Here is a 72,089-nt window from a genome sequence, read left to right on the forward strand (position 1 = left end):
CTCATCTCAAAATTAATGTGGAGATGGCTCAAACCATTAAATAGCTGGTGAATCAGCCATGCAAAACCATTTGACCCTTTTCGAATTATATAAAATGGGAATATTTTGTTTTATTACTTGATTAATACTTTTAATCTTGAAATACAAAATTTGAATTAACCCTTTCGGTAACTCCACTCTCAAAATACGAAAGGCGGTGAGGGAAGTAAGCACAAAACATATTAAAAACTGACATCATTAGGAATCAAAGAGACATCCTTAAACCATGTATTAGAGTGGCTGAACCTAGTTTTGATTCAACAATAATATCTTTTATTAACATGTGAGTATTACGTTTTACGCATAGTAAATAATACCATATAATAAATTTAAACTTTTAAATTTATATTCTTGTCTTTCTAATTTAATTTTCTTACTAAATAAAGATCAAGATAATATTCAAATTTTAATCTGCTTTAAATAATATTCAAATATAATTAATTAAATATTCAAATTTAAGATTCCAAAAATAATATTTCAAAATAATTATCAGATTTAAATATTCAAATTTATCATGTTAAAATAATATTTTAAAATTGAGGTTTATCCCCAAATTTTCAAAATCAACAAGAATCCCAAAATACCTGAAAACCAATAGACGTGTCGTGCTAGGTAGAGGGCGCATCACGCCTACAATTGACAGGTTTCTTTCGATTTTCATTTTTCACAAAGTTTTGTACCATAATTAAAGCAATTAGGATTTGATACCACTGTTGGGGATTTTTATTATCAAGTGCACAACACATAGGTAGCAGAAAAACCAAAACTTGATATACCTAAGTGCACGTGCAACCTAATATCTATGTTTTACTAGTATTGCATCCTAATTTGGAAAATGACATAATAAGAATTTCACTTCTTTGTGATCTTGTACGTGCCGACTTAGTTGCAAGATGAAGGATTTAAAGGAGAACCCCTCTAATGGAATCAGACCCACACACCAAAAAGCAAAAAGAAGAACCCACAAATTAGGGTTTATGCAAAAACTCAGGAACCTTAGGAGAGGGGATGAGACTTCGGTTATGGAGAAGGAGATACAGTGTAACTATCCAGAAATAATAAGTTAAATTTTCATTTTTTAGACCACCAAAAGACTTACAACCATTTGTTCGAAACCAATCAATGTATAAAGTATTTTCAAACATTAGAGTAAATCAATAGATAGTGCGGAATAAATCTTCGAGGGATACAATGTGATTAAGTCGGGTCCTTTCCTTTCGAACCAGAAGTACCTGAAACATTTAAAACAGGAAACCTTAAGCTCAAAGCTTAGTGAGTTCCCTAAAATACCACATACCATACATAACATCAGGCCCTACCCACACAACTAACAGACCCTGCCCACATAACGGACCCCACCCAAGATAGATGTAAGAGTCACAAAGACAATCTAGCATCCTACATAATATAGTGAGAAAACTCACGTCACACTCAAATCGGATCAACCACATTTCATACTAAAATGAAACTGGTGCTACAACCCACCTCTCGAAATATTCAAGGTTAAAACTTTAGTCTATACTCTAAACTAGCCATTTGACCCAAAAGTTAACCAGGTCAAATGTAACGTCCCCAAATTTCCAATACAAAAAATTCATTTTTGTAAATAGTAAAACCATTTCACACATTTAAATAAAACATAGTTTGACAATCATTTTAAAACAAATACATTTATTCCAAAATAAATAAAACAGCAGAAGTCTTATATGCCAATGCGTGTGTACAATCTTGCCTTGGCCTTCCATTTGTTTGAAGAAGTACCTGAAAACATTTATATTCCACTGGGTAAGCATAAATCTTGGTGAGTTCTCCAATATATCATATATCACAATACATATACATGTATACAAACAAATGGTTCTCGTACGTTTATCGTTCCACAATTAATAAGTGTATTTAGAATTAAGGCCTACTTGCCATTTCGTCATTAACACTCGATTCTATAGGCTCCCGAACCTATTGTTGTTCCACCGGCAACCCCTACACTACTATGAAATCTTGTTACTTTCTCCAATATATCATATATCATGAACTATGAAATCTTGTTACTTTCTTCTTGATAGAACTTCATATAATACACGTATTATAGAATAGGGAGGTATGAGTATAAAATATTTATAATAAGCTTATTTGATCTTTCAAAGGATTGTTTGAATCAATAACAAACACATGTATTAATAGTCCCATTTATGAGTTATTAAAACAAAGTGGAGTTGGTAAAACCTTCCAAATGCAATTCCATCGTGTTTCAAACTAGATTCTAGCAGTCTTAATCACACTTACAAGCACTGAGAATAACACTACTATAAAGATAATTGAGTGGTATGTACAATGAACCGAACCATGCCTCCTGGGACCCATGAACACGCCGGAACACTGGTCGGGGGTCGGCTGCTAGATTTCTTTTCGAGGTTATATGTCTCAACTTACAAAAATCATAACTTCTTCATACGATCTCTGTTTTCGACGTTCTTTATATCCACGTGTAGGTATTTCTGAGTACTAAAACTTCCGTTTAGATCACTTTAGTTAAAAATGAATATATTTTTAAATGTACTTATTAATATTTTTAAGTCGAATAATCAACAACTCGTTCATGAATATTTTCGTTCCGCGTATCACCATATTTACTACTATATATTCATATACAACTTATGATAATTTTATAAGTATATTTAACATAAAAACTCGCCTTTATTTCATTATATACTAAAAAACGGGGCGTTACAATTCTTCCCTACTTGAAATGATTTCGTCCTCGAAATCTTTATACAAATAACTCAGGATAATTCTTCTTCATTTCATCTTCTAGTTGCCAAGTCCATTCTGAACCATGTCGGTGCTGCTATTGCACCTTAACAATTACTATTTCCTTGTTGCATAAAGTTTTTGTCTTCCTATCCAAAATTGCAACCGGTTTCTCTACATAACTCAAACGTTCATCCACTTGAATGTCATCTAATGATACTACTGCATTTGGGTCTGTTATGCACTTACGTAGCTGGGAAACATGAAAAGTATTATGGATCTGATTAAGCTCATCCGGTAGATCCAAACAGTAAGCAACTTTTCCCACTTGGGCTATAATTTTAAAGGGTCCAATAAATCTTGGGCCGAGCTTGTCTCGCTTTTTGAACCTAATAACACCCTGCATGGTGATACCTTTATAAGTACAAAATCCCCAACGTGGAACTCAAGGTCTGATCGGCGTCGATATGCATAACTCTTTTGTCGACTTTGAGCAATTTTTAGTCTCTCACATACCTGTTGAATGAGTTCAGTAATTCTAATTACGACATCGGTGCTACCCATAACCCTCTGACCGACTTCTCCCTAGTATATCGGTGTCCGATATTTCCTTCCATAAAGCATCTTGAATGGAGGTCTACCAATGCTGGAGTGAGAACTATTGTTTTAAGAAAACTCAGCCAATGGTAGATACGAGTCCCAAATTCCACTGAATTCAGGTACACATGCACGAAGCATGTCCTCTAGGGTTTGTATTGTTCTTTCACTATGCCCATCAGTCTGAGGATGATAAGTTGTGGTAATATGTAGACGTGTGCCCAGTTTTTCATGGAACTTCCTCTAAAATTTGGAAGTGAAACAGACGTCCCTATCAGAGACTATTGAAACTGGCACTCCATACCAGGAAACCACATCTGTAAACTAAATGTCAGTGAGTTTCTCTGTCGAAGAGCTCTACCAAATAGGTATAAAGTGGGCACTTTTGGTCTACCTGTCGACAATCACCCATATAGTATCTACTCCATGAGTATTTTTTGGTTACTTGGTGATGAAGTCCATTGTAATCTCCTCCCATTTCCATATCGGGATATCAAGCAGTTGTAATTTTCCATGGGGTTTCTGATGCAACCTTCACCTTACGACAAGTTAATCACCTCTCGACGTACCATGCCATGTCCTTTTATAGGGCTACCAATAATTATTCCTTAGGTCTCTATATATTTTTGTAGCCCCTGGATGAAATGAGAATTTGGACTTGTGTGCCTCGTCCATCAGTGTTTGTCGAGTCCCTCTTTAGTATGGAACCCAAATTTTGCCATGTAGGGTTAACAACCCACGACTGTCTATATAAAAAGCTGAAATTTGCCCGACTATTCTTTCACTTTTCTGTTCTCTTGTTTAACTGCTTAATTTTGAGCTTGTTTAATGAAGTCTAGTACGGGGGTGATCACAATTATCCTTAAGCACTAACCCTTAATCGGTACACTAGATATCTTCCGAATTAATGCATTAGCCACCACATTGGCCTTGCCCGGATGGTAAAGGATTTCACAATTGTAGTACTTTATAACATCCAACCATCGGCATTGCCTCATGTTTAAATTTAGTTGATCCATTAGCTACGTTAAACTCTTGTGATATGTAAAAATGGTACACCGTACCCCATATAAGTAATGTCTCAAAATCTTAAGTGCAAAGACCGTTGCTCCCAACTCTAGATCATGCATTGGATAATTAGCCTCCTGAGGCTTCAATTAAGTTGAGGCATAAAGCGATTACTCGACCTCGTTGCATGAGAACGACTCCAAAACCTATGATTGCTGCATAACAATAAACCACCATATCATTAGCACCTTCAGGAAGGGTTAATACTGATGCTTCACATAACTTCTTTCTCAGTGTCTTAAATGTTGATTGTCACTCTGGACCCCAACTAAAAGCAACACCCTTCTTTGTCAAAAGAGTCATTGGTACTACAACCTTAGATAAGTCTTGGATGAATCTTCTATAATATCCAGACAAACCTAGAAAACTTCGAATCTTAGAGGGAGTGGTTGGAACTTTCCATTTCATTATTATCTGATCTTGTCTAGGGCAATCGAAATTCCATTCTTATTAACAAGATACCCAAGGAATTGGACCTATCGCAACCAAAACTCGTACTTTGAGAACTTAGCGTAAGGCTTCTCTCTTCTTAGAACTTCTTACTTTGTGGATCTCTCTAGACATTCGGTCTTAGCCAGGAAGTTGTGGAATATGATGGCGTTGTTTGTGCTTCTCTGCAGTGGTTATCTAGCTGAGGCCCGTGTGTTGGAGCCGCTTTGTTTTCGGATGAAGGGTTCAACAGCATAGAATGGTCAGGAGTCCTGATCCCCCGGTGGAATCAACAAGGTAAGTCAGGGTTGGAAGTGTTCCATATGGTTCAGATTGTAAAGAGATATCGTAATAACCGCGTCCCGATATAGTTTTTCTTGCTTAATAGTCAGTTGAGGTATTGGATTTCCAAATTTTATGAGGGTTGTGATGGTTTATATAGTGATGAAAGTTAGCAAGTCAAGGATGGTATGGGTAGACAGCTGCTTGAATGAGTCGACTTTTAGTTCGGATCGGGTATTGGGGGGGACCGTATGAGTAACCCAAGGTGGAGTTATGGAAACACTACCCTGGGTTAGTTATGAAAACACTACCCCGGGTTAGTTACTGCATCAGACTTCGAGGACGAAGTCTAAGTCAAGTGGGGGGGTAATTGTAACATCTTGTTTTGAGGCACTTTCATTGTTGACCCTTATATTGAGATTTATTGCATATTGGCCCCTAAGTAAAAGAAAAAGTGCAAAAGGATCCTTTGTGGAATTTTGGTAAATTAGGACATTGCGAGTACGTTGAGTGTACTGTTGGATTAGTGTCTAAGTCCATAATTGTATTTGGTATGTACTTGACTCGATTGGCATGGTCAATTTGGGTTGCATGGCATCATGCATTTGGATAGACTAAAATAAGAGAAATAACACTTAAGGTTTACTAATATATTATAAGTTCTAATATATTAATAAGATTATTTAATTAGTATTGATCATGAATTAATTCAGAACTAATTAAGTGATCAAAAGGAGACTAATTAAATATATGGGTTGATTGTGTAAATCATCCATATTTGTATAGTGGGCTAATGCTCAATGGATTATCAAGTTGGGCTAAAACCCATAGGATGCTCCATGGTGTTTTTGTACCCATGGATCATGGAAATGAAAGGCCATGACAATTAGGGTTTACATGGTGTAACCCTAATTATGACACACTATATAAGCATCTTATTCTTCCCAAAAATTGGACAATATGAAGGAATGGTGAGTGCTAGCCGGTTTCATGAAGTGGTTTATTTCTCTCTAAGTTATTCCAAGTGTATTTGGTGTTGTGTGAACCATTTGATGTGTCACACTTGGGGCACTAGGCTCTTGAGCTCCATGGAATCAAGCTACACCAAAAGGTATGTCTTCTAACTTGTATTATTTCTCATGAATCATTGTTTTATATGCTAGTTAGGATAATACCTTGGAATATTCATATTTGTATGTATAATAAAGAAAACATAGATCCAAGGTATTTAGGGTTGCATGTACACTTAGGAAGTGTTAGAATGCTCATAACCCAACAGTGATATTAGAGCCTAGGTTTGTTTTCAATTATACTTGATGCAAATTTCTGAAAAAATTGATTTTCTGGCTTTCTGGGCACTGGACTCGCCGAGTCCACTGCTGGACTCGCCGATTCCATGAAGAAAATCATCCTACTCGTCGAGTAGGTTTATACACTCGACGAGTAGGAGCCCCAGACAACATATTTTCGAGTTTTTTGGTTAGAATTGGACTAGAAACATTACCCTAAGTTGTTTTTGAACCTATAAACCTCTTTTTGATGTGGTAATGTTCATTCTAATCTATTTCAAAAGATAATTGTCAATAGATTCATGTTTTGTATTTGTTTAATGATTAGGCTAATTACATGAAAAAGTGTTTGATTTGAATTATCTTGTTCTTATGAGTTGACTTAGATTAATAGAAAAGTTATGTGATAATATGTTTTCAATCCAAATTAATCTAAAAGTTGTTCATAAGACGTGTTTTTGTAACTTGTCCTCAAGTTATATGAAAAGTCGCATTTATGATTATTAAAACTCATAATATCTCCATAAGTTATGAAAAATGGAGGGTCTCATTTTTAAATGTTTTAAAGTCTTCCATAACTTGTCCTCAAGTTATGGAACTTGAAGAGTTTTTTCATTAAAACTACTTTAAACACATAAGTTATGGAATTGAAAAGTTTTGAATAATTCAAAACTTGCCCTCAAGTTTTGGAATTTGTAAAGTTTCCCTCATGAATACTTTAATTCCAAGTTAAGCCCTTAGAATTTTAAAAGTTAAAATTCAACCCTTATACTTTATAGTATTATAAGTTAATATATATATATATATATATATATATATATATATATATATATATATATATATATATATATATATATATATGTATGTATGTATGTATAAGAGCAATTCAGTCTTATCGTTAGTAGGCCTTATTCACGAAGCCGGTTTATAAGGGGGGGTATAAGGTTACTGCCTATAAAATGACAGTTTAATAGGTATCTACTCTCACCCACCGCTTCCTTGACTGGTGGATGGTCGTTAGCCGAACGGGTAGGACAAGGACTAGAATTCTCCCTTCATTAAAAGTATTAATGATAAATATAAAGTAACTAAACCTTTTATAAATTCCCAATCTTAGTTACTTTAGGAAAAATGTGAATTTGGTGCTAACCCATGAAATTACACTTTGTACTTTGCTTAAGTCGGTTAGTGGAGCGCGTGTTGTTAACCGGCACACTAGCTGGATTTAACAAGGTAGGCAAAGGGTAACTAAATGTTTATCATAGTATCGGTGGAACGCATGTGGTTAACCGGCACATCAATTGAGGGGTAAATATTAAGGGTACCAAGTATATTTGCATGGTTATTCACACCTTGTTTTGTGATCCTCGACATCCCAGTCACAAAATTTGAGAGGGCACAATCGAGATTGAAATATGTCGTTGAACAGTTCAATGAATCTCAAAAGATCTAGGAGTTTCAAATCCAAGTAAAACCTAATTAAATTATTTCGTTTTCATGGTGGAAATTGGTGAATCGTCATTCACCTACCTTCAAGTATTTTATAGCTTGGACCACGACATCCCTCTTCCAAGTTATAAAAGTATTGTGTTGGGTCTTAGCCTTAATATTCATATTGGGTGTTATATTAAGGACTTTAAATCAACTATCTTGAGTATCTCCCAAAAGATGTCTAGTTCAAACATCTATGATCTTCCCAAATCTCTTGGAACTTCACTTCCTCCAATTATTCTCCCTAACCCACAAGATCAAGGTCACTCAAGCCCTATTGGCAAGCAAAGGTCTATGTGTGCTCACATCTTGGAGATAAAGTCACATATTGATAAGCTGGGAGAGTTGGGTGTCAAAGTCTTGAGGAAGTTGGATGTTGACTAATCACTTCCTAAGTCAGATAGTGAGTTCTTTAAGGACTAGTATGTAAAAGACTATGACATGACCCTTAATGATCTTATCTATTTGCTTGGTGTAACTGAATCAGCAATGATTTGGAGCACTAGTATAACAAATTTGATTAAGAAGATCAACCTCCAAGACTTCCATGGACATTGACAATAGTAACATTGGATATCCAGAAAAGCTTTCTCTTCCCAATGGAAAGGGATTGGCCATAGTCAACTCGGTTGACCAAATGGTAAAGAGAAAGGCAGGTCTGAGATAGTCCAGTGCACCATTCCCAAAGGGTCCATATGTTTCTGTTGCCAAAGGAAGGGGCATTGGTTGCGAAGCTACCTTAACTACCTGAAAGATCTGAGAGAATGTCTAGTCAAAAAGCTTGACTCTACTTCAGGTAAGTCCACTATCTAACTCTTTTAAGTTACTATTTGAAGATTCTTAATACATTTTTAATGTATGACAGGATCAAGCAAAAGGAAGGGAACTTAGAGAAAGAGTATGTTGAATCTGATCGCGAAGATGGATTTCAATCGCATGGTTCGAAGATCAGATTCTTGAGCTACTACTTAGAGAGTTATGACAGATTGCTAGGAAATATGTAATAGCATAGTTTACATTTAAAGTTGCATTGTAAGGAAACTTTTTCCGCATTTGATAAATAAATAAGATTTTGTTTTATTTTATATGTCCTTGTAATGGTACTTATGGAAAATTGATGGTTGTATATTTCTAGCAATAATGGAAATATGAATTTGATTCTTTCATTTGTGGTACTGTCTAAATTTACCACATAAGGAAAGATTCTCATCACCCAAGGTTTTAGTTGGATAGAAACTTGGAAATCATGCAAGTTGTATAGTATGATGAATGAGAATTTTCATCTTTGGAAAATTAAGACTAATTCCTTATTCACATGTATATGTGATTCAAGTGAAGGACTAAGGGATCAAGTACACATTCTGGTGCACTGATCAAGTCCACCACAAAAGATCGATAAGACTATTCGTCATGATTTACTAAAGTCTAGTAAATAGGGTTATACTTACAAGTTTAAGTATAATTCTGAATCATTGGAAAAGTTTCGATGCATGGCAGAACGAATGAGAAGAATCAAAATTAGGCAGAAAGATAAAAGTTCCTCAAATCTGAAAAGATGAGAGAGTACTTTAGTTTCAAGTTTTGTGATCATCTCAATGATTAAGAAACCATATCACAATTGGTCCTCTAAGGACATCTTAGTGCATTCTTATGACTAAGAGGAGGAATCTTGAATTGTTGAAGTGGTTAAATCAAGAGGATGAGTCATACTTCGTTCCAAAACAAGTCTTAGAGTCATACTCCAAGACTGTAAGTTGAGTGACATATCTTAAAGAAAGGTTTATAACACTTGTCAAATGTAAGAGTAAAATGGTTTCTACTCTTGTACATTTGAAGCTGGTAAGTTGTGATGTTTTGGATAAAAAAAAGACCAACTAAGGCCAATTGTGTGAAGTGTTTGTCTTGATAAAGAATCCACACTATCTCTTGAATATTTGGCAAGTGCGTCTTATATGTCGAGAGGAAAGTGGGAGTCTAAAAGATCCTGAAAGAGTTTCAAGATCTAATCAAGAATAAAACCTGAAGTTTCTCACTAGCCTACGACTTGAGGTTTATAACCTATCGCGTTGACATTTTTCCTATTTCTGTGTCCATTCCAGTTAAAGTTGGCTTTGCATATGAGCTCTAAGAGTTCACAACTAGTTGCATAACAACTTGGAAGCAATGACAGGCCCTTCAGCTGCCAGGTGGCAAGAAGTTAAGACTGCACAAGTTCAATCCATAAGAGTTTGGATTTGTCATTAACCGTGTCTTGTGATTATGGTTTTGACAACTTCACATGGATAGGAACACATACACCATAAAATCTAAGTGTCATAAGGTTTCGCTCTGATTCATGAAAATGATAGTGAGGAAACGCTTTCACTAAGTAGATTTTAACTAGATAGCAATTGTGATATTTGCATTCTTAAAGTCGTTAGTGGAGCGTGTGTGGTTAACCGACACACTAACATGGACTTGTGAGGAATGGCAAAGGTCTAAACAATTGTGACTATGATTACAACATCCCTTTTCATAGTGTTGAAACTGTTTAGACACACATGTGTACTATCTAAGGAAAGGTGTATGATTTTGATAAAGTTTTATCAAAGCATCTTGTATCAGAAGTTTGAACTTTGGTAAGAAAGTCAATAAAGTATTGATTTCTAGAAGTCCAGCTGATTTCTGAGTACATGTCAAAGCTAGTGGAAACATAAGTGTTATGCTAATAATTCTCATGTTAGTGGGAGCATGATAATTATGATAAGTGTTGCAAGTTAGCAATGTTAATTATAGAAAACAAAAGTTTCAATTGGGAAAAAGTTGTTTTGCTATAATTAAGGGAGAGAAAATTATACTTCATTTCAATTCTAAAAGCTTAGATTGAGGTTTTAATCATCTTTAGTCAAGGATATATATATATATATATATATATATATATATATATATATATATATATATATATATATATATATATATATGAATTTTATGTTGGAATGGATCAACATAAGGAAATTCTATATATGGGTCCATTATTTGCGTTCTAAAATTCAATTATGATTACGACATCCCTTTCATAATCTGAATTTTGAGAACATGGCAAATAGAAATAGAAATAGAAATATTATAGCAAAAGATTGGTCTAGTCTTTATGTGAGACATCATGAATCGTGTCTCATATGCTTCGGATATAAAGTCGATTGCATGTGCTATAATATTCATCTGTTCTAAATTTTTCCAAATACCTAGAGCATTAAGAGGGAAAAGTACTAGAACTGGATATGACTAATTTGATTAAGCAATTATCGAGGATAATCTAAGGTTTACCAAAGATTGGTTGCTCAAGGACAGTTGAAAGTATAATGTTAATTTTGGAAGGACCTTTTTCACATATTCTGAAAAGAAGCAACACTTGTTCAGCAGTGATAGTCAAAATGGGAATATGGAGTTGTTCCTATTGGTGGAATTTATTCATCAAATCTGTGCAAGATTAGGAAACTTAATGCAAGAAGGATGTTCAAAGGAATGTATTTTGAATTTGAGACTTCGTTCCATGGAGTTGATCTCCTTTGGAATACTCTGTAATGTATGTTGACAAGTCTTTGTGACTTTGTGCATAATCATTACAAGATGATTAATACATATAAGTTTAGAATATAATAGATTTAGGTAAATGGCAGGATTTGGAATTCTTGCATTTACGGTAAGGAATTGGGATTGTGAAATGAGAATCATTGGAATTATGTTCAATCTATTTCATAAAGTAAAGATCATAGACAAACTTAGTATGCATACTTGGTGTATGGCATAACTAATGTTTAGACAAACATAGTGTGCATACTTGGTGTATGACATGACTAGTGTTTAGAAAATGTAGTGTACATGCTTGGAGCATAGGACAACTATTGTTTTAATTCAAGTATAAAGTTGATAGGTTGAAACAGTATGCAATGAATAATGTGTAATCAATATGGTGATAAATAAAAGGTTTTTATTTATATTCATAAGTTCTGAGACCATATTAGATTCAATTATTCTTGTGTTTCACTTTGCATGTTTTGACTTCTAGAATAACTAGGTCGTTCTTCCTGAATGACTAAGTTATTCAAACCATCCACAGTCGGTCATATGTTGGAAGTAGATATGAATCAAGACTATCATGAAGTTGGATTGTAGATGTCCAAGGTATGGGACATAGCAAGAGTTGCTGCAACATTCATGAGTGCTCATAAGTTCTGAGTATTGGATTGAACCCACGCTCATTTGACTCACTTCATGGATTTTATCACGAGTGATCATGAGACAATAATATCTTATATTCTTCAAACCAAGAGATATGACTTGTTGCCTATGAGTTGGTTATACATTAATTGCACGAAAACGCGTTGATAACTCGATGTTATAAAACGTGCCTTTGTGTATGATTCAACAAGTAGTAGAACAAGCATATGATTCGAAGTTTATCCATTCCTTTTACCCTTAAAGGGATAAAAGTGATATCTGTGGGCCCCTCGATGATTTAGTGATGACACCCCGAAGCGCTTGGCTAAGCCAGGACTGATTTGATTTGTTCAATTAGTCGGTCGTCATAAATCGGAAATCGGGAAACAACAAATGGACAGAGAGAATGATTTTAATCCATGTATCGGTCCATATGATATCTAGAATGGAGGAATATATGATCCCTTATCTGATGGACGCATCATTGATTTGTTTAGAGTTCAATGGCAGCAGCTTTTAAGAGCTACGATTGCTAATCGGGTTTTGAAGTCATACACAATAATAGTTTTAGACTCATCCAAGTAGGAGACTGTTGGATTAGTGTCTAAGTCCATAACTATATTTGGTATGTACTTGACCCGATTGGCATGGTCCATTTAGGTTGCATGGCATCATGCATTTGGATAGACTAAAATGAGAGAAATAACACTTAAGGTTTACTAATATATTATAAGTTCTAATATATTAATAAGATTATTTAATTAGTATTGATCATGAATTAATTTAGAATTAATTAAGTGATCAAAAGGAGACTAATTAAATATATGGGTTAATTGTGTAAATCATCCATACTTGTATAGTGGGTTAATGCTCCATGGATTATCAAGTTGGGTTAAAACCCATAGGATGCTCCATGGTGTTTTTGTACCCATGGATCATGGAAATGAAAGGCCATGACAATTAGGGTTTACATGGTGTAACCCTAATTGTGACACACTATATAAGCATCTTATTCTTCCCAAAATTTAGACTATGAAGGAATGGTGAGAGCTAGCCCGTTTCATGAAGTGGTTCATTTCTCTCTCAGTTATTCCAAGTGTATTTGGTGTTGTGTGAACCATTTGAGGTGTCACACTTGGGGCACCAGGCTCTTGAGCTCCATGAAAATCAAGCTACACCAAAAGGTATGTCTTCTAACTTGTATTATTTTTCATGAATCAATGTTTTATATACTAGTTAGGATAATACCTTGGAATATTCATATTTATATGTATAATAGAGAAAACATAGATCCAAGGTATTTAGGGTTGCATGTACACTTAGGAAGTGTTAGAATGCTCATAATCCAACATGTACGAGTGTACGCTAAGCGTACTAGGTCACGCTTTAGTACACTGGGTGTACACCTCATACGTGAGGTTCATGCAAACCCTAATTTTTAGGTTTTGGCTCATATTTAAGCATAATTATAGCCTCACGGCCCATTCTTATTCATCCTCTTTCTGTGAAATCAATCCCTAAGCAAACCCTAAGAGAAAGAGATCATTTTGGAGCCTTTGGAGTGATTAGAGGTGTACTTGAAGAAAAAGAGAGTGGTGTGAAGAGCCTGGAGTTTAGGAAGTACTTTGGATCTGAAGTTTTCTCCTTGTTTGCAACCTCCAGGAGGTATACAGCTTGCAACTTTACCACTCCATATTGTAGATCCAGACATTTCACTCTTTTAAGTCACTTTTTTTTCCCAAAATGGTGATTCTTGAGCATGACATGTGCTTGACCCATTGAGCCATCCTTTCAGACTTTAAGAAGGGTCCCGAGTCATAAAAATGGGGTCTTAATGGTTGGTTTTGCTCCATGCATTCTTTAGAAGGTCTTAATGTATTAAGATGTTGAGTTAAGCACTTAATGGACATGCAAAGTCATAAAGTTGGAAACTTTATGACTCTTGAGGATGATTTGGCCTTGGATCTGGAAGTTCGACGTAAGAGATTAAGACATTAAGCTCCTAATGTGTTTTTGGGAAGACTGAGCGTACACCCTGCGTAATCTGAGTACACAGCGCGTATGTGGTCAACCTCCCCGATTGTGGTTAATGCTCGAGTACGCCCCACATACCTTTGGAGTACGCCCCATTTACGCATTTTGTGTTGACCCGGTCGGGTTGAATCAGTTGACTTTGACCAATGGGTATTTTGGATGGTGTTGAGAATTAGTCATTTGGATGGATAGGTGACGGTTAGATCTGAGATTCAGAGTCGGGACCTCATTAGCTATTGTTCAGACTGTGAAGTGAGTTTTACTCATTGTACTTACGGGTCGAAGGCACCGAGGTCTTGTAACACCGTAAATTTCAAAACAATTTTTCGCATTTTATAAAAACATAATTCATTCATTATTCATGAAAACATCATTGTTTAAAACTCAATTCATAATATATATCAATCCCAAGATCTCATAACATAAAAATCTCGTGTGTGTACTGATCATGCCGGCGCCTTCCCGCGTACATTACTGGTACCTGAAACACACCACACAACAACTGTAAGCATAAATGCTTCGTGAGTTCCCCAAAATACTACTTACACACACACACACGCCTTTCCAGGCCATGACCTTCTAGTCCATGTGTCTCAGGGGACTTCCGTCCTAACCCGGTAAACCTTCCGGTCTTACCCGCGTCGACCTTCCGATCCACATCACAATGCCTTCCGGCCCATAACATGAATGCCTTCCGGCCCATAACATAATGCCTTCCGGCCCATAACATAATGCCTTTTGGCCCACATCAAGCATAGCATACATAACACATATAAACGGCTAACTTAATCACATACAATGCATACAACTCATAACATATCTGACCTTCCGGTCACACATAGGTACCTTTCCAGGTATAGTATAGTGAGAAGACTCACCTCGTAGGAAGTCTAGAATCTCGCGTGCTCGATATCTCCAAATCTCGAAACGACGACCCAACCCCGCCTAATCACAACGAAATATCATTCTAATTAATATAGGCTTCCAAGACTAGGCTACACCCTTTTCATTATCCCACAGAGGGTAAAAGACCATTTCACCCCTCCTTGACTCAAAGTCCACATATTGACCAAAACCCTAAAAGTCAACAAAAGTCCACAGACACAGTACGCGGGGCGTACATCGATGAACCACAATCGGGGGTCGCCACCCCTTACGCTGCACGTACTGGGAGTTATGCCCAGCGTAAATCCCAGATTCAGCCATACCATATTTCTTTGTCTTAAATGGTTAAAACACTCCTTTAACTTCCAGATCTGGCTCTCTTTAAGTCTACTAACCCATAAAGTCGGAACCTTTAAGCCTTGGCACGGCTATAAAGGCTCTTACACCCTCTATTACCTTTCTTTTCACCTCCAAAGATCTAGATCTCATGCATGGCTCAATATTTACGTCCAAGATTACATTTTTATGAACATACAACTCAAATAGACCTAGAATATGATAGATCTAGGCTAATGGAGACTATTTGCTCATAAAGTCTCCATCTTGGGACCAAAAACCCTAGAAATTGGTCCAAGAAGCATACCATAAGAACTACAAGGCAAGATCTGAACTTTTTACCTTAGGAAGAAGCTCCAACCTTTGTTATCCTTAGATCTACACTTGTCCACCAGCTCCTAGCCTTCACAATGGACTTCCCTTCTCTTTTGCTACCTTGAAATGACACCTTGAGGCTTAGAATACTCACACTCCAGCTAAAAACGAAGGAAAAGCTCTCTTAGGGTTTCTTTCTGAAGGATGGTGGCTGAGGGACAAGGCCATCTCATTCCTTTTATAGCCATCAAGTCAGATTAGGGTTTTGGGTCTGGACCGGTTACGCCCGACGTAACCTTGGGTACGCCCAACGTACCCGGGTGACAACGCGTTCTAGAAGGCGCGCGAGTACGCGCAGCATACCCCTTGTACGCCCAGCGTACTCGCCCAACACAAAGGCCAAAAATGACAATTATTTAAAAGATGAAGGGCTAATTGGTTGTACCTGAATTCCGGGCTGTTACAGGTCGACCCATTGGATTGATATCCTAATATACATTGATATGCTGAGTATGGGATAGATCTGCATGACTATATGCTAGTTGCTGATATGCATAGACTGGTAGATCTGTAGGACTACCTGTGATTTATGTCTGTATAATTATTTGTCTGTTACTTATGTTTGTTATTTGTTATATGTCGACATATTGTGTTGGGTTGAGGTTGTACTGCTTTGTGCTATAGCCAACAAACCATGGAGCATTCCAGATATGAGATGAGGGCCGATAGGCAAGCCAGACTCATACTGAGGGCTAGAGAGCATTCCAGATACGAGCCGAGGGATAGTTGGTATGCTAGACTCGTATTAAGGGCTTGAGGGTATTCCAGTCTGACGACTGAGTGGACCCACTATATATTGGCATTCCAGTCTGATGAATGATTGGGTCACGGGGAAGTTAGACATAAGCTGTGGGCTATGAGGGCGAGCCAGACTATGTTGTGGACTCAGGAGCAAGCCAAAGATGAGATGTGGGCCCGATAGGCAAGCCAAACTCATACTGTCGGCTTAAGGGTAATTCAGTCTTTTAGTTGTGGACCTAGTGCATGTTGTTATCTGTTATGTTTTCGTAGTGGTACTTTGGGGGAACTCACTAAGTGTTGACTTAGACTTTTAGTTTTGTTTTAGGTAGTTTAAAGGACCGTGGCAAGGCGAAGGTGTGACCATACACATCTTTGGTTTTACGACTGATTGGATCTTGGGAGACTCTGATTTTAAATAATGTTTTGGAAACAATGGTTTTGTAAACACTTCTTTTAGTAAATGGGTTGTTTTAAAAAGTTTAAATTTATTGTAATTTTTGCGATGTTACAAATTTCCTATCCAAGGCCAAATCCCGGTCTTCCATTCAAGTGTCAAGGGCTAGATCGTGGTCTTTCATACAGATGTCAGGGGCCACGTCCTAGTCTTTCATACAGTTGCCAGGGCCAAATCCCGATCTTCCATTCAAGTGTCAAGGGCTAGATCGTGGTCTTTCATACAGATGTCAGGGGCCACGTCCTAGTCTTTCATACAGTTGCCAGGGCCAAATCCTGGTTTTTTCATACATATATCACAAAGATAGCTAGTATCATATATCACAAATAATGGGTCGGCCTTGGTACATTCGACCCATTGATTCAGTGAGAAAACTCGTCATAAATGATCACTAAGCCAAGTATCATGAATTGTCTTTAGGTCAAGTGAACGAATTTTAGATTAAACATATGCTCTTATGACAATATATGTTTTTTGTTTAAGAACTATACTTAATTGAAGTAACTTGGAGTTTGGAATATATAAAGCTTCTCGTTCAATGCTCAAAAGTACATGAAGACCAAAGGGGCCTTTAACTCCCCATAAGCAGGGTCGGTCCTAAGCCCATGCGAGGTGTGCAACCGCACATGACCTGTGTCGTTAGGGGACAAAATTTTTAATCTGTTGCTGCTCTGTCAATCCATTGTTAATCCGTCGGTAATTCGTCACTAATTTGTCATCATCTGTTGTTATTCTGTCATTATTCGTTGATAATCCGAAATTGTAATGGCCCATTTTTAATTTTCGCATATAATCTTCAAAATCAACGGACCATACCTATCCATAAGAACAAAATATCATCATCGGGTCTCATGATTTTTCCATAATATCAATATAACACGAAAAAAAGACATCTACAAGTAAAACTCAAAGACATGATTCAAGTAAAGACTCATTTGCACGAATCATGATATTACATCACTATAATTTCGAATAACCAACATCAAATACATAACAATCATCGTTGACCATGCTTTTTAAATCTTTACACACAATGTAATTTTGTGTTAGTCTAAGCAAACTTATTAGCTTGTTAAGGTTTATAACTTGTACACGAGTGGATAAGTATTGCATATAATCTAATCTAAGTAGCACATTAAAAGGAAAAGATTTCTAAAATATTTTCGGATGATTATGCACACTTTTGATTTATAAAGTTTTATAACTTTTTAAATTGTCATTTTATGCATTTTAAACAATGAGGACATGATGTGGAGGATATGTTGCAAGAATCGGCGTGTGGTCATTAATATCATTGACAAAGAAAGAGCAAAAAAACATGGGCCATGCCTCTATGCCTCTATGGAGAGACTGTAACTTGATTTCTCATAAATCCATCAATGGCGTCCATGATCTCTTCTAGTTCTACTTCTCCCCCATCAAAAATGGCTGCTCTTCGTCTCCCCATATCCCTCACTATATCTTCTAATTCCCCAGCCAGAAGGAAAAGGTTCCGAGTCAACTCACTCCGACCCCTTCTTCACAAATCCCTAATTTTTCCTCCCAATTCCCTCTCAAAACCCTTACCTACTCGCATTTTCCCTATTACATGTCACTCCAAAGCCACCCACGACCATCATCACGATCACGATCAAGATCATGATCATGGTCACCGTCATCAGCACCATCACTGTGGGCATCACGATCACAACGGGGGTGAATTCAAGCTTACGAAATCACAGAAAGCGTTTGCTGATTTCGCAAAGGCAGTTAAGTGGACTCAGCTTGCTGACTTCTTGAGGGAACATTTGGAGCTCTGTTGTTTTTCCACCGCGTTGTTCTTGGCTGCTGCTGCGTGCCCTTACTTGGTTCCGAAAGCATCTGCGAAGCTTACTCAACAACTTCTCGTTCTCTTAGCTTTCCCTCTTGTTGGGGTAATTATTTCATTTTGCTTCTTTTTGATATATATTTTCAGTTTGCACCATTCTTGTTGATTGGAATTATGGACATTGAACTATGACAAGTTACTGGCTTTGATTCTGTAACGACCAGTATTGTTATTGTTATGCTGGTTGTGATTTTCAAGTGAGAAATTAAGGGAGAAAGTCTTTTAAACTGGCATCCCCCTTTAGATGATTGATTTAAGTCCTAATTGGCATTGATCTTGAAGTGATCTCTTGTACACAAGAACACAAACATCCAAAAACCTCTGATTATCCAACTTTTTAAAGCACATTAGGTTCACAAGAAGCTAATAATTATGTTAGTCATTAGATGCCTTATTTCTACTATGTTCAAAGGTGAATATGTTAACTATTAAGTACTTGGATGTTTATGCACATATGTATTTATCTAGTTCTCTTAACACCATGTGCAAAATTAAAAACTATTCCATGGTTTTAAGCATCCATGTTTATATATGTCTGTTTCTTTTTTACTCAATCTAGACATAATGACTTAATGAATTACTCCCAAAAGCTTGTCCCTTTACCTATTTGCCCTTCTCTTTTCCTCCCAATTCCTTTCACGTTAAAATTGATAAAATTCTTTTTGAATGGAAGGGTAAAATGGTCATTCGGTATCATTCATACGGTTTATTTAGTCCAACAAAGAAACAAACCATATCTTTAATCTTGAATCATCATCCATCTTTATTTTGACTCTATATATCTTTTATAAAACCTTTTCCATTCATCATCTCAGGTTTCAGCCTCATATGATGCTCTATTTGATATCACTGGTGGAAAAGTCAACATTCATGTACTAATGGCTCTTGCAGCATTTGCATCTGCATTTATGGGAAACTCATTAGAAGGAGGCTTACTTCTTGCAATGTTCAATTTAGCCCATATTGGTACTCACTTCACATTTCACAATTTCTTTTTCACATAAAAAATACATTCATTTTCCTTTTTATATTTTTACTAAACACATACATATAATATAAGTATATAACTACCACAGCTGAAGAGTACTTCACCAGCCAATCAAAAGTTGATGTCAAGGAACTAAAAGAAAACTATCCCGAATTTGCCCTTGTTCTTGATGTCAACAACCAACAATCACTAAACTTATCAGATTTAAAGTACCATGAAGTCCCAGTCAATGATTTAGAAGTTGGATCATTCATTTTGGTCAAAGCTGGCGAGGTATGAAAAGATACATACAGATTCTTATTTTTTAGAGTATATTACATCTTTGGTCCTTGAGTATACTTGTTTTTTGAAAAATTGGTCCTTATTTGAGGATCTTGTAACATTTTTTTTATACCTTTTCCAAGTAAAATGACTATTTTTGTTGGACCAAAATAGCAAAAATCAGCTATACCAGGGACCAAAATGGTAATTTTACCTGAAAAACATGGATCAAAAGTGTTACAAGAACCCCAAAAATAAGTGACAAAATGTCCAAGAGAAAAGTTGTCAAGACCAAAATTGCAAGCAACAGCTTTGTAGGACCAAAATTGCTAAAATCAACTGTACTTGAGGATCAAAAATCTAATTTACTCTATTTTTTATAGAGCAGGTTTCTAATTTACTCTATTTTTGGTCCTTGAGTATAGCTGTTTATTTCAGTTTTGGTCTCAAAAAGTTTTCTCTTGCAGTTTTGGTCCTTATTTGAGGTTTTTTTTGTAATGTTTTTGGTCCCTTTTCCAAATAAAATACCTATTTTTGTGGGGCTAAAATAGAAAAAATATACCCAGGGACGAAAATAGTCATTTTACCTTAAACATGGATCAAAAGTGTTACAAAATAAGGACCAAAATTGCAAGAGAAAAGTTGTTAGGATCAAAATTGCAAGCAAAAGCTTTGTAAGACCAAAACTGCTAAAATCAGGTATATTCATGGATCAAAAATGTAATTTACTCTCTTTTGTATAGAGCAAGTTACATTTTTGGTCCCTGAATATAGCTGTTTATCTCAATTTTGGTCCCAAAAAGTTTTTTCTTTTGGTCCTTACTTGAGGATTTTTGTAACATTATTTTTTTCAAGTAAAATTCCTATTTTTGTGACCAAATTTGCAAAAATCAGCTATACCCAGAAGACTAAAATAGTCATTTTCCAATCAACATGACCCAAAAAAGTTACATTACATTATCCTCAAATAAGGACCAAAATTGCAAAAACCAGCTATACTCAAGGACCAAAAATGTAATTCACTCTATTTTTTTGATACAAGATTGAAAAAAAAACTTGGTTGCTATTTTTTACAGTCAGTCCCTGTAGATTGTGAAGTTTTCAAAGGCAGGTCAACAATCACAATTGAACATTTGACCGGTGAAGTCAAACCCCTAGAAAGAGATGTTGGTGACAGTATTCCAGGTGGCGCAAGGAACATAGATGGTATGATGATACTAAAGGTACTTCATTCATTTCTCATTTCTCAACTCTTTTCAAATATCCCTGAAAAAAAAAAGACGTTTTTGCCCTTGTTAAATTAAATTCATATATTTTATAGGCGAAAAAGACATGGAAAGATTCAATGTTGAACAAGATAGTGCAACTGACAGAAGAAGCTCAATCAAGAAAACCGAAACTTGAAAGATGGTTGGATGAATTTGGTGAAAGTTACAGCAAGGCAGTTATTGTTTTATCAATTTCAATTGCCTTTATTGGTCCCATTCTTTTTAAATGGCCTTTTTTTAGCACTCCAGGTAATGTCATTTTGCTTTTTTTTTTTTTTTTTTTTTTGACAAATCTTCAAATATGGTCCCTGTGGTTTCCAAAAAGACATTAAAAGATCCCTGTGGTTTCAATTTCCATTGTGTTCGGTCCCTCACCTATGTAAAAAGACATTTATACCCTTCTCATTTCTTTTTATAACTAGTTTTAACTAAAAACCCTATCCTGATCCCACATCTCTCTCTCTCTCTCTCTCTCTCTCACACACACACACACACAGAGGATTTTTTTATAGAAACTGCACAAGGACCTTTTGTGTAAATTAGGTAAGGACTATTTTTGTAATTTTTTTGAATATATCTGTAAAAAAAACTGCACAAGGACCTTTTGTGTAAACTATGGGGACAATTTTTGTAATTTATTTTCTACACAGGGGCCAAACCTGCCAACATACGAAAATCTTAAAGATATATGGGCTGTTTTGGTAAAAAAAATATTCATAGGGACCTTTTCTTTAAATTACAAAATTATACACGATAGAACTTGAAAATCTCATGTGTGTGAGAGATGTGGGCCCAGGATGGGGTTTTAGTTAAAGTTAATTATAAAAAGAAACGAAAAGGGTATAAATGTCTTTTTACATGGGTGAGGGACCAAACAAGAAAGAAATCGAAACCACAGGGATCATCCTTGCAGACAACAAAAAGTTAAAGACCAAACTTGATTTTTTTGGACCATTTTTGAAGACTTATCTTGTTTTTATTATTATTATTATGGAAATTGTTTAATGCACACCACCTGTTTGATGAAATGTCTATAGTTGTGTTTACTATTTAGCTTGCAGAGGTTCATTTTACAGGGCACTGGGGCTCATGGTTGCAGCATCACCATGTGCACTTGCTGTAGCTCCTTTGGCTTATGCTACTGCAATCAGTGCCTGTGCTAAAAGGGTAATAAAGTCTTTTCCTTTTGATAATAAAATGTAGAATTTAATTATAGTATTTGACAAATGTTATTATTATTGTGTGTGTGTATAGGGAATATTACTGAAAGGAGGACATGTATTTGACTCTTTAGCTTCTTGCCATACAATTGCTTTTGATAAAACAGGGACATTGACAACAGGGGAGTTTATGTGTAAAGCAATTGAACCAATACATGGACATGTTACAACAGATGAAGCTAAAAGTACAACTTCTTGTTGCATACCCACTTGTGAAAAAGAAGCTCTTGCTGTTGCTGCTGCTATGGAGAAGGGTACCACTCACCCAATTGGAAGGTAAATGCAAATTTCTTTTTTTAAAATCTATCAACTAAATTACATTTTTGGTCCCTGATTCTTTTTCTATTTTAATCCCAAAAACTTATCTTTTGTGACGTTTTTGGTTCCTGTTCCAAGTAAACTGACTATACTTTTGGGATCAAAATTGCAAAATCAGTTATAATCAGGGACCAAAAACGTTACAAAACCTAAAATAAGGAACGAAATTGCAAAAAGGTAACTTTTTGGGACTAAAATTGCAAAAATCAGATATACCCGGGACCAAAAGTAGTCTTGTTACTTGGAATAGGGACAAAAACATTACAAGAACCCCGAATAAGGATCAAAATTGCAAGAGCAAACTTTTTGGGACTAAAATTGCAAAAATCAGATACTAAGGGACCAAATGTAGTCTTGTTACTTGGAATAGGGACCAAAAACGTTACAAGAACCCAGAATAAGGACCAAAATTGCAAGAGAAAAGTTTTTGTGACCAAAATTGCAAAAATCAGATATACTCAGGGACCAAAAGTAGTCATGTTACTTGGAATAGGGACCAAAAATGTTACAAGAACCCAAAATAAGGCCAAAATTGCAAGAGCAAACTTTTTGGGACCTAAATTGCAAAAATTAGATACTTAGGGACCAAAAGTAGTCATGCTACTTGGAATAGGGACCAAAAACGCTACAAGAACCCCAAATAAGGACCAAAATTGCAAAAATCAGATATACTCAGGGACCAAAAGTAGTCATGCTTCTTGGAATAGGGACCAAAAACATTAGAAAAACCTTAAATAAGGACCAAAATCGCAAAAGATAACTTTTTTGGGACAAAAATTGCAAAAGATAACTTTTTTGGGACAAAAATTGCAAAAATCAGATATACTCAGGGACCAAAAGTAGTCATGCTTCTTGGAATAGGGACCAAAAACATTAGAAAAACCTTAAATAAGGACCAAAATCGCAAAAGACAACTTTTTTGGGACAAAAATTGCAAAAGATAACTTTTTTGGGACAAAAATTGCAAAAATCAGATGTACTCAGGGACCAAAAGTAGTCTAGTCTTGTTACATGGAATAGGGACCAAAAACGTTACAAGAACCCCCCAAAAGGACTAAAATTGTAACTTTTTTGTAAATGTTATTGTATGTTAATGTTGACTTATGTTTATGTGGTGTAGAGCTGTGATAAATCATAGTCAAGAAAAAGAGCTTCCTGCTGTGTGTGTTGAAAGCTTTGAGAATGTTCCTGGTAGAGGTCTTTGTGCAACATTATCTAGCATTGAGGTAGTGCCTTTTTCAAAATACCAAACATACCCTTAGGATCTTTATAATACCCTTTTCTAATTTGTATTATTTTATTATTTTTTATTTTCAATTTGTTATAGCCAGGTTTTGGAGGGCGCCAAGAGCTAAAAGCATCACTCGGTTCCATTGAATACATCACCTCACAATTCAACTCAAAAGCCGAATCACAAAAAATTAAAGAAGCCGTTTTTAAATCTTCACATGGAACCGATTTAGTCCGTGCTGCTCTCTCAGTCAACAACAAAAAGGTATATAACAAACAATTCTTTCAATTTTTTTATTAAAACAATATTTAATATAAAACTATTAACTAAAATGTAGGTGACTCTCTTTCACTTCGAGGACAAACCTAGAATCGGAACAAAAGACGTAATCATGGAACTAAAACAACATGGAAAACTCCACGTCATCATGTTAACCGGGGACCACGAGCTCAGTGCACGTAGGGTTGCTAATGCAGTAGGCATCGATGAAATCCATTGTGCCCTAAAACCCGAAGATAAACTCAACCATGTCACAAACGTCCCTCGAGACACAGGTATCCCTTCCTTATCCCTAAATTTCAAACTACATTGCTTTTTTGAATAAAATGAAAGTACGTTGCTATTATGCGCAAAATGAAAGTATGTTGCTATTATCTTACAGGTCGAGGTCTAGTAATGGTTGGTGATGGTATAAACGACGCGCCTGCACTGGCGGCCGCGACAGTCGGCGTTGTGCTGGCACAACGCGCGAGCGCAACCGCTATCGCGGTTGCAGATGTTTTGCTACTGCAAGACAATATCTCGGGTGTCCCATTTTGTATTAAAAAATCGCGCCAAACAACCTCGTTAGTGAAACTAAACGTCGCACTCGCGTTATCGAGTATTTTGCTCGCCTCACTTACTTCCGTCATGGGTTTCCTCCCTCTCTGGCTCACGGTATGGAAAATCCTGTATACTGTGTATTGTGTACTGTGTACTGACTTTAATATCGTTAAAGTTATGTTATTGAAGTGTACTGTGAATTTACGATCAACAGGTATTACTTCATGAAGGTGGGACTTTGGTTGTATGTTTGAATTCGATACGTGCGCTTGAAGATCCGTCGTGGTCTTGGAGGACGGATCTTCTAGAAGGATTTAATAAACTCAAGTCTTTGGTCAACATGTTGACTAAAAACACCCCTACAATAAAGGTTGCACCCTCATAAGGTAGTATCTAGTGTAGGCTTTTTTAAAAAAAATGTAAATTGTGCTCCACATTTTTAAATAATAATAAACCAAAATCGTTGCATTTTGAGCTTAATGATGAAAGTGAAATGAAGGTTTGGTATATATATTTTTTTCTAAGTCAACCCAATAAATGAAAAAAATGTAGTTAGTTAGTTGGAAGGTGGAATCACAAGAAGATAGATAATGATGTTGATGATGATAGCTATAAGTAACCGTATTTATTTTTATGAAGATTGTGACATTATATTATTTTTTCTTATAATGTTAAAATTAAACTCGGGTATTTTAAATTTTAAAATTTAAATATATGATAAATGAGAAAGTATCTTTTGACCAAACAACCATTGTAAAGATTTGGTGGTGATCCCAAAAATGAGAAAAGGTGAATTATTATGATTAGTTAGTTATGTTGTAGTGGTTGTACATGATGCATTAAAAGATGTACATTTTGACCAGAAGAAAAAAGATCCCGTGTGGGCTTTGAACTGCAATCAGATCATACCAAATCCTCGTCATCTTTTACTGTTTGATTCTGTTTTTGTTTGTTAAATTTCTCACTCTTTATCTTTTAAAAAAAACATATTGCAAATGAATAAGGTTTATATAAATTTCGGTAGTTTGATACTGTTTTTTTTTTTTTTTTAATAAATTACACTTTTGGTCTATATAGTTGGCCTCTTCAAGATGCATCTTTGGTCCATGTGAATGTTATTGTCAACATATCTCTGTTAAATACATGTAAAAATGATAAAATTACCATCAATCGAAATTTAAAAGGAAAAACTACAAACTAAAAGGGCCAAAATATGATTTGTTCATGTATACATTGAAATATCTATATTCTTTTCTTACCATTTCCATTTTTGTCTCTATCACCATTCTTTCTAATAAGGGTAAAATTGTCATTTTACAATCTATTATAATAAATGAAAATAACTTTGTCATATATCAATTATATTAATCTCTAATGAGTGAGTTTTGACACTTGTCATTGATAGTTTTTAAATAAATAATATTCACATGTTAATTTATGGATTTTTTTTTAAAATTTTTATAATAAATATGATAGTAAATTGCAATTTATATGTTTCTCAATTCCTATTTTAAAATTTTATTTTAAAAAATACTTATTGTTTACATTTTAATATTTTATTTTTTTAGTCAACCTGTGTAATACACGGGTTACACCTAGTGTTTAACAAAATATGATTAATGGTAAGAAACAAATAGAGTTCTTAAACCCTAAAGACTACCCGTATAAAATTATAAAACTTGGACCAAAACCGCCAAATAATCCTAACACAGGGACTAAAACTGTAATTTACTCCAGATTGTTAGTTAAGAAATCATTAAGTTTGATTGACGTTTGATATTTAATATTTGTAGTGATTGACATCTAATTAATGTTGTACGTGGATAAATTTGTTTTGGGATCAAATTTAAAAAATGTGAAAAGGACAAAGGTGCAAACAGACGGATGATAGCGACATAATATATATCGGAGAGTAGGTTATTAATTGAAATGTTCTTTTTTTTTTTCATAATAAAATTCAACCAATTTCACTCATTTTCTAACAAATTATAATGTTATATGTCGGTAGAAAATAATAATAAATGACTACCGTTAGTTAGTTACTATCTATTTATAAATCATTTTAATTATCATCATATAAACTAACGACATGATGTGATGCCTATGTGCCAATTTTCTTCACAAATTAATTTGTAAAAATCTTTTTGCATCTAAAAAGTTTGACTTTTAAAAAAACACAATTTTGCACTATCTACAGCCGTTTTAAATATTTCTACCTAAAAAAAAAAAAACTCGTTACGCTAACAATTGTAACTTTATGACCACGTATTAATAAAATAATGACTTTTTACAAATTTGTAGATTTGAATTAGTATTGTCAACAGATCCGGTGCTAATATTTTGAAGGTCTTGTAGGAAAGTCAAATTAAAGCCCCATTATTTTTTTATAATAGAAATATTGTTAAGTTAATTCCATATTTAAAACGCCTTGCATTATTTTCATGCATCTTCAATCTGTGAGCAAGATGCCCCAATTGATCTTCTCGTCGTATGCCAGAATACTTGGTTAGTGGTTTCATCTTGAACAACTTCCTATACTAATAAAAGAATAGTTTTTTTTTGTTATGTGTCATCCGATTAAGTCTCATAATTAATGTCAAACCACTTGTTAACCTACTGATTTTCCATTTTAAATTTCAAATTTAAAAATTTTCACTCTAATTACATTAAAGTGATATAATTTTATGTATTTATTTTAATCAACGATTATAATTTTATATAGCTAAAATTTCTTAATTTATTTAAAATAATTAATTAATGATTTTTAGTTGTTACTATAAAATTTTAACTAATTTTGTAAGTATAGTTCTCACGAGTTATACACTAGTTTATTATTCATAAGTTGTTTTTTTTTTCGCAACCCAATTTAAAATTTCTGATTTATCATCTTCTTATAAAAAATTGGATATTAAAACCTTAACAATATATATTAATACTAACATACAAGTGACATTGATATTAATAATATATTTAACAAACAACATTTCATTGTTAATGTATAATGTTAAAAAAAAATCGATATACGATCGCATTACCCTAACACCCTAGCCATTTTGTAACAAGTATTTGGTAGTTAGGACACTCAAGATTACAATGAAATTTGGAACATCGTGCACAACGTTGCATTCATTCTGGAATTTTATAGAATTTTAGGTATTTTAGATTATTTAAAAGGCAAATCTCGCATATGTTTTTCGATTATTCATATCAATACATTTATAGTCATGTTTGTTATATTATCTTTATCCAATTTGAATAAATTACTCAATGTAGTCATCAATAACATAACTAACACTTTCTATTATTCTCTATCCTTTTTGCATTAGCTATAACTTACAACTTCATAAATACACAATGAAGGAAAGCCATTGGCAATTTGGCATCATTGCCAACTAAACTATGTTAAATTATAAGAAACTTTGAATATATCAACGTATTTTTCATTTTCCTTTCTTAACATATTATCTCTCTTTTAAAAATGTTACCCTTTTTGAAGTTGCAATATATGTTAAATAAATGGTTCTTGTGTGATGAATGTGACAAATATCACATCTTTATGAAGAAAAAAAAAACAAAGAAAAGGACACATCTTTGACCTTAAATTTATATATCACACCTCAAATATATGTTTGGTGTCAAAAGCGTGTAAAATTGTATTCAAATCTGCAAGCTGTACTTCACTCAATTATTATATCTCCTAATTTTATAACAATTTCATCCAATTTCAGTTACCAAAAAAATTGTTCAAGAACATCATGATTACCTCCCCCAAAAAAACTGATTTTTTGTTCAAAGATCCAATTTTCGTTAACAACCCATGATCAAGAAACAGTTTAATCAACAAAAAAGACAACATGAATGGATCAAACATTGTAAAAATTGTAACTTTTTGGATGATCAAATTGGGTATTTCTTGTTCTTGATACTTGCTAGAATAATAAATGATAAATCTTCAACATATTTTTTTTTTTCTCAATTAAATGATTTTTAAATAAATCTAATCCGTTCCCTGTACAAATTTATTTCAACGTTTTCGTTGTGGGAGGATAATCCATGATTATGGAATTAACAGAGACATGATCGATGATTTGATTCACATTTTCCATGGTGTCTGAACGTTCTCCGATCATCATCATCATCATCATCATCATCATCTTCCGGTGATCAACACCCATCAACAAATTTAATTTATGTAGAAATAAGTAATCGATTAACCTAATCAGCCACCGCCATTACTGGCTTGTTGAAGTTCTACTCCGGTGATGTAATTCCTCACCTCCATTCTAACCATCTCCTGCATCACCGATAAAAACTCCGCGCTAAACGGCGGAACCACCTTCTCCGGCTGCTCAATCGGTGGTCGGGATACCTGAAGTTGCTGCATCGCAGCCGAAATCGCCATCGGAGCAGGTTTTGGAACCGGCGGAGGATGTGTCACCGTCGGCGTCGCCGACACCGACGACGCTTCAAATGATTCAGCTCCAGGAAGGGATAGACTCAACGACGTCGGCGGATCGTTAACCGGTGCAGCGGGTCTAGCCACCGGCCGGTAGACATGGACGCTCGAATCACTGACGTCAGATCCCGACGGACTACTCGGATTGAAGCAAAAACCCGACACCGGAACCCCAGACCCGGCGGAAACAGATCGTTTCAACGACGGTTGCTGAATCGAAAACTCGTTAAATTCTTCATTCGTCATGGAAGAACACTTCCTCTTCAAGGTGGAGTTCCAGTGGTTTTTAATGGCGTTATCAGTCCGACCCGATAACAACCGGGCAATCGTAGCCCATTTGTTACCAAACCTCGCATGAGCTCTAAGAATCGTCTCATCTTCCTCCGGCGTAAACGCCCGGTGCTCTACCTGCGGTGAAAGCTGGTTGCACCACCGTAAGCGGCAGGATTTCCCGGATCTACCAGGGATTGTTTTGCTGACGAGAGACCAGTTTCTAGGACCATGTTTCTCCACGAGTTGCTGAAGCATCTCATCTTCTTCGGGACTCCATGGACCTTTGATTCGATCCATTTGTCTGTAATTTTTTTTTTGGGGATTTGAGTGTGAAGTTGAAGAAGATGGAAGAAATGGCGGTTTTTATATATAGGGTTAAGACTGTGAGGAAAAGAAAGGTGACAGGCTGTGAGATTAGCAGGAGGTTGTGTTTGGGATCCAGCTGGCTAACGAACACGCGTCACAAATGCTCCTGTGCCCGTTTACACATATGCTACTCTCATTTTCTCAAAAATATCCATACAATAATAATAAATTCTAAAATTAAAAAAATTATATGTAAAATTTGATTTAGGATTTATAGTTTAGGTTTATTTGGTTATATAAATTAAATTGTTGATAATAAAAATTATTGTTAAAGTTTAAGGATTTTAATAAAATATTTAATATTAAACATTAGTGTTACAAAAATATTATATTTAATAAAAAATTGTCTAAGATATGGAAGTGTATTTCAATATAACGGTTCGACAGAAATCAATTATTTTCTAGATAGATATCTCTATAGATGGGCTTGACCAACATATGTCTTATGTGGAGTATCGTATTATCCTTAAATATCAGCTCCTGATCCCATATTTCCAAATAACGAGATATGACAAGTGTGCCGCAAAACATGTTTGGACTCTTTTGGAGAGCATGCAATTCATTGTAAAGAGCTCACGAGGTTCAAATATAGGCACGATATGGTTAGAGATGTTTTGTTTGACATATTTAAGCATTCTGGGGTTTCCGCCAAGAAAGAGACACTTGTTAATTTCTTGACAGACCTGACATAAGGAAGGTCAAACCTTAGGTCGACCGACGTTTAGATTTTTGGATGGGTTGGAGGGAAACACGTATGTGTGGACCTTATATGTGTATCCTCTCTTGTGAGTTTGAAAGTTCGGGGGTTCACGGCGGAACATACTGCTTTAAAAGTTGCTACATGCAAAGTCATAAAATATGGGAAAATTGTGCATGAAAAATCAAAACATGTTAATACCATTTATGCTTGATATGTTTGGTTTCTTCGCGTCGAATGTGGTGGAACTTCTTAATAGAGTATAACGGATCATGCATATCAATGCTATATCCCCTAGATCTATGGATGTAGTCTTCAAAAGAATTGACTTTACCATACAAAAAGGCTTAGCGGCGCAACTTGTTGCCTCTTTGCCTTCTCACTCGTTGTACTATGATAACTAAGTTATATTTTCCTCTTTGGTTAATCGTTCCATCTAAAAGATTATTTCCAAAAACAATTGTTATAATATTTTTATTTCCATCTAAAAGATTATTTCCAAAAACAATTGTTATAATATTTTTATTTTTTTGTTATAACAGGTTAAAATGGTTGATATAAAAACGTTGTCAATTTTTACTCTTTCTTTAATGAAATGTAATAGTTATGCTAAATAATTGTTAAAATAGAATTTTTATGTATTTTTTTTATAAAAGTTTAATATTTCAAATTATATATAGAGTAAATAACAAAGTTGGTTGATGTGTTTATTTAAAACTAGTGAAGAGGCTTGTACGTTATATGGGTCAGATTTTTTTGTTGATGTTTGGTGGGTCAGGTACACGAAAATCCAACAACACGTTGTAGGGCAAAAAGGTAGTTTGTGGAACCATGAAATGCTATCCAAAGAACAATTAACTTACTTTTAAATAAGTTTACCTTATCATCCTATTTTTACTTAATTAACATTCAACTTTGATTTCATGCCATCTCAAAACAATATAATAAAATAAAAGTACAAATTCTAAAATTTTGTACTCATTTAATTTCACTCTAAAGCAATGAACTTTGTAAATCTAAAACTCTTAAATGCATCAAATAAATAAAAGAGATGTTCTAATTATTGGATTATATGTCTAAGCTCATAACTATAATTGATATGAACTTGAATTGATGGTATAAAAGTCCTTTTGGGTTGCCCTTAAATATAGCAATTGGACATGATGTTTTGGAAAGAGAGGTTAATTTATTATTTGATTAATAAATTGAAATAAATAATTTATTAATATATTATGAGAATAATATATTAATTAGAAATAATAATATTTAACTAATTATTAATCATAAATTAATTAGAATTAATTTTGAGATTAATAGAATTAATTAAAAGTACAGTGGTTAAAGTGTAATTGTTCAATATTTAAGCAAAAGACATTCTAGAACCTCCCTAGGCTATGGACGGTTTTGGGAGTGTTCTAAGGGTTCTAGAATTATCGTTGGAGGATAATCAAGAAGCTGGATAATTACCAAAAAACAAGATAATATTATTATGTTGGTTTTAGGGTTACCTAGGGTTTCCGTGTTGGATTATATAAGGAGCCTTACCCCTTTACCTTTCGGCCACTCATAACTTAGAGAGCTAGACCGAAATTCTGACCTCCTCCTTTCTCTCTCCTTAATATCCTTCTTCTTGTGTTGGGTGTGAACCACTAGAGGCACGACACTTGTGGTGTTTGCTTCCAAAAGATCAACAAAATGGATTCTTGGTTGTTTACTTCAATAATCAACAAGGTAAGTATTCTTACTAATGAATTCAGATTTTAATAGGAAATTTTTGGATTGATAGTTCCACTACTAGAAAAACAGTCTTTTGTAATGCAAAATGCGTGTCGTAGAATGCTCAGACGACGCGCAAATGTGTGTCAAGGAAGGCCCTGTCATAACGAGAAACGACACACTTTTGTGCGTCGTAACCTTACAACGCGCATTTACGATGCGTAATGCGTGTCAAGGAAGGCCCTGTCATAAAGAAGATGACACGCATTCGCGTGTCGTAAACGATGCACATTTACGAGTTGCATTGCGTATCATTAACGCCCATGTCATAAAGAAAGACGACACACATTTTTGCGTGTCATAAAGCTTAAATGTTTATATATATATATATATATATATATATATATATATATATATATATATATATATATATATATTGTAAATTTACTAATTTTCAAATTACATCACACGTTTAATGTCTCATAATATAAAATAAAATTTCATACGCAAAAAATAAAATAAATTGCACAAATTATAATATGTCATACAAATAATCATTCAAATGTTAAACAAAAATAATACATTGCTAACATGGGTTATACATTCCTATAAAACTAATAGGTGACCTCGATCTAGATCAAGGTTGACTTGGATCGATGGCGACGATTGGATTTTAGATACACAAACATGATTACTAACCTAAGACCTTGTGCAACAAGTGCATCCCATGCCCTATTTCCAGAAACCACCACACATTTTAGTGTCTTAAGGGCTAGTATACTTCCTCCTTGCCATCCAATAGCTTTCATTAACAATGGAACCACCTGTAATTTATTAAAAAAAACAAGGTCAAAACTGAAAACTAAGTATGCCCTTGCTCCAAGTGTCTGTGTGCATTTAATAACCCAATAGTAAATAAAAAGATAAAAAAATAAGATAAGCGTCTTCCGTGTTTGTATTTTTTTTAGACATTAATTTGAGGGCACGCAAAAATGCGTGTCCTCTATCTTTCAAATTTTGCAAAGCTAACATTATTTTTTAGGGCACGCACAAATGCGTGTCCTCTATCAACGCGTGTCATTATTTGCGCGTCATTAAAGGGCTATTTTCTAGTAGTTTTCATAGTATGTTGCCTTTATGTGAAAGACATAGATCCTTCTTAGGTTGCATGTGCTCTAATCATTTAATTGTTAAATGTTTTTCTGCTTAGAGCATTGTTTTTGTAACCTCCATAACCCATTAGTGATATCAGAGCCTATGACTATCTTTCATATGATTACACATTGGTAAATTGATCAAAACTAAAATTTTCGGATTTGTCGCATCTCACGATGTGAGATCTGATTAGATAAGATTTTTCGAGATTATCTACTAAATCTGTTTTGTTTGGTAATTATCTGCCTTAAATATCTTCCAAGTTTGATTTTGCTGAATATTTGATAATAAATTACAAGCCTCAAAGTTAAGAGGTAAATATTTGACCCGATGAATTATTTTATTGATTAATATGATTGATTTTTTAAGTATGTAAATAATTGATTTAGATACTAATTCATCCTAATAATTAATTTCAAATATTATTTGGTTTATATTAAATTTAAATTATATAAATTTTCAAAATTTATTATAAACCTAGTATTTTGAAAAAGTTCTAAAATGCATTTAATACTATATGTAAGATTAAAAGTTTAATAATTACTGTATGTATAAGAATAAGTCAGTCGAACCGTTAGTACGCCTCATTCATGAAGTTGTACTATAAGGGGAGTTTAAGGAAGCGGCCTATAAAACGACCGCCATTGGGTATGTAACTAAACTCTTTTATTTTAAATCTCAATCTTAGTTACTTTAGGAAAATGTGAATTTGTATGCTAACCCATGAAATTGCACATTATACTTTATAGTAGTTAGTGGAGCGCGTGCGGTTAACCGACACACTAATAGTGACTATAAAGAGTGATAATGGGCATTTCAAAAATTATCATTGATTAATGGAGCATGTGTGGTTAACCGACACATTAAAATGAGATGATAAATGACATCGAGAGTGCCAAACTAATTTGCATGGTTATTCACGTCTTGTTTGTGATCCTCAATATCCAGTCACAAATGGAAGAGCATAATATGAGATTAAACATGTTATTGAATAGTTTCAGTGAGTCTCAAAAGATCTAGGAATTTCACTTAACTTAATTTCCTTCAAATTTCATTTTTCAATGGTGGAATTGGTAAATCTTTATTTACCTACCTTTATAAAATTTACAATTAGATTACAACATCCTTTTTCTAAGTTGTGAATTTTTAGTTGGATCATAGCCTTAATATTTCATTTTGGGTTGTTATAATAAGGAATAATCTTATCTGACTAAAACTACCTTCCTTTTACAGATGTCGGCTCCAAATGATGTTTTTGGTTCCTCCTCATCCTCCAATCAAAACTTCTCGTTGCTGAACATCTGCTTAAGGGTGACATTGGACGACACTATCAAGATGGACCTTCATTTCGAGGACAAGGAATATGTCCTTGAGAAAGAGTTTAATGAGATTGACGAAGAGAAGGTTACCCCTGAAGAACTGGCCGCCTACAAGAAGCACTACAATGATGCAACAAAAGTTGATTGCATCATGGTGGCCACCATGACTACTGAATTGCATAGATACTATGAGGATTACTAGTCGTACGAGTTAAAAAAGGACCTTATGGAAAAGTACCATAAGCGTGCTCCCCAAGAAAAATACGAGGTGGTAAAGTCCCTCATAGCAAGCAAGATGAAAGAGGGATAATCTGTTAGCAACCACGTGCAAAGAATGCAACGATATGTAGATTGCCTTGTCAAGCTTAATGTGAATTTTGATGAGGAGTTGGCTATCGACATAATCTTGAACTCCTTACCAATTTGTTATGATCAGTTCATCTTGACCTTGATGGGTTTTATACAAACAATCCTATGTGTGCATGCAACCCTAATTTGGATCTATGTTTTCACTATTAGATACACAACATTATGAACACATGAATAAAACCCTAATATAGGTTGCTATTTTCGAAATTCATATATAAGGTTAGATCACATACCTCTTGTTGTTATATAGCAATAACAACTCAAATCTTCAAACCCTTAGTCTTGAAAGCAAGCACCACAAGTGTAGTGCCTCTAATGGCTCATAAACACCACAAGCAATTGGAGAGGTTATAGAGAGAGAAGGGAGGAGGTAGAAATAAGCCTTGGGAGATATTAGAAGCAAGTGGACGATTTCTCAATGCCTAGGGGTCTTTATATAGTGTTGAGATTAGGGTTTTAGTCCTTATCCTTATCTAGTTGCTTGCCTATCAAGTAACCATAAGATAAGCCTTAATAACCCTTATCTATTATCCCTTTGGACGATTTCAAGGATATCCAAACCCTTGAATTCGTCCAACCCCAACAAGGATAACCACTACCTTAGTTTGCAACTATCACATAATTACAATTCAGCCCCTCTAGTTTAATTAACTACACTTGATCACAAAATTAATTCCTAATTAATTATTGACCAATATTAATTAAACAAATATGATTTCTCCTTTAATATATTATTCTTATAACATATTAATAAATCATAATAACCTCTTTCTCTATTTATTTCTCCAGTCAAGTTGCTTTGGTGAAGGCAACCCAAAAGGACCATGCACAACCGTGTCAAGTATTTACCAAATATGGTTACGGGCTTAGACACTAATCCAACAGTCTCCCACTTTGATAAGTCCAGTAACCACAAATGTAACGTACAACTCGATTAGCAATCGTAGCTCTCAAAGATGTTGTCGAACTCTAATCTTATCAGTAACCTGTCCTTTATATAAGGGATCGTACAGTCCTCTGTTTAGATATTGTGCGGACAATCTCATGGAACTAATTGTCTAGCAGTTGGTTTCTCGATCTCAGATTCATTTGACATAGAACTTAATTGAACACATCAATTCAGTCCTGACCGGGCCCGACACATAAGTCAAATCAAATCATCGAGCAACCGTGATATCGCTTTTACCCTCTTAGGATAGAAGTAACAGATAAACTTTGACTTATATGCATTTACTATTTATTAATCAGCTATACACAATAATGCGTTTTATGACATCAATTTACTGATGCGGTTTCGCATTATCAATGTACAACCAATTAGTAAACAATAAACCATATATCTTGGTTTTATGACCATATGATATTATCGTCTTGCGATCACTTTTGTCACATTCCATAAAATGATTCCAGCAAGCGCGGGTTTATTCCAATGCTCAAAACTTGTTCATAAGCACTCATCAACGTTGCAGCAACCTTTGTTATGTCTAATACCTTTTAGACACTCTACATACCAATTCATGACAATCTTCATTCATACCTACTTCCAATATATGAACGATTGTGGACCATTCGAATAATTCGATTATTCTTAATAACTCAATTATTCAGGAAGTCAAAACATGCAAATTGAAACAATAGTTAAACAATTAAAATAAGACAGTAACTTTACTTATAAATAATAATCCTTTATTTAATCATCAAATGTCAATTATATTTATCTATTATATGTTTCTAAAACTATCTAATCTAAACTAATATCATCCTTCAGCCCAATGCTCCTAGCATGCTGCAAGTGCTTAACCCTACTCAATCCCTTTGTAAGTGGATCTGTTGGCTTATCTTCTAATGATATCCTCTTAACCACGAGGTGTCATTCTTCTACTCGATGTCTAATAAAGTGATACTTTCTGTCGATATGCCGAGATCTACCATGATCCCTCGGTTCCTTGGTTAAGGAAACCACTCCTTCATTATCATAGAAAATTTCCATAGGCTCCTTTATGGCAGGCACAACCCTAAGGTCACCAATGAAGTTCTTCAACCATATCGCCTCCTTTGATGCTTCGCTCGCTGCAATGTACTCCGATTCACATGTTGAATCAACTACAGTTTCCTGCTTGGAACTTTTCCAAGTCACTGCTCCTCCATTTAGGGTAAAGACCCAGCCCGACTGTAAACGGTAGTTGTCTCTGTCGGTCTGGAAGCTGGCGTCACTATACCCTTTCACCTTTAATTCATCACTCCCTCCGAGGACTAAGAACCATTCCTTGGTCCTCCGAAGGTACTTAAGTATATTCTTGACCGCAATCCAATGAGCTTTGCCCGGGTTCCCTTGATATCTACTGACCATGCTCAAGGCAAAGGCCACATCAGGGCGAGTACAAGTCATAGCATACATGATCGAGCCAACTGCGGAAGCGTAAGGTACTTGGCTCATCTCTGCTATCTCGGCTTCGGTACTCGGACTTTGAGTCTTACTCAACTTGGCATTACTCTATATTGGTAGTTCTCCCTTTTTCGAGTTTTCCATACTAAAACGTTTTAGTACTTTATCCAAGTAAGTATTTTGACTAAGTCCTATTAGTCTCTTACTTCGTTCTCTCACTATCCTTATTCCCAAAATATAGGAAGCCTCTCCGAGGTCCTTCATAGCAAAGCACTTCCCGAGCCAGGACTTAACCTCCTGCAGAGTCGGGATGTCGTTTCCTATGAGCAGTATGTCATCGACATACAAAACGAGGAAGCTAACTATACTCCCACTGGCTTTGATATATGCACATGATTCATCTTCGCTTCGTACAAATCCAAACTCTTTGACTTTCTCATCGAAGCAAAGATTCCATCTGCAAGATGCTTGCTTAAGTCCATAAATGGACTTCTCAAGCTTGCACACTCTATTGGGATGCTTCGGATCGACAAAACCCTCTGGCCGAGCCATGTAAACATCCTCAGCCAACTTCCCATTAAGGAAAGCGGTCTTGACATCCATCTGCCATATCTCATAATCATGAAATGCAGCAATGGCTAGCATCACCCTAACATATTTTATCTTGGTAACTAGTGAGAAGGTCTCATCATAGTCAACTCCAGGAGTTTGAGTAAATCCCTTCGCCACCAATCGCGCCTTATACGTGTGCACATTCCCATCCACGTCGGTCTTCTTCTTGAAGATCCATTTGCACCCAACCGTCTTACGCCCGGGCACATTGTCAACCAAATTCCAAACTTGGTTGTCATACATGGACTGAATCTTGCTGTCCATCGCCTCTTTCCATTTAGCAGACTCCGGGCCTGCCATGGCTTCCTTATAGCTATTAGGTTCATCTAGATTTACTAGTGTACTGTCACTAATATACGTGTCCCCTTTGGTAGTAATATGAAAACCATACAACTGGGGTTGAACTCTAACTCTTTCGGAACGTCTAAGAGGTAAGGACTCGTCAATTGGTTCAACCGGAGTTTCCTCCTCAGGTTGAGCGCCAGCGGTAGAGGTTCCTTCATCGATCGATTCTTGAATCTCTTCAAGATCGATTTGCCTCCCACTATCTCCTTGGCTTATGAGTTCTCGCTCTCGGAAAACCCCTCTCCTCACAACGAAGACAACATTGTCACTCGGTCTATAGAAGAGACATCCAAAGGATCTCTGCGGGTAGCCGATGAAAATACATCGCTCACTACGAGGTTCGAGCTTGTCGTGAGTCTCTCGTCTTACGAAAACCTCACAACCCCAAACCTTGATATGTGCCAACGAGGGAGCTTTCCCTGTCCATATCTCGTGAGGTGTTTTGGCAACCTTCTTTGTAGGGACTCGGTTAAGGATATGGGCGTCAATCTCTAAGGCATACCCCTAGAATGAGATAGGTAGTGAAGCACGACTCATCATAGAACAGAACATGTCTAACAGGGTTCGATTACGCCTTTCTGCCACACCATTCAATTGTGGTGTCCTAGGTGGCATCAATTGCGAAACTATTCCGCATTCCTCCTCGATCGGATCGAAGCATCTTGATTTTCCTGCCCAATTGATTCTTCACTTCATGCTTGAATTCTTTGAACTTTTCAAACGTTTCTGACTTGTGCTTGATTAAGTAAATATACCCATATCTACTATAATCATCGGTGAAAGTCACGTAGAAGCGGTTCCCATCCTTTGTGGTGGATCTAAAGGGCCCACATACATCGGTATGTATGAGATCCAATAAACCCTCACCCCTCTCACAAGTGCCAGTGAAGGGTGACTTGGTTATCTTTCCAAGTAAACAAGATTCGCACGTGTCATCTTCCCTAAGGTCGAATGACTCCAACACTCCATCCTTTTGGAGTTGGGCTATGCGCTTCTTGTTGACATGTCCAAGACGACAATGCCACAAAGATGCTTTATCCATACTATTGGAAGAATCCATACACAACACATCATTTCCTTGGTTATCTACAACCATAACATTTTCATAAATTCCATTACAAGGCATTGCTTCAAAGTATAAAACACCATTTAGATAAGCATAAATAGAACCATTCTCATTATTAAACGAATATCTAAATCCTTGTCTAAATAAACCATGAAAAGAAATGATGTTTCTTGCCATATCTGGCGAGTAGCAACAATTGTTTAAATCTAAATTCAATCCATTACTAAGCACTAAAGAATACACTCCAATCTTGGTAACAGCCGACATTCTTCTGTTCCCCATGATTAGATTTATTCTTCCAAGCTCCACATCCCTATTTCTTCCTAGTCCTTGCAAATCAGAACAAATGTGGTAACCACATCATGTATCAAGAACCCAAGAAATAGCATGAGATGAATCATTAGATTTAATTGTGTATATACCTGCATAATATGGCTTGATCTTTCCATCCTAGATGGCTTGTAGATATTCCAGACAGCTTCTCTTCCAATGCCCTATTTTGTGGCAATGATGGCACTCTGCCTCCTTTGGGTTAGGGTTGGGCTTAGCAGGATCAACCTTGGTCCCACTAGAAGAGGAACCATCTTGGGACTTTCCCTTGCGGTGTCTCTTTGATGAAGCCTTCCTCTTCTTGCCCCTTCCCTGCCCTATAGCCAAAACAGGAGCAGCGGATGGATTAGGAGTTGGTGCAACAGACTTGTCCTTAAGGTTGCTCTCAGCAGTCCTTAGGAGCCCTTGGAGTTTACTTAGGGTGACCTCTTCCTTGTTCATGTGGTAGGTCATCCTAAATTGGTTGTAGCATGAGGGCAAGGAGTGAAGAACAATGTCGATAGCCAAATCTTCCCCAAAGTTGACATTCAACTTGTGAAGACGATCAACATACCTTTGCCTCTTTTGCAAGTGCACGGTTAGAGACTCTCCACTTCCCATTTTAGCAGTGATCATATTCGTAATGATCTCATAGCACTCTTGCCTCGCGCTTTGGTGATATCTCTCCATCAAGTCTATATGCATCTCATAGGGATACATGTCCTCATAGGACTTTTGGAATTCGGAGTTCATTGTGGATATCATGATGCAATGAACTTTCGTTGCATCACGCTCATGGGTCTCAATGACAGCCATTTCTTTGGGAGTAGCAGTTTCTGGATTGATCTTCTCGAGCTTCTCATCGAGAACATACTCTTTGTCCTCGTAACGTGCGATAGCGCGATGTATCTTATCCATTCGCTAAAGTTCGATCCATCGAAAGTCACTTTTTGACAAAGGCTCATTAGCGTGAATGAGCTAGCAGTAGCGCTGTTTGCGTTAGACATCTACAAATAGAAAGGACAAAGTTTGATTAGAATTGAATCCCTAATTAAACACCCAAAATGAAAAATTAGAGCTTGGACCCAACAACATTATTTACATATTAGAAAAGGGATGCCGTAATCCAACACGCAAATAATTTGGAGGTAGTGAATGACGATTCACTAGTTCTTCACCATGAAAAACATAAGCTTAAGTTTTAAATGTATTGAGAATTCCTAGATTTTCTTGGAGATTCATTGAAATTTTCAATGGCATGTTTAAATCTCGATATGCCCCTCTCGTTTGTGACTGGGATGCCGATGATCACAAAGTGGGTGTGAATAACCATGCAAATCTACATGGTGCCTTCATTGTTACAATCACCTATTTGATGTGCCGGTAAATCACACACGCTCCATCGAACTATAACAAACAATGAATCACCCTGTACCACCTTTGCTTAGAACCAATTAGTGTGCCGGTAAACCACACACGCTCCACTAACTTCTTAGCAAGGGTGCAAAGTGTAATTTCATGGGATTGCATCATTTTCACTTTTGCCTAAAGTAACTAGGATTGGGAATTTGTAAAAATGTTTAGTTACTTTATATAGATTCATTATACTTATTAATGAGGAGAGGATTGCCTATCCTACCCGTTCGGCTAACGACCCTCCACCAGTCAAGCAAGCGGTGAGTGTGAGTGTACACCCATTAAGCGCCATTTTATAGGCAGCAACCTTATACCTACCTTATAGACCGGCTTCGTGAATGAGGCCTACTAACGGTAAGACTAGCATTTTAATTATATATATATATATATATATATATATATATATATATATATTAAGCTTGTAATAATATAATAGTATAGGGTGTATTTTAAACATTTCAAAATACTAGGGTTTTAATCTTCAATTTTAAAATTTTCGAAATTTAATACCATTTAAATTAAAATTTTAAATATTAAAACTCTTGATTTAATAATTATCTCAAATTAAGCTATTAATTCAAATTATTAAATCATAAGGGATTATTAAATCTTAAAGGATAATTACCATTTAAACAATTAACTTATCCTAATCCCTTTTATCCCTCTAAATCTCGAAAATAATGGGAGGGGATAATTCAAAATCTTTAATTACCATATTTAACTATTAAAAGATAATTACAAGATATGGGATTATCCAAATCCCTAAAATTTAGGATCTTATCTTGGGGAAGGAGGCTAATCTCGAAATCTTAGGGTTTGCAAACCCTAGATTTCGAAATCTTGGATTAAAAGGAAAGGATTCAAAAAACCCTTTCAAGATATTCGCAAATTAGGGTTAGGAAACCCTAATCTCGAAATCTCTTGCCTCCTAGGGTTTATTGGCTATAAACCCTAATTTGTCAAGTTCATACAATTGAATAATACTAATTGAAAACACGTTAACCAAAGGCTCTGATACCACTGATGGGTTTTATACAAACAATCCTATGTGTGCGTGCAACCCTAATTTGGATCTATGTTTTCACTATTAGATACACAACATTATGAACACATGAATAAAACCTTAATATAGGTTGCTATTTTCGAAATTCATATATAAGGTTAGATCACATACCTCTTGTTGTTATATAGCAATAACAACTCAAATCTTCAAACCCTTAGTCTTGAAAGCAAGCACCACAAGTGCAGTGCCTCTAATGGCTCACAAACACCACAAGCAATTGGAGAGGTTATAGAGAGAGAAGGGAGGAGGTAGAAATCGGCCTTGGGAGCTCTTAGAAGCAAGTTGACGACTTCTCAAGGCCTAGGGGTCTTTATATAGTGTTGAGATTAGGGTTTTAGTCCTTATCCTTATCTAGTTGCTTGCCTATCAAGTAACCATAAGATAAGCCTTAATAACCCTTATCTATTATCCATTTGGACGATTTCAAGGATATCTAAACCCTTTAATTTGTCCAACCCTAACAAGGATAACCACTGCCTTATTTTGTAACTATCACATAATTACAATTCAGCCCCTCTAGTTTAATTAATTACACTTGATCACAAAATTAATTCCTAATTAATTATTGACCAATATTAATTAAACTAATATGATTTCTCCTTTAATATATTATTCTTATAACATATTAATAAATCATAATAACCTCTTTCTCTATTTATTTCTCCAGTCAAGTTGCTTTGGTGAAGGCAACCCAAAAGGACCATGCACAACCGGGTTAAGTATTTACCTAATATGGTTACGGGCTTAGACCCTAATCCAACAGACCTATCTTTTGATTAACAATGAGACCACTTTATCTCAATTGTACAACCTTCTGTGAAGAACTGAAGAAGGGATGAAAGGAAAGAGTGTTGCCTCCACTCCTGCTAGTGCTCCTATTCTGGCCATTGGTCAAGGGAAAGGGAAAAAGAGTAAAGGTCATCCAAAGCAAAAATGGAAGGAAAGTCTCAATATGGGTCGTCAAGCAATGGACCCAAAGTTAAATCCAGTTCTAATGCTCCCCTTGTCTCTGATCCCAAAGAGGCCACTTGCTTTTACTGCAACGACAAAGGGCATTACAAACGAAGCTTCCCAAAGTATATACACTATTTTATCTAATAACTCATCATCTTTTCGTTCTTGGGTCCTTGATACATGATGTGGATTTTACATTTGTTTTGATTTGCAGGGGCTAAGAAGAAGTGAGGACGTGGAGCATGGTAGAATAAACTTGATCATGGGGAATAAGCGATCTTCACTTGTCACCAAGATTGGAGTTATGGTCTAGTGCTTATTGATGTATTTAGTTTAGATTTATTAAATTGTTGCGACTCATTATAAATGACACGAAACATTATTTCCTTTCATGCATTGTTTAGATAAGGTTTTAGATATTCTTTTAATGATGAGAATGGTTGTATTTCTGCTTATAAAAATTGTATTTTCTATTTTGAAGCTTTACCTTGTGATGGTGTGTATGAAACTGTGATATGTGGAGACAATTTAGGCAATAGTGTATTTCAAATTGACTCGTCTAATGGTATAGACAAAGCGTTCTTGTGTCATTGTCCTCTTGGACACATTAACAATAAACACATCACCCGACTCCAAAAGGATGGAATGTTGGAATCATTTGACCTAAGGTCAGATGATGAATGTGAATATTGTCTTTTGGGTAAGATGAAAAAAATCACATTTCCCTGTTTCTTGTGAAAGAGTTGAAGGTTTGTTGGACGTCATACACACAAATGTGTGTGGGCCCTTCAAATCTACCATAAGGGATGCTAATCGATTCTATGTGACTTTTTCTGATGATTATAGCAGATATAGTTATATCTACTTAATCAAGCATAAGTAAGAAACCTTTGAAAGGTCCAAAGAGTTTAAATAAGAAGTCGAGAATCAATTGGGAAGGAAGATAAAGATGCTTAGATCCGATAGAGGCGGTGAGTATCTTAGTATCGAGTTCCACAACTACCTCAATGAATGTGGAATAGTTTCATAATTGACACCTCCTAGGACACCACAACTTAATGGTGTGGCTGAGAGGCACAATCAAACCCTGTTAGACATGGTTCATTCAATGATGCGTCAAGATTCTCTTCCAATTTTGTTCTGGGGGTATGTCATACAGACTGCCACCCACATTCTTAATCTTGTCCCAACTAAGAAGGTTGCCAAAACACCTCACGAGATGTGGACATGGAAGGTTCCTTTGTTAGCACATATCAAGGTTTGGGGTTGTGAAGCTTTCGTTACATGAGAGACTCACGATAAGCTTGAACCTTGAAGTGAGAGATGTATTTTCATTAGCTATCCACATAAGTAATTTGGATATTTTTTCTACAGACCGAGTAAGAATGTGGTCTGTGTAGCACGAAAGGAAGTCCTTCAAGAGAGAGAGAAAGAGAGAGAGAGAGAGAGAGAGAGCTCATATACAAAGAGGACAGTGGGAGTACAATTGATCTTGAAGAGATTCAAGAATCAAATGATGAAGGAACCTCTGAAGACGCTAGGGTTCAACCAAAGGAAGAAATTCCAGTTGACGAGTCATTACTTCTTAGGTGTTCTAGTAGAGTTAGAATTCCACCTGAGTTCTATGGTTTCCATATAACTTCAGATGGTGATACGTCTATCAGTGACAGTACACTGGTAATTTGGATGAACCTGCTGACTACAACGAAGAAATGATAGGCCTTGAGGCAGCCAAATGGCAAGAGGAAATAGACAACGAGATCAAGTCCATGTATGACAACCAAGTTTGGAATTTGGTTGATAATGTATCGGGTTGTAAGACAGTTGGGTGCAAATGGATCTTCAAGAAGAAGACCGAAATGGATGGAAAGGTACACACCTTCAAGGCTCAACTGGTTGTGAATGGCTTTACTCAAACCCCAGGGGTTGACTATGATGAGACCTTTTCACCAGTGACAAATATAAAATCTATTTAGGTAATGCTCACCATAGCTGCGTTTCATGACTATGAAATTTGGTAGATGGATGTCAAAACCGCTTTCCTTAACGGGAAGTTGGATGAGGATGTTTACATGAGTAATCCATAGGGTTTTGTCAATGCAAGTATCCAAATAGAGTGTGTAAGCTTGAGAAATCAATCTATGGATCGAAACAAGCTTCTCGTAGATGGAATCTTTACGTTTTCGAGAAGGTAAAGGAGTTTGGCTTCTCGAGAAGTGAAGATGAGTCTTGTGTATATGTCAAAGATAGTGGGAGTATAGTAACATTCCTAGTATTGTATGTTGATGACATTCTTCTATAGGAAACAACATTCCAAATTTGCAAGAGGTTAAGTCTTTGCTTGGAAAGTGTTTCGCTATGAAGGATCTAGAAGTGGATGCTTATATTCTATGGATAAGAATTCTGAGAGACAGGTGTAAAAGACTAATTGGACTTAGTCAAAGTACATACTTGGAAAAGGTGCTAAAACATTTTAGTATGGACAATTCCAATAAAGCAGAACTGCCTATACAGAGTAATACCAAACTGAGTAAGACTCAGATCCCAATAATCGATGGTGAGATAGCAGAAATGAGTAGAGTTCTATACGCTTCAACAGTTGGATCTATCATGTATGCTATGAAATGTACTCTCCCTAATGTGGCCATTGCTTTGAGCATGGTCAGTCGTTATCAGGGAAATCCAGGTAGAGCTCATTGGATAGTAGTTAAGAATATTCTCAAGTTTCTGCGAAGAACCAAGGATTGGGTCCTAGTACTTTGTGGGAGTGATACATTGAGAGAAACTGGGTATAGTGACGCCAACTTTCAAACAGACAGAGACTTCTTTTGTTCTCAATCTGGCTAGGTGTTTATCTTAAATAGAGGAGCAGTAACCTGGAAAAGTTCCAAACAAGAGATAGTGGCTGATTCTACTTGTGAATTAGAGTACATAGCGGCGAGCGAAGCATCAAAAGGAGGCAATTTGGTTGAATAACTTCATCGGAGACCTTGGAGTTGTTCCAGCTATCATGGAGCCAATGGAAATTTTCTGTGATAACGAAGAAGCGGTTGCCTTGACAAAGGAACCAAGAGATCATGGCAGATCAATACATATCGATAGAAAATACCATTTCATCAGACATATAGTAAAAGAAGGTCACGTCATCGTGAAGAGGGTATCATCTGAAGAGAATCCTGTAGATCCACTCACAAAGGGTTTGAGTAAGGGTAAACACGCTCAACATGCTAGGAGCATTGGTCTAAAAGATGATATTAGTTTTAGTAGTTAGATATTTAGTTCGAAACTTTTAACAAATTAAATGTAATTGACTTTTGGTGATTAAATAATAGAGAATCATTTATGAGTTTGTTTACTACCTTTTGTTAATTGTTTATTATTGTGTTTCATTTTGCTTGTTTTACTTCCTGAATAATTCGTTTAATGAAACTCCACAGACGATCATACTTTTGGAAGTAAGTAGTGAATTAAGACTATCATGAATTAGATTGTAGATTGTCTAAAGAGTTTTAGACATAACAATGGTATTGATGCAATGTTCAAGAGTACTTAGAAATGGAGATTTAAGTATTGGATTAACCGACACTCAGAGAATTACTTCATTGAATTTATCACGAGTAATTCTAAGATGATAATATCTTATAATCTTGAAACGGAGATATATGAGTTATGGTTTACAAGTTAGTTGTGTATTGATGATATGTAAACGCATCAGTAACTTGATGGTATAAAACGTATTGTTGTGCTTGATCAGATGAGTAAATGGTGCAAGCATATAATTCAAAGTTTATTTGTTCCTTTTTCCCTAACAGGAAAAGCAATATCTTTGGGGCCCTCAGTGATTTGGTGTTGACTTACAGTGTCAGGCCCGAGCAAGAATAAATTGATATGTTCGATTAAAAGTTCTATGTCATTACAATTCGGAAATCAGGAAAAAAGTATTGTACAATGAGATTGATTCTGTTCCATGTCTCATGTCCGAATGATATCTTGCAGAACAGAGGATTATATGATCACTTATCTTAGGACACGTAACTGACTGGGTCAGAGTTCGACAACGACTTTTGGAAGCTACAATTTGCTGATCAGTTTAGAAGTTATACTAGAAATTATAGTTACAGACTTATACAAGTGAGAGACTATTGGATTAGGTGTCTAAGCCCATAAACATAATTGGTATGAACTTGAATTAATGGTAGCCCAGTCCTTTTGGGTTGCCCTCAAACCTAGCAATTGGATAAAATGTTATGCAAAGAGAGGTTGATTTATTATTCGATTAATAAATTGAAATAAATAATTTATTAATATATTATGAGAATAATATATTAATTAGAAATAGTAATATTTATTTAATTATTAATAAGAAATTAATTGGAATTAATTTAGGATTAATAGAATTAATTAAAAGTGCACGGGTTAAAGTGTAATTGTTCAATAGTTGAGCAAAAGGAATTCTAGAACCTCCCTAGGTTATGGATGGTTTTGGGAGTGTTCTTGGGGTTCCATAATTATCCTTGGAGGATAATCAGGAAGCTGGATAATTACCAAAAACAAAATAATATTATTATATTGTTTTTAGGGTTAACTAGGGTTTCCTTGTTGCACTATATAAGGAGCCTTACCCTTTGTTGGGTCTAAAATTGGTTTATACTTTGCTTTTCTAAGTATTTATTGTTTTATTATTTTGGGCCAAAAATTATGTTGGGATTAATTGTAGCTTGGACCGAAAACCCATGAGTTTTCGGTCTAGCATTGGGTTTTCGGTCCGGCCTTGAGTTTGTGGTCCATGTATATATAGGTGTTAGGTGGGTGAGGTGATAAACACTAGTGGAGAGCTTAAGTGTGTGCATTTTTTGAAGGTGTTCTAGAGAGAGAAGAACAAGTGTGTGTTAGTGTGTGTGAATCTTGTATCTGGATGTTCATTCTAATCATATCTGTAACAACCCGAAGTTGTTCATCGCCGAAAACCCATTCTACCCGTATAACTCGTCGGAGATCGAAATGTCCCGATATCGTTTTTGGGTTTAGTTAACTAAAATTACATGTTTATTATCATTCAATGAGGGTCCAAATCATTTAGGAACTCATGAATTTAGCCCAAAACATTTATTTCATAAGTTTTAGAAATATCCTCGTCGGGTGACGGAAACTCAATCGGGTGCAACTTAAAGCATCGTTTAAGGCCGGTATCGGGTAGAATTCCTCTGTGTCCAAGTTTTAGGAACTATATAAACGTGTTAAGCCTTTCATTTGAAGGTTTTTCCTTCTCTCTCTACTCTCTCTCTAACCTCTCTCCTAAATCCAAAGTTTAAGGGTCCAAAACTCAATTTTAAGGCCTCAAATCCCTAAGGTACCTTCCTAGCCTTAATCTATAGCATATTTGGCTTCCAAATTCGACATTTAATCATGAAATGGGACAACATATATGAGTTTACGGCCCAGGAGGCTGCCTAGGCTGTAAACACCAATTTGAAGGGTTTTAAGCCCTTAAACTCCTTCCTAAACTCATTTGGACTTTAGATATGGCTAAGGGACTTCAAGATATGGACTTAGAACATTTAAAACATGAATTTTGAAGACATTGAAGGAGTTTACAGCCAAGGCACAAGCTTGGGCCGTAAACTCATATTTAAGGGGTTTTCTTGACCTTAAACCCTTCCAAATCACTAGTATGGCTTAGATATGAATTATAGAACATTGGTTTTAGCATTTGGACACTTGAAACATGATTTTTGGGGGACTTATGTGAGTTTATGGCCAAGGCATGTGCTTGGGCTGTAAACTCCTCAAAACATGGCATAAATTCAATTCTAAGGTGTTAGAAAGCCATCCAACACCACCAAAAGCCTTGGAATAAATCATAGGACCAACCAAAAACAGTTTAAGGACCTTAAACACATTATTTGAGGGATTTCTAAGAGTTTACAGCCAAGGCTTGTGCTTGGGCCGTAAAATCCTTGATTCATGGTGTTAGAATGCTAACTAAACACCCTAAAGCCTTTAGATGAATTTTAGAAGCCCTTCCATGCAAGTTTTAAGCCTTAAAACACTTTCTATCACCCTATAGAAGAGTTTACGACCATGAGGGGGGTCTCATGGGCCGTAAACTCCATAAACCCCTCAAATGTCCCATGCAAACTCATGTTAGGCCTTGGAATAATTCTACCAATCACATGTGATTTGTTCTAGCTTCATTTAACACCATTTTCATGAGAAAATAGGAGTTTATGGCCATGAAGCCATGCTAGGCCTTAAACTCCCATAAGAGGGCCTATTTGATGTTTTGAAATCACTTCAAGTCCTTAAACCAAGTCTAGAAATTATCCCTAAAGTGTTTGAAGTCATTTAGCACCATAAACCACCCCCACCATGAGTTTACGGCCGTAAACTCATGGGGAATGGGTGTTTTAGACCAAAAACTCTTATATTAGTTTATTCATGGGGAGTAAACTCAAGTCCCAAGTCCCTAGTGTCATTTCACGTCCTTAAACGCCACCCGGGTCCCTCCAAACACTCGTATCAGAGTGTTTTCGCGACTTGAAGCAAGTGTCCCTATCATATAAATAAACTAAGTCCTAATTAGATACAAATGTGTATCCTTACATAATAATTAGGAACCTCATGTATTTACAATCCCCGGATCAACTCTTAGCATCCAAATCGTCACATTTCTCGTTCGGTGAGTTCATACCCCTACGTCTTTTTCCGTGTTTTTCAATGTTTTCAGGGGGGGGGGGGGGGGAATACAAGCAAAACTATAACTGTTTTCGAATTATATCATTAATATGTTTCAAATAATATCTGGCAAACTTATAAACTCTTTTACTCCTTATGTAATATGTTGAGCATAAGGAATGATTTATCAATTTCAACTAAATGGATTTTAGTTAAGAAAATAACCAAACTAATCAAATTATTATGGGAATAATTTGGGATTCTATAATTCTCTTTGTATCATGTACTAATATCTGTATTAAGTTATTAGATAAACTATGTCTGATTCAGTTTATCTCCGTATCATTCAAATGTTTTTCCAGATAGTTTCGTTGTATGTATCTATTTTTCACTGTATCATGTCTTGAAATCTTTGTATGTTTGGTATAGTATTGGAATTCTGTGAATAGTTTAATACTAGCTTGTGAGATAGTCACTACCCTTTATGGATGATCAAGTAAATCCTCTCCGGAAGTGTAACCAGAGTCTCCTGGTGGGAGAGCGAGGAATTTGTGAATAGATCTATTCGGGACTGACAATCCCACACCTTAACTGCTAGCTACAGTTAGGCGGGCACGCCTGGGGTGACAAATTTCTGGATATCGTCCGACGTCTGACTAACGTCAAGGAGGTCTCGTTGTCGTATCAACATGGTTACCCGACTCACAATATGTATTAATATAAACTTATTCACAGCTAGGATTTTGTTTAGAATCTATATCTTGTTCGGGATGATAATCCCATGGTCTTGTATCTATATTTCGTTCGGGATGGTAATCCCATGGTCTTAAATCTATATCTTGTACGGGATGATAATCCCATGGTTTTATGTCTATATCTTATTCGGGATGATAATCCCATGATTTTGTGTCTATATCTCGTTCGGGATGGTAAATCCCCTGGTTTGAAACTAACTCTTATACGGGATGATAATCCCATGATTTTATCAATCTATCTTATATCTATTTTCGGGATAGTGATCCCATGGTTTTTATATAACTATCTTATAACTGGTTCGGGATGTTAGTCCCAAGGTTTTCAAAATACTTTCTATCTACTGTTCGTCTAAATTATAGTTTTGTATATTAAACTATACTCTGTGTTATTCAATCAATCTTGCATTTAGGAAAATATGGGATTTTCCTGGGGTTAACTTATAACTTGTAACAGAACTGTAACGAAAGATAACTAAACTACTTTATATAAGAAAATATGGGATTTTCTTGGATATCAAATCTTTTCGGAAAACTTAAGGAAACCGATACATTTTCACAAAACAAAAACCGCTTATGAACTCACCAGCTTTATGCTGATTTTCAAACTGCTTGTATTCTCAGGTCCAAGTTAGACAGGTACCCGGTGATCTCTTTTGGTGAAGACGGAGTGCATGGAAGACACGTCTCGTTTTGTTCATATGATATATGTAAAACTTTTGTACAATTTACTTTTGAACCAAATGTAAACTTTCATATATATATATATATATATATATATATATATATATATATATATATATATATATATATATATATATATATATATATATATGTAATGTAATGGTTGTTTGCTGTGATTACTATGTACATTGGATTTGATACACAACTTGGAGTCAACCCCGGAAATGTTTCCGTCTTCGATTTTCGGGGTGTGACAATATCATACAAGATTCATCCTCTTGTTCTTCTCCTTCTCTTCTACTTGATCTGACATCATCCGTTTGATTGGGATTCCGCACCATAAAACAGATCTGATTGATACACAAGTAGATTGGGGACTTACAATTGGTATCAGAGCTTGGATTGTATCACTCATCTTTGTCAGATCTGGAGCCGATTTGATCTTATTTTGGAAAGATTCTTGCGTTTTTGGATAGATCTCTGAAAATTAGGGGGGGTTTGTTATTCGCGTTTTTCATAAAAATAAGTTTTTGATCAAGTTTTGGAGCAAAAATGGTGAAAAACGTCGTTTTTTTCGCGATCTAAAGCTGTATTTACGGTTCTTGAAGAGTTTACGGTCCGGAGTTTACGGCCGTAAACATGTTTACGTTTGCTGGAGTTTACGGCCGGCGGTTTACGGTCGCCGGAGTTTGCGGCCTCGGCTCTGAATTCGGCTTGGTGGATCGTGGCTTGGAGGTCGGCTCAGCAGCAGCAAGCGTCGCATCGCATCTTCGCCTCGTACAACAGCTTTTCACATGCGCCTCGTCCTCGCAAGCAGCAGCCTCGCATCAACGCTTCAATAAAAAAGGGAAATGGATTTGGGGGTGCCGGGTATCGAACCCGGGACCTCTAGGTCATTGCCACAACGCGCTTAGCCAACTCGACCAACCGATCATTTGTTTCAATCCCTCGAAATTTAAACTTAACCTCTCCCCGTCGCTTCCAAGTTTCGCAATTTGACAAAATCAGCCCAAAAATTCAAAATTTTATTTTTTAAAATCCTTTTTCAACCCAAAAATTATAGTTTTTATTTTTTGACTTTATTTTTAACTTTTGACTTTTATTTTTATTTTTATTTTTCTTAAAATTTTGACTCTGACTTTAAATTTTGACATTTTCATTTAACGTTTAAATTTTCAAATTTAGACTTTTGGTTTGACTTTTGAGTTTGACCTTTTAAATTTGACTTTTGTTTTTAAGTCAAAGGGTAATTAAAAAAAAATAAAAAATTAAAAAAGAAATATTCAATAAAAAAAAATGAGTTCCACATCAATTCCGGTAAATGAAGTTTCATGTATTCCATCTTGTTTTAAAACTATTAAATTTTTACGAGAATCAATAGATCTAATCAAGAGGGTAAACGAGGATCTAAAGTATGAGAGGTACACTATTAGAAAAGAACATAAACCCTTAAAAGCACAATTAGAAGCCAAAATCAAGGATTTCCGAAAGCTTCAAGAAGATTACAACAACAAGTGTGAAAATTACGATCACATTAAGAAAAAACTTGCTGCTGTAACTGAATAACTTGACGCTTTGAAAATAAAGTGTGGAAAAACAGATGTTAGTTTCAAAAATTACACTGCATCAAGTAAGACAGTCGAGTCCTTATTTGAAAACCAATTAAAATTCAAAGATAATCAAAACAAGGGTCTAGGGTATGATTGTGTTCCTACACCTTTCAATCATAAATACACATCCATCCCTATTGTGACATCCCCATTTTCACGGCCAGAAAAGACCGATTTTGTTTATGCTTTGTTTAAAAGTCAGAGTAATATTTTAAATAAAAGTGTTGCGGAATTTGTCCTAAAACAATATATGATAAAGATTTATCAAAAGCATTTCCGTATAAATGAATTTCATTAAAAAGACTCGGGATGTCATGTTCGATATAGATCATAAGCATAAACATTACAATATAGGCCTCACTACATTATTCCGTATTTATAGGCCTAAAATCCATTAATCTCTCATCCCAAGACATCTCATCTATGCTCATGCGCCACTACCTGTAATACAAGAAACTGAGTGGGTCAGGCTTGGGAGCCTGGTGAGCACATAGGGTTTTCAACCCATAATAAATAAGTTTATTAACTTTATCAAACCAAACAAACCCGATTACCCGTTCCTGTTATCCTCACTTTACGTCCCTAAAACATCTAACACAAGGGACTTAGTCTAATGACTATCATCAGGATGGACACTACTGCTAAGGGGATTCCTTAGCAATAAATGTCCTTAAGGCAACCATGTGGGGAATGAAGTACATCTGGTGAGCACACAGTTCAAATAAACACACAGTTCAAATAAACACCTACAGGTTGCGAGCCTGCTAGTGTTCCACTAGACTGTCTAGAATAGTCCGTGGTCGTCATCTATACTCCGCTAGATGACTGGATCATCAATAACATCTATAACGAGGCCTTTCATTATTTTATTTTGTCACACAACAACTATTACATCTATCCATGTTTTACCCAACACATTTTGTAGATATAAAATACATATACAGTTTAAATCATTGAAAACATGTATAAAACGTTCATCCAGCATAGATAGCAAGTATTCAGATAATATGCACACATAGCACGTAATTTATATAAAATACTTCATATCTATGTGTAAGCTGAAAGTAACTATGCACTCACTTGATTAGGTGGTAACTCGGTACTTGAACAGCACTTCGTTATCTTAAAACAATTTTTTTCCTTGACCAGAACCTAGTATTAATACCACTAGAGTTTAGTTTTAACGTTAATCGTGACTAATTAATAGTCTAACTATTATTACTATTAATTAAGCGCTAAATAACACTCAATATAACTCATAATAATAGCCCAAATAATTATTTTAAGGTCCTAATAATGTTACTATAATCAAATAAAAGCTATATTAAATATAGTATAGGCGTAACTCACTTGCAACAGGTTTTTATTAAAAACCGGGTTTCGCTGGAGCAGCGTTTCTGAGCCGAAAGCTTTTCTTCTCGGAGCCGTCGGGCGCTCCGAGGCTTTCTTCTCATGATAGGGAGGTTCCCTAGACTTGGGAGGGGTTTAGGGAGGTTAGAGAGAAGTTAGAAAGGTTTGAAGGTGTGAGGAAATTATGAAGAGTTCATCTCTTATTTATAGGAATTGTATAGTAAAGTAGTCTCCAAGCTTCGTCCGTAACTTTTGCGTACGAGCTCCGTTTTTGTCTGTCTTTTTACCGTTGAGTTCCTATTAATGGGATCTTCAAATCTCATTTAGACCTCGTTGGCTAATTCTCATTCTATCTTCGATTTACAAAACTGTATCGAATTCACCGCGCTCGAAAAGTAGAGACTAAGCTTCGTCCATAACTTTCGCATACGAGCTCCGTTTTCGTCTGTCTTTTTACTGTTGAGTTCCTATTAATGAGATCTTCAACTCTCATTTAGACCTTGTTGGCTAATTCTCATTCTATCTCGGATTTACAAAACTGTATCGAATTTGCCGCGCTCGAAAAGTAGGGACTAAGCTTCGTCCATAACTTTCTCATACGAGCTCTATTATCAACGTTCTTTATATCCACGCGTTGGTATTTACGAGTACTACAACTTTCATTTGGATCCCATCGGCTAATTCTCACTCTATCTCAAATTTACAAAACTGTATCGAATTCGCAACGCTCGAAGAGTAGGGACTAAGCTTCGTCCATATCTTTCGCATACGAGCTCCGTTTTCGACTGTCTTTTTATTGTTTAACTCCTATTAACGATATCTTCATTTATCGTTTAGATTATTTTGGCTAAAAATCAACCGATCTAAAATTCAGATTTCGGGCTGTGCACTGCTATGCTAAATCTTAGAAAAATCATAACTTCCTCATACGAAGTCAGATTTGGATGTTCTTTTTATGCACACTATCGGTTTAACATATACCACGACTTTCATTTTCGCTCTATCGTAAATTCACTATTTACGCCTCCCGGTATCGTGTCGGTTCCGTCGCGAAACTTCGACGGGTCATAACTTCTTCGTTATAACTCGGATTTCGATGCTCTTTATATGTACGAAACCCTTGAGATATATTCTACAACTCAGTTAAGATTAATTCTTCTAAATAATCTTCCATTAAGAACTCATTTTTGACACTCATTGTCTCTAAATTGGCTAGCCCGAATCTGCGGGCGTTACACCTATGACACAGGAAGAAATTGACAAGGAGGCACATCTCCAATATGGGAAACCTGTTGCGGTTGTGCCAGAAAAGGATGAAGTGAACGTTTCTAATGATTTTGTTACATGTGCAGGTAAGGTAGCAGAGGATGAGAACAAGGAGAAAACCATTGAACAAACTAATGACTTCTTGAACTCGGAATCTGTTGCTTCGAACTCAGTTGCTTCTGATCAACCTGCTGTTGAGAAATACAGGCCACCAAATCAAGTGAAACAGCTGACTTGTTGCAAGTGTGCATGTGGGAACAATAAGAGACAAGGCATGGACACGCCACCAGGGGCAGGAAGAAACAAATTCCCAGTGAAGAAAAAGACATGTTTTCATTGTGGAACACCTGGTCACATTGCCCGAAATTGTCCAAATCACGCATACGTTCCTTACTACGCACACGGATGGCAAAACGCGCCAAGAGGGAAATACTCCAAAAGAAACCCCTCAAGGTCACGTTTAGACCATGGTGACTGGAACGCGTAGAAGGCCAAGAATCAAACTTCCAAGGCCAAGAATCCAAATCCCAAGAACAAGAAGGGAATGCCAGCCAAGAAGCAAAATCCAAGAGATGCTCCCGTGAAGCCAAAATCAAATTCATCTCAACGGCCGACATCAAAATCAAAAACAAGTACTGAGCTACCCATCGGATCGAAAAAGAAATGGGTTAAACCCAACTACAAATGGGTTCCAAAGGCTCACTCTCCCAAATCTTCTAGTGATTTTAATATTTCTACATCTTCTGTTTGTGATAAGCAGGACATGTCATGGGAGAGAGTACCGTGCAAGGATGACAAAGGTCGACCCAGTTTCAAAATGGACTGGGTTCCAAAGACCAACTGATCCCGCTCTGTGTCGAAGCAGCTATGGAGGCATATCATCAGACTTCAGTTTGTTGGTAGTGGCTGTTCCTGGCACATGATAGGGGACATCTCTCAACTATACAACATTCAGAAATTTGTTTGAGAGTATGTGTCCTTTGCGGGAAGGGAAGAAAGGAAGTGGTCACTCACGGGGTTTGTGCTTAATGACATGAAGAATGTTCAGATCTGTTTTGAGATTATGCGTTCTGTCTTAGACCTTCTAGATGCAAATTCAATCGGTGAATTAGGTTTGAGTTTTTCTTCTCTATACTCCTGAGTTTATCTTAATCTGATTCATTTTAAAGACAATTTTCATTTTCTTAATAGTTTTTCGTTAGTAGTTATTGGGAAGTGATATCAACAAGTGATAACTAGCAATCTGAGTCTATGTAAAGTACCAAAGCTGAATTGTCTAGGCTTTGTGTTCGATGCGCTGGTAAGCATAAAGAATTTAATGGGCTTGACTAGGCAAAGATGAACCTAAGAAATCAAATGACTTGACAAATCTTGACCTAGATAGATCTGTTTAGCCTGACAATACGACGCTTGGATTGGTTAAGCAGGGAGATATACATGAGAATCCACCAGTCACATTAAAGAACCCATATCTAGACCTGTGGTTTTACTTTTCCTCGATGTACGGATTCTGTCATTAATTCCGGTATTGACGGAGCGACTGGGGAATTCCGATAAAGTAGGTCTGTAGAATTTTTTTTGCTTTCTTACTGTTAGTCATATGTTGCCTCCTTTACGTGATTGGAAGAGATCCGACCTGGACTGCAACATATGCAAATCTATTTCTTTGCATATTATATCTGTGAAATTCTTCTTATTTATTAGCCATATGCTGTCTCCTTTGTGTGATTAACAATCTGACCTGGTACACAACATATGCAACCTTCTACTTCTCTATCCCTCTAATAACTATAATTAATAATAATCTAAATCTATCCTCTCTATGAATAATAGTCTACTCACCTAAAGTAAGGAGTATCTCGGAAGTTCTTGATTATTGGGGTATATCAGGAAGCGAGAAACACGTTCTAGTACATCTAAAATTGAACAATTCTAGATTGTTTGTAGATCCCACTGCTCAATTTAGGTGGACAACAATATTCTTGGTCGTCGTCAGATGAATGGTCCTTAGGAAGTTTTATCTAGGAACATAGGATCAACTTGTCTTATCACTTATAGCATGTCCAAAATTTGTCACAATTTTTCGTGCTTAAGTGGACCACAATACCGACGATTGGCTAGATCTATTCATAAAAAGGGAGGTACTGATTAACGGATTAAGGCTGTCTAACAACTTTGATCCCAAATATTTTTGTTTTTGTTAAATTTGTTCATAGTTTTCCTCTATACACAAATTTAGGGGGAGAATTAAAAAAATTCAAAAATGAAACAAAAATTAGAAAATTAAAATTGATAAATAGTGTTATTTCTTGTTCAGAAAAATCAGAAAATCCAAATTTTTTTTTTCTGTTTCTAATTTTCCATAAAATATAAAAAATCCAAAAATATTTTTTTTGTGTGCTAATTTTTCTTTTAGTTTTGTTTTGTCTTGAAAAATGAATTCAGATGTGGATGAGACTCATGGAGACTGTATCGTAGATTTTCTGAGCCAAAGCTTCATCCGTGAGCATCGAAGAATTTTCATTCGAAGGAGCAAGAAATGAAGATTATTCTTTAAACATTCAATCCTTCAACCCTAGAAGCAAGGTGAAGCTGAAATTGTAGATTATGTGACAGATTGTACTGAAGCCTCCTCAATTAGTCTGCTGCTATCTTGTATCTGCTGAAGTGATCTAGAAGATTAGTTCTCTTGGATATTCTCTCTAAAGATTCTCAAGCTGAAAGCGTTATCTTTCAAGAATCAATACATAAAGTTTCCTCACCCAATGTGCGTTCAGAGTCAAATCTTGAAGAAATGCCCAACTGCTCAAGATGAAGTCATTCATAGAAGATTCATATATTCATCCTAATGTTGTAAAGAATTTGAAGATAATAGCTGAAGCCAAGCTCCCAATGAAGATTGATAAGAAATGCCAGCTACTTTTTAGGGGGAGCTTGTTGAGTCAATTAGAAAAGAAAGCTATAAACCAAGTGGGAGATTGTTGGGTCTAAAATTGGTTTATACTTTGCTTTTCTAAGTATTTATTGTTTTATTATTTTGGGCCGAAAATTATGTTGGGATTAATTGTAGCTTGGACCGAAAACCCATAAGTTTTCGATCTAGCATTGGGTTTTCGGTCCGGCCTTGAGTTTGTGGTCCATGTATATATAGGTGTTAGGTGGGTGAGGTGATAAACACTAGTGGAGAGCTTAAGTGTGTGCATTTTTTGAAGGTGTTCTAGAGAGAAAAGAACAAGTGTGTATTAGTGTGTGTGTCTTGTATCCTAATCTTCATTCTAATCATATCATACAAGATTCATACTCTTCTTCTTTTCCATCTCTTTTATTTGATCTGACATCATCCGTTTGATTGGGATTCCGCACCATCAAACGGATCTGATTGATACACAAGCAGATTGGGGACTTACACCCTTTCATATTTCGGCCACTCATACCTTACAGAGCTAGTGTAATGCCTAAGTCACCAACCTCCACTGTCCCAAAAGAGCATAAATCGAACCCTAAGCCTCTTGCATGCTTTGTGAGCTAATTTGGTGCACTTTTGGGAGATTTTTGGTGGTTTTGAAAAAGAGGAAGTTAGAAGAAGGAGAAAGAACGTGAAAAGAGCTTGTATATCCAGAAGTTTGGCATCTCTTTCTAACTTATTTGAGGTATCAAGATTTAACCGTGACGATTGCATGCTTATATTTAGGTTTGGGGTGTTTTGTGTGACATTTTTGCTCCATAGTTGAGATCTCTTGTGTTCTGGGAATTCCATGATGGGTTTTGAGCATTCTAACACTCTTATGGTGTCCATGCAACCCTAGATGCTTTGGATCTATGTTTTATCTAATATACATGAAAACGTTCAAAATTTCAAAGCATCCTCCTAACTAGCATACAATGGAGGAACTATACTAAAAAATTCTAGTTAGATGACATACCTTTTAGTGTAGTTGAGAACCTTGAAGCTTTAAAATCCTAGCACCAATAGTATGACTGCCTCAAGTGGAGCCACAAATCACCACCAACAAATGGAAGAACTAGAGAGAGAATTCCTTGCTTCACAAAACCGGCTAGCACTCTTCTAAGATCACTTAGGTGCCAATTTTTGTAGCCTTAGGGTCTCTTATATAGTGTGGCAAACTAGGGTTACACCATGTAAAACCTAATGACCTTCCATATCCCTCATGCTCCATGGGTTAAAACCTCCATGAAGTATCCATGGGTCACGACATGGGTTTAGCCCAACATAAAGAACTATGGATCATTAGCCCAGTTTATAAGAATGAATGATTTACCAAATCAACCCCATATATTTAATTAGTCTCTTTTGATCACAAAATTAATTCCAAATTATTCTTGATCAATACTAATTAAATAATATGATTTCGTATTAATATATTAGAACTTATAATATATTAATAAATCATAATTATCCTCTTCTCAAAAGTCCATCCTTCAAATCATCCCGGTGAGGTGCAACCTAAATGGACCATGCTACTCTCGGGTTAAGTACATACCAAATATAGTTATGGACTTAGACACCTTATCCAACAGTCTCCCACTTGGATAAATCTAATAATTATAGTTGTAAGTATAACTTCAGGATCCGACTAGCAATCGTGGCTCTTAAATGCCTTTTTCGAACTTAGATGTACCATTTTAGATAAGTGATCCTAGAATCTTCTGCTCTCAAGATATCAGCCGGACAAACACATGGAACACAGTCAATCTTATTGTCCAACAGTTTGTTCCCGATTTCTTATTTGTTTGACATAAAACTTAATCGAACACTTCAATTTAGTTCTGACTGGGCCCGACACATAAGTCAAAACAAGGTCATCGAGGGGCCCAAGATATCACTTTTAATCCTCCAAGGGATAGAAGGAAACATATAAACTTTGACAGTATATGCTTGTACTAACTATTCACTGAACCAGACACAACAACACGTTTTATAACATTGAGTTACCGATGCGGTTTTGTACTAGCAATGTATGACCAATTCATAGTCAACAACTCATATATCTAGGTTTGAAAATTATATGATATTATCGTCTCACGATCACTCGAGATAAATTCCATGAAGTGATACAAGTGAGCGTGGGTTGAATCCAATACTCAGACCTTACGTGCACTCATGAATGTTATAGCAATGTCTAACCATTTCTGATAATCTACAAGCCAAATTCATGACAGTCTTGCTTCAATACCTACTTCCAAAGTATGATCGACTGTGGATGGTTAGAATAATCCAATTATTCTGGAAGTCAAAACATGCAAAATGAAACAATAGTAACACAATTGACATAAGACAGTACCATACTAGTAAATAAAAAACACCTTTTATTTAAGCATCAAATGTCAATTACATTTTATCTATTACAAGTTTTGAAATAGCTATCTAAGCTTTAAAACTAATATCACCCCTCAGCGCAATGCGCCTCGCATGTTGTAAATGCTTAACCCCACTAAGTCCCTTTGTGAGGGGATCTGCCTGGTTCTCATCTGATTATACCCTCTTTTCCACGAGGAGTCCTTCTTCTATCTTGTGTCTTATGAAGTGATATTTCTTGTCGATGTGTCTGGACCTGCCATGATCCCTTGGTTCCTTGGCTAAGGAAACCACACTATCACTGTCACATAAAATCTCCAGAGACTCCTTTATAGCTGGTATAACTCCAAGGTCTCCGATGAAGTTCTTCAACCATATCGCCTCCTTCGTCACTTCGCTTGCTGCTATGTACTCTGATTCGCACGTTGAATCAACTACAGTCTCCTTCGTCGCTTCGCTTGCTGCTATGTACTCTGATTCGCACATTGAATCAACTATAGTCTCCTGCTTGGAACTTTTCCAAGTAATTGCTCCTCCATTCAGGGTAAAGTCCCAACCTAACTGAGAGAGGAAATTATCCCTATTGGTCTGAAAGCTGGCGTCACTAAACCCCACCACTCTCAAGTCATCACTCCCACCGAGGGTAAGGACCCCGTCCTTAGTCCTCCGCAGGTACTTGAGAATGTTTTTCACCGCAGTCCAGTGAGCCTTACCAAGATTCCCTTGGTATCTGCTGACCATGCTCAAAGCAAAGGCCACATCAGGGCGAGTATATGTCATAGCATACATAATCAAGCCAACAACGAAAGAATATGGTAATCGACTCATCTCAGCTATCTCAGCCTCTGTACTCAGACACTGATCCTTGCTCAGTCTGGCATTGTGTTGGATCGGTAAGTCACATTTCTTGGAATTATGTATGTTGAACGTCTTTAACACTTTGTCAAAGTAGGTACTTTGACTAAGTCCAATTAGTCTCTTACTCTTGTCTCTCAATATCCTTATCCCTAGGATATGGGCAGATTCTCCAAGGTCCTTCATAGAGAAACACTTCCCAAGCCAGGATTTCACCTCCTACAAGGTTGGGATGTCATTTCCTGTGAGTAGTATGTCGTCAACATACAGTACCAAAAAGCTAACTATACTCCCACTAGCTCTAACATATGCACATGACTCATCCTCACTTCTCGAAAAGCCAAATTCTTTGACCTTCTCATCGAAACAAAGATTCCATCTGTGAGATGCTTGTTTCAACCCATAAATGTATTTCTCAAGCTTACACACTTTATTAGGGTACTTAGCATTAACAAAACCCTCTGGCCGACTCATGTAAACATCCTCAGCCAACTTCCCATTAAGGAAAGCGATTTTGACATCCATTCTCCATATTTCATAGTCATGAAATGCAGCACTGGGTAACATAACCCTAATAGACTTAATCTTTGCTACTGGTGAGAAGGTCTCATCATAGTCAAATCCTGGAGTTTGAGTAAACCCCTTCGTAACCAATCATGCCTTATAAGTGTGAACCTTCCCATCCATGTCGGTCTTCTTCTTGAAGATCCATTTGCATCCGACTGTATTACGACCTGGTACATTGTCCACCAAGTTCCAAACTTGATTGTCATACATTGACTGAATCTCGCTGTCCATCGCCTCTTTCCATTTAGCAGACTCGGGGCCTGCCATGGGTTCCTTGTAGTTGTTAGGTTCTTCCAAATTTATCAGTATGTTGTCACTGATAAATGTATCACCCTCAGATGTTATATGAAAACCATATAGCATAGGTGGAACACTAACTCTACTAGAACGCCTCAGAGGTATGGACTCGTCAATCGACTCAACAGGAGTTTCCTCCTTAGCTTGACCGCTAGTGTTTGAGATTCCTTCATCAGTTAACTCTTGAAGTTTTCAAGGTTAATTTTCCTCCCACTGTCCCTTTGAAATGTGAGATCTCTCTCACGAAAGACTGCTTTCCTCGCAACAAAGACAACATTGTCAATTGGTCTATAGAAGAGATATCCAAAGGACATTTGCGGGTAGCCAATGAAAATAGGCTGCTCACTTCGAGATTTGAGCTTTTCGTGAGTCTCGTGCCTTACGAAAGCCTTGCAACCCTAAATCTTGATGTGTGCTAACGAGGGAACCTTCCATGTCCACATCTCATGAGGTGTTTTGGCAACCTTTGTAGTTGGGACTCTATTAAGGATATGGGCAGCAGTCTCCAAGGAACACCCTTAAAATGAGATTGGTAACGAAGCTCGACTCATCATGGAACAAACCATGTCCAACAAGGTTCGATTGCACCTCTCAGCCACACCATTAATCTGTGGTGTCCTAGGTGGCGTCAACTGTGAAACAATTCCACACTCCTTAAGATAGTCTAGGAACTCGATACTAAGATACTCACCACCCCGATCGGATCAGAGCATCTTTATCTTCCTACTCAGCTGATTCTCCACTTCCTGTTTAAACTCTTTGAATTTCTCATAGGTTTCTGACTTATGCTTGATTAAGTAGGTATAGTCATATCTGCGGTAGTCATCAGTAAAAGTCACATAGAAGCGGTTAGCATCCCTTGCGGCGGTTCTGAAGGGCCCATACAGATCAGTGTGTATGAGATCCAATGTGTCATCCCTATTTTTCACGGCCAAAAAATATCGATTTTTGTTTATGCTTTGTAAAAATCAGAGTACTTCTTTTCATAAAAATGTTGCGGAATTTGTTCCCAGAAAAGCACGATAAATACGATATCAAAGCATTTTTGAAGAAACGTATTTTATTCATTTTAAAACGTTTGTGATGTCATCGTCAATATAGAAACATAAGCATAAACGGAACTTACATTTATTTACACTAGTGATCTACATCTCTTTAATCTCTCAGTGTAAAGTGACTTCATATCAACACCTGTGATATAAATAAACTGAGTGGGTCAGGTTAGGAAACCTGGTGAGTATATAGGGTTTTCAACCCACAATAATATAATAATTATGTTTAAACAATCAAACAATCAACCCAATTACCCATCCTTATTATCTTCTTTACTCTTAAGGATCTATCCTAAGAGTCATCTGTCCTGCATTCTTTTATTCCTAAGTCCCATGCTTCCAGGGTTATAGGACTGGCACTAAATCCTTAGCTGCCAATGCTCGTTCGTAAAGCACTAATTCCATAGCTGCTATAGTTTATTCACCGGGTACTAAATCCATAGCTATCAGTGTTTACCTAATAGGCACTAAGTCCATAGCTACCAATTCCTAACAGGTACTAAGTCCATAGCTACCGGTGTTTATCTAGTAGGTACTAAGTCCATAGCTACCAATTCCTAGCAGGTACTAAGTCCATAGCTACCAGTGTTTGTCCAATAGGCACTAAGTCCATAGCTGTCGATGTTATTTGTTAGGCACTAAGTCTATAGCTGCCAATGTTTACTCACATCATCTTTTATCTCTCATCATTCATCTACCCATCTCATACCCAACATACTTGTATATTTAAAATATGTATACAATTCAAATCATTTAAAACATGTATAAAAACATTCATCCAGCATAGACAACAAGTATTTAGATACTATGCACACATAGCACGTAGTTTATATAAAATACTTTATATCTATGTGTAAGATGAAAGTAACTATGCACTCACCTGAAAGGTGGTGACTCAAAACTCGGACAGTGCTTCGATACTCTCAAAACAATTTTCCTTCGATAAAACCTATTATCAATACCACTAGGGTTTAGTCTAACGATAACCGCAACAAATTAATAGTCTGACTATTATTACTATTATATAAGCGTTAAACGATACTTATATAACTCATAATAATAGCCCAAATAATTATTTTAAGGACCTAATAATATTACTATAATTATTCAAAAGCTATATTAAAAATTGCGTAAGTGTAGCTCACTTACAACAGATTTTAAAGAAACCGAGCTTTGCTCGGAGCAACGTTTCGAAATCGAAAGACCCTTTTTCTCGGGACTCCGGGAGCGTTGGGGCTTCCTTTGGGTGCTAGGGGTTCACCTAGACTTTAGGGAGGGTTTGGAACCCTAGAGAGAGAAAGAAATCTAGAGAAAGAAGAAGATTTGGTGTGAAAATCCAAGAGAATTCGCAGCTATTTATAGGCTGCTGGCTTCGGACTACGCTGGGCGTAACTCCGGATAAGATTGCCAACCTCGGTCCAGTTGTCTCGCACATGCATCAGATGACAAGGAGCGAAGGTACACTGGGCGTACCGACTTCGGACGTGGGGCGTAGGCGAGGAGCAACGTGTCCGAATCCGAGGCGACCTCTGATCTGCGATGGACGGTCTAGATCACTGCCACGTCATCGATTCTTCATCAGGTCTCGCAATTTCATGCTTCAAATTTAAAAATTCGTAACTTTCGTGTACGAGCTCCGTTTTTGACGTTCTTTATATCCATGCGAAGGCGAGAACGTACTCTACAACTTTCGTTTAGACTCCGTCGGCTAATTTTGACTCGATTTTAAATGTTATATATATTTTACAAGCCGGGACAGGATTGGTCTGTTAAACTCTCATAACTTCTTAATCCGACATCCGTTTTCGCCCATCTTTTTCTCGTTACGCTACTCTTAACGAGATATTCGATTCTCGTTTAGGCCGTGTCGGCTAAAAACCGCTCGGTCTATTATTCAAATTTCGGGCTGTACGCTGCTAATCCGAAACTTTGAAAAATCATAACTTCCTTATACGCAGTCAGATTTAGACGTTATTTTTATGGAAGCTCTCGGTTTAATGTATTCTACGACTTTCGTTTAGATCGCTAAGGCTAAAACTTGCTCTATCGTAAATTCGCTATTTACGTTTCCCGGTGTCGTGCCAATTCCGTCGCGAAACTTCGACGGGTCATAACTTCTTTGTTATAACTCGGATTTCTGCGTTCTTTATATGTACAGAAACCTTGTAACATATACTACAACTTGGTTAAGATTATTTATTCTAAATAGTCTTTTGCCGAAAAGTCATTTTCGACACTTATTTCCTCTAAATTGACAAGCCCGGATCTACAGGCGTTACATCCAACAAACCCTCACCCCTTTCACAAGAACCGATGAAGGGTGACTTAGTCTTTTATCCAAGCAAACAAGACTCGCTAGTGTTATCCGACCTTAAGTCGAATGACTCCAAAACTCCAGCTTTCTAGAGTTGGCCTATGCGCTTCTTGTTGACATGTCCAAGACGACAATGCCACAAGGATGCCTTATCCAAATCATTAGAAGAATCGATATGCAACACATTATTTCATAAGTTGTCTACAACCATCATAGTTTCATATATACCATTACAAGGTAATGCTCTAAAATAAAAAAGACCATTGTAATAAGCATTTATTGCACCAATTTCATTATCAAATAAAGATTTGAAACCTTGTTTGTACAAACCATGAAAGGAAATAATATTTCTCACCTTATCAGACGAGTAGCAAAAATTATTCAAATCTATATCTAACCCACTACTAAGCAATAAAGAGTAAACTCCAATCTTGGTGATAGGTGAAACCTTCCTATTCCCCATGATCAATTTTATCTTCTCGTACTCCACATCCTTACTTCTTTTTAGGCCCTGCACATCAGAAAAAATGTGAAATCCACAACATGTTTCAAGCACCCAAGAGTTAGTATGTGATGAGTTTTTAGATAGAATAGTATAAATACCTGCATGGGTGGTTTTAACCTTCCCATCCTTAACATCCTGCAAGTAATTGGGGAAGCTTTGCTTCCAGTTCCCTTTTTCATGGAAATAGAAACACTCTGCTTCTTTTGGGGTGGTCGAGGGAGTGGAAAAACCTCCTTTGGTTCCACTTGAAGAGGATCCATCAAGAGACTTTCCCTTGCGGCTCTTGGAAGGAGCCTTCCTCTTCTTCCCCTTACCTTGCCCAATTGTCAGAACAGGGGCATTAGCAGTAGGAGTGGTTACTATAGATTTACCTTTGAGACCACTTTCGGCAGTCCTCAAGAGGCCCTAAAGGTTGCTCAGAGTGACTTCCTCCTTGTTCATATGATAAGTCATGCGGAACTGATCATAACATGGATGTAAGGAGTCTAGAATAATATCTATACCCAGCTCCTCATCAAAGTTCACATTCAATTTGAGCAGACGGTCCACAAACCTTTGCATTTTCTACAAGTGGCCCGTGATGGGTTCACCATCCTTCATCTTTGTTGTAATCATGGAGCAAATGATTTCATACCGCTGTTGACGAGCACTCTGATGGTATCTTTCCATCAGGTCTTGGTGCATCTCAAAAGGGTAGAAGTCCTCATATGACTTTTGGAGTTCAGGAGACATGGTGGCAAGCAAGATACAAGCTACCTTGGTGACATCTTTCTCATGTGCCCTGAAATCAACAATCTCCCAAGGGGTAGCAACAGACTCATCTATTACCTTAAGCTCCTTGTTGAGGACATATTCCTTGTCCTCATAGCGAGTGACCATCTTGATGTTCCTAATTTTATCATTGAAATTAGTCCCATCAAAGATGACTCTCCCACAAAGGTTTATGAGAGGGAAGGAGCCAGTAGGTTTTGAGCCAGAAGCATTGTTGGAAGACATCTGAAAAGAAAGAAAGAAAGACAAAGTTTAGATTAGATAAAGAGTCCTTAATATAACACCCAAAATGAAATGTTAAGGCTAGGACCCAACACAATATTTTACAATTTGGAAGAGGGATGCCGTAATCCAACTTGCAAAATATTTGAAGGTAGGTAAATGACGATTTACCAATTTCCACCATGAAAAACGAAATGTGTTAATTAAGTTTTAATTGAATTTGAAACTCCTAGATCCTTTGAGATTCATTAAACAATTCAATGGCACGTTTAAATCACGATTATGACCTTCAAGTTTGTGACTGGGATACCGAGGATCACAAACAAGGTGTGAATAACCATGCAAATGTACTTGTTACTCTCAATGTCAATTATCACCTTAATCAATGTGTCGTTTAACCACACACACTCCATTGAACTTTTGAGAAACATTAAGCTACCATTTGCCACCCTTACTTTTCCAAGTTAATGTGCCGGTTAACCACACACGCTCCATCAACGACTTGTTAAGGTGTAAAGTGTAATTTCATGGATTAGCATCAATTTTACATTTTCCTAAAGTAACTAAGATTGAGAATTTATAAAATGTTTAGTTACTTTATTACTATCATTATACTTTTAATGAGAATTATAGTCTTTGTCCTACTCGTTCGACTAACGACCCTCCACCAGTAAAGGAAACGGTGGGTGAGAGTGGACACCCATTAAACCACCATTTATAGGCAGTAACCTTATACCCCCCTTATAGACCGGCTTCGTGAATGAGTCATACTAACGGTAAAACCGACTTGTCTTATACATATATACAAATATTAAGCCTATAATATTATAATAGTATAAAAGTTGAATTTTAACTTTTAGAATACTAAGGTTTGGAATTAAAGTTTCATTTAGTGAGACTTTACAAATTCCAAAACTTGAGGGCAAGTTTTGAAACTTGTTAAAACTCTTCAAGTCCATAGCATATGAGTTTAATGACATCTTTATTAGAAAAACCTTTCACGTTCCATAACATCCATAACTTGACGACAAGTTATGGAGTCCACTAAAATCATTTAAAACATTATTTAACTAACACAATAATCAAATAATTTAATAGAAGATTCAATCAAACTCATATGAACAAGACGATTCAAATCAAAACAAATTTCATGTAATTAGCCTAACCATGTAAACTAATGCAAAACATGAAACTTTTGACAATTATCTTTTAAATTGGATTAGCATGATCATTACCACAACAAAAACAGGTATTTAAGTTCAAAAACCATTTACGGTAATGATTCCTAGTCCAATTCCAGCCTTAAAACTCGAAAATCTGCACTCTGGAGCTCCAACTCGTCGAGTGTATGAACCAACTCGGCGATTTGGTTAGAATTGTGAAGGGACTCGGCGAGTTACCAGTGGACTCGGCGACTCCATTGTCCAGAAAGCTGAAATTCGATTTTTAAAGCATTTCCAAGCAAGTTGCATCAAGTATATTGGAAAACAATCCTAGCCTCTGACACCACTGATGGATTTTGAGCATTGTAACACTCCTATGGTGTACATGCAACCCTAGATGCTTTGTATCTACGTTTTCTCTAATATACATGCTAACTTTCAAAATTCCAAAGCATCATCCTAACTAGCATACAATGGAGTAACTATACTACAAAACCTTTTAGTGTAGTTGAAAACCTTGAAGCTTTAAGAGCCTAGCACCAATAGTGTGGGTGCCTCAAGTGGTACCACAAATCACCACCAACAAATGGAAGAACTAGAGAGAGAATTCCTTGCTTCACAAAATCAGCTAGCACTCATCTAAGATCACTTAGGTGCCAATTTTGGTAGCCTTAGGGTCTCTTATCTAGTGTGGAAAACTAGAGTTACACCATGTAAAACCTAATGACCTTCCATATCCCTCATGCTCCATGGGTTAAAACCTCCATGAAGTATCCATGGGTCACCACATTGGTTTAGCCAAACATAAAGAACTATGGATCATTAGCCCACTTTATAAGAATGAATGATTTACCAAATCATCCCCTTATATTTAATTAGTCTCTTTTGATCACAAAATTAATTCCAAATTAATTCTTGATCAATACTAATTAAATAATATGATTTCTTATTAATATATTAGAACTTATAATATATTAATAAATCATAATATTCCTCTTATCAAAAGTCCATCCTTCAAATTGTCCCGCTGAAGTACAACCCAAATGGACGATGTTACTCTCGGGTCAAGTACATACCAAATATAGTTATGGACTTAAACACCTTATCCAACATTCCATTCCATATGAGTTGTCATTTTGAGCTCTTAGAAGCATATAGAACCATAAAAATCGGGCCTTAATGGTTAAGCCAAGACCATGCAAGTGTTAGATGGCCATAAAGTTTGTTTAAGGACTTAAATCATGTCTTAACCCCTATCCATGCATGCAAAGACATTAAGTTTGTAACTTTATGGTTTAGGACATCTTAGAAGGCCTGGATCTATATTTTGGACGTTAGGACTTACTAGATTAAGTGACAAAGAAGTTTCTTAGGTGGCTGGCCAGTATGCTGGGCGTACCCATGGTATGCTGCACATACTGGGTTAACCTCCTCGTAGTGGTCAAGGCCAACATATGCTAGGCGTACGTGCCAGGTACACCGCATGTATGCATGCAGAGTAGTCAAATGTGTTTTTGGGCCTTGGGATGTTGGGCTTAGAGTAATTGGGCTTCATGAGCCACTGTGGAGTAAGGCCTTGGGGCATAGACCTAGGATTTATGGTGTTGGGCCTTGTTAGGCCTCATTGGGCCTTAAAGATTAAATGAGTGGACTTGGGCCTTAATTTTTTTATGAGTTAGGCCTTGGGAGGAAGAGGCCCAATAGGGGAAGGATTACGAAACCTTGCCTTAGGACATGAATTAGTGGTTTAAGGGAGTCATATTTGGACTCAGTATCTGATCAGGGAATTTGTTGTACCCTAGGGAGAGAAGTCTCGAGCCATCCGAGGAGTATGATTTTAGAATACACAGTTGAGGTGAGTGTCCCTTCGCGAAAATTCATGGGTCAAAGGCACCAAGGCTGACCCACTAGTATTGATACGGTTTAACGATTGTCTTTATGATAATTGTTAAGGTTGCATGTATTGTTGATGTTTTATGTGTTACACATTATTTAATATGGTAGTGGTAGGGGGTGATATAGACCCGGTATCCAGCCAATGGGCCAAAGGGGCAGGTCGCGCAACTAGAAATGCCCGACACGATCTGGTCAGTACGGACCGAAGGGGTAGGTCGAGCACCCATATATGCTTGACACTATCTGGTGAAAGTAGACCGAAGGGGTCGGCTGCACACCCAGATATGCGTAACATTATGTTCTTTTTTGTATGTGGTATGGTGGGGGAAACTCACTAAGCTTTGTGCTTACATTTTTAGTTTGCATTTCAGGTACTTCAAGCTCGAAGGGGAAAGGGCTGACTTGATCGCATCGCATCACGCTATGATTTCCGCATCAGAGATTTTGGGATTATTACTCTGATGATGATTTTATATACATCATTTTGACTGTACAAGTAAACAAATTTGTGTTCACATGGTTTTGGAAAAGAATATGGTTCGTGCTATGATTTTGATAAATTTAAAAATGAAATTTTCGGGTCGTATTTTAAGGACATTAGAAGTTGGTATCAGACCCTTGGTTTGAGGGATTCGGACATACTATTGGGTATGTCTGAACTCAAAGCGAGGTTTGACAGATTTTATAAGAAAAACATTTCCTTTCAAAATAATAATAAGTAAAGTTTGGTAATAAAAGACGAGGTTTGTGATGCGTGCAATCGATCGAGCTCAAGTATGTTTTTCCCCAAGATACCCATACTTGTTATGTGCTATGAATAGATTTATGAATATTTGTATTGCATGCTAGTTAGGGCTAGGGATCTGCTCAATTTATTCATGATAGAATGCTAGGAAAGATGCCTTGTACGACTGTGATATAAGCCCGTATGCTAGAACTAAATAGTCAGTAATATTATGGTCTGATTAAGTTATCCTAGATTCTAATTACTCGATGCGTGAATACTGCTTGATTTGTGCTTTGGGAGTTCTAACTACCTTCAATTAAGTAGTAAACGAATATACCAAGTTACATATTATGAGAACTAAATAATTTCAGAAGGTTAGATTTTAACGCTATTACGCAGCTCTTGTTTGAGTCCTAACCGTTGTAGTGTGAGATCTACCATTTGAATAATTATCTGGTTTTAGTTATATGTGATTGTATTTGCAAGCTAGTTAGGGCAAGTTAGCAGGAACTTCTTGAGCAGCTGATGGCAGAGAGTGGGATGGAGATTGCCCTAGGAAAGCCTAGGATGAGATTGGTAATAGGAAATGTGTTAGTGAGAGGGACTTGGTGGAGTCAAAGT

General features: G+C 36.4%; 2 protein-coding genes across 2 annotated transcripts; one reads left to right on the forward strand and one right to left on the reverse strand.

Annotated features, from left to right (window-relative positions):
• The first annotated feature begins 18,247 nt into the window (after positions 1-18,247).
• On the forward strand, positions 18,248-25,452 carry LOC111896373 (probable cadmium/zinc-transporting ATPase HMA1, chloroplastic). The gene is made up of 12 exons (XM_023892375.3): positions 18,248-18,881; positions 19,651-19,801; positions 19,912-20,096; positions 21,161-21,307; positions 21,406-21,601; positions 22,407-22,519; positions 22,607-22,848; positions 24,011-24,116; positions 24,218-24,385; positions 24,459-24,675; positions 24,783-25,057; positions 25,158-25,452. The coding sequence occupies exons 1-12, from the start codon at positions 18,348-18,350 to the stop codon at positions 25,326-25,328; spliced, it is 2,505 nt and encodes an 834-aa protein (XP_023748143.1). The 5' UTR covers positions 18,248-18,347; the 3' UTR covers positions 25,329-25,452.
• A 3,429-nt stretch (positions 25,453-28,881) lies between these two features.
• LOC111896365 (transcription factor MYB44) lies at positions 28,882-30,019 on the reverse strand. The gene has a single exon (XM_023892370.3). The coding sequence runs from the start codon at positions 29,967-29,969 to the stop codon at positions 29,163-29,165; it is 807 nt and encodes a 268-aa protein (XP_023748138.1). The 5' UTR covers positions 29,970-30,019; the 3' UTR covers positions 28,882-29,162.
• Positions 30,020-72,089: the final 42,070 nt, after the last annotated feature.

This window comes from Lactuca sativa, chromosome 4 (assembly GCF_002870075.4).
Source record: "Lactuca sativa cultivar Salinas chromosome 4, Lsat_Salinas_v11, whole genome shotgun sequence".
NCBI classification, from domain to species: domain Eukaryota; kingdom Viridiplantae; phylum Streptophyta; class Magnoliopsida; order Asterales; family Asteraceae; genus Lactuca; species Lactuca sativa.

Bases quoted from the DNA above. Each gene is read 5' to 3' on its own strand.
- LOC111896365 (XM_023892370.3), bottom strand. From the start codon at position 29,969: ATGGATCGAATCAAAGGTCCATGGAGTCCCGAAGAAGATGAGATGCTT.
- LOC111896373 (XM_023892375.3), top strand. From the start codon at position 18,348: ATGGCGTCCATGATCTCTTCTAGTTCTACTTCTCCCCCATCAAAAATG. The intron at 19,802-19,911 runs GTACTCACTTCA...TAACTACCACAG, and splicing joins GTTCAATTTAGCCCATATTG to CTGAAGAGTACTTCACCAGC. The intron at 22,520-22,606 runs GTAATAAAGTCT...GTGTGTGTATAG, and splicing joins TCAGTGCCTGTGCTAAAAGG to GGAATATTACTGAAAGGAGG.